General features: G+C 41.4%; 3 protein-coding genes and 1 long non-coding RNA gene across 12 annotated transcripts in view; 3 read left to right on the forward strand and 1 right to left on the reverse strand.

Annotated features, from left to right (window-relative positions):
* The first annotated feature begins 22,157 nt into the window (after positions 1-22,157).
* Positions 22,158-39,166, forward strand: Styk1 (serine/threonine/tyrosine kinase 1). Its single transcript, XM_027429851.2, has 10 exons — positions 22,158-22,693; positions 27,596-27,752; positions 28,048-28,182; positions 29,454-29,723; positions 30,622-30,803; positions 31,639-31,722; positions 33,943-34,157; positions 36,336-36,376; positions 36,992-37,088; positions 38,116-39,166. The coding sequence occupies exons 2-10, from the start codon at positions 27,689-27,691 to the stop codon at positions 38,321-38,323; spliced, it is 1,296 nt and encodes a 431-aa protein (XP_027285652.1). The 5' UTR covers positions 22,158-22,693; positions 27,596-27,688; the 3' UTR covers positions 38,324-39,166.
* LOC103162198 lies at positions 27,817-46,078 on the reverse strand. 7 transcript variants are annotated; one of them, XR_004771047.1, is made up of 6 exons: positions 44,836-46,078; positions 40,903-41,093; positions 40,533-40,651; positions 34,059-34,135; positions 30,594-30,680; positions 27,817-28,196 (listed from the first exon to the last, which is right to left on the reverse strand). It is a non-coding gene; the product is annotated as an uncharacterized LOC103162198 (long non-coding RNA). The 7 variants fall into 7 exon arrangements; XR_003487776.2 differs by lacking the exon at positions 34,059-34,135 and having other exon boundaries at positions 30,594-30,824; XR_003487780.2 differs by lacking the exons at positions 30,594-30,680; positions 34,059-34,135 and adding an exon at positions 30,681-30,824 and having other exon boundaries at positions 44,836-46,076.
* A 25-nt stretch (positions 46,079-46,103) lies between these two features.
* On the forward strand, positions 46,104-54,634 carry Magohb (mago homolog B, exon junction complex subunit). Of its 3 annotated transcripts, none has more exons than XM_027429854.1 (5): positions 46,104-46,271; positions 49,766-49,824; positions 50,764-50,874; positions 53,296-53,378; positions 54,284-54,634. In XM_027429854.1, exons 1-5 carry the CDS (start codon positions 46,178-46,180, stop codon positions 54,381-54,383), a joined length of 447 nt encoding a protein of 148 aa, XP_027285655.1. In that variant the 5' UTR covers positions 46,104-46,177; the 3' UTR covers positions 54,384-54,634. The 3 variants fall into 3 exon arrangements, with proteins under 3 accessions (XP_027285655.1, XP_027285657.1, XP_027285656.1); XM_027429856.2 differs by having other exon boundaries at positions 46,191-46,314; XM_027429855.2 differs by lacking the exon at positions 46,104-46,271 and adding an exon at positions 48,201-48,408.
* A 12,053-nt stretch (positions 54,635-66,687) lies between these two features.
* The window catches only part of LOC100774992 (killer cell lectin-like receptor 2), a 12,687-nt gene continuing 8,134 nt past the window's right edge, over positions 66,688-71,240 (forward strand). The window contains exons 1-3 of the mRNA XM_035448726.1: positions 66,688-66,845; positions 68,586-68,675; positions 69,547-69,768. Of these exons, the coding sequence (XP_035304617.1) occupies positions 66,731-66,845; positions 68,586-68,675; positions 69,547-69,768 (427 nt within the window). The 5' untranslated portion in view covers positions 66,688-66,730. The remainder of the gene's footprint in view (positions 66,846-68,585; positions 68,676-69,546; positions 69,769-71,240) is intronic.

The following is a 71,240-nucleotide window of genomic DNA, read 5'->3' on the forward strand; positions in this document are numbered from 1 at the left end:
CATTTTGTGAAGACTTTTTTGGGGGGGCCTAGAATGATATGCATAACAGTGACAGAAAAGTCAGACACACATATAACAGGTGTGGTTGTGCTCTCTGTAACTCCAACATTCAGGATGCTGAGGCAGAAGGATTACAAGGATAGGCCAGAATAGGTTCCCAGTGATTTGAAGACCACCTACAGTGAGACTCTGTCACCATAAATGGAAAACCACTCCAGTCTTTGGATGAGGCAGCCTAAGGTTAGGGACATCTCCAGCAAGCACTTGCCAGACAGGAACAAAAAGGACACCAGTAGAAAGGTTAAGAAAAGTTTTAACGAAAACCAGAATCCAGGGAACGGATAGTAGTACTCCTTGCCAGAAGGCAAGATAGGTGAAGGAAAGTACAAAGAACAGTTGTAGCAAGCCTTTGCTTTATTGAGGTGAGCATAAAATCTCTTCTGCCAAGGTTTATGTGGCACTCCACCTTCTTAATACAGGAAGAAATAAACACATTTTACTTCTGTTGGTTTAATCTTGCAGGCTGTTCCTTGTAACCCAAACCTCGGGATGGGTGGTGTATGAGACAGGAGTTGACAGCTAATCACACATATTACTGAGAACTTTACCTTTCTAGATCTTGTTGGTGCTGGGCCAGGAAGGCACAGATATTTATAATTACTGTTACCTTTTTAAACTTAAGGTTCAGGGACAGAGTAGAACCCGAAGCTGCTCCTCTGGTTCCTCGTCAACGAAACAATGTAAGCATTTTGAATACAGTTTACTGAAATGTCTGTCTTGAAAGCATCAAGTGGCTTCATTGAGAATCTGCTTCCCCTTTCAGTCCCCTAACTCCCTGCCTATCCAAAAACTCCCCCCTCCCCCGCAAAAAAGGTCTGGGAATGTACTTCTGTGGCAGAGCACTTCCCAGTATCTGTGAGGCCCTGGGTTGGATCCATAGCACTGAAAATGTGTTGAGTGCTAGCTTTGACGGTGGAAGCAAGCTGTCTGACGGTGAGTTCTCAGTCCTGAGAAAGCTCGCACAGAGCAGCAGTAATGCTCCACTGTGGACAATGACTAGGGGAAGAAGGAGTTTGTACCAAACCAATGAGTGTGGGAGAAGTCTGAGGTGTTGGAAAGGCAAGGAAACATGTTTCCCGAGGTCCCCAGAAAGGAATATATACAGTCAGTCATTTTAGTACAAGGAGACCTTTGTTGAGGTTTCAGCGTGCTGAACTGTAACAACCCTGCTAGCCAAGCAACTGCATTTGCGCAATTTGTTTAATCAGCAATAGAAAACTATCATACAACCTGAGCTAACATGGAACATAAAACTAACACAACACATAAATGGACGTTTACTCGTGACCAACATTGTCTGGGCTACACCAACCCAGTGTTATCGTGAGGTCACACAGCCGACATTTACTTCCCTACCTTTAGTTGATTGTATCACAAATATCTTTGTGGATATTGGTTTTTGTTTGTTTGTTTGTTTTTGGTTTTTTTGAGACAGTTTCTCTGTGGCATTGGAGGCTGTGCCGGAACTAGCTCTTGTAGACCAGGCTGGTCTCGAACTCACAGAGATCCACCTGCCTCTGCCTCCTGAGCGCTGGGATTAAAGGCATGCACCACCACCACTTGGCAATATCTTTGTTTTTTTTTCTTACAAAACTTTCCCTCAGTTGTCCCCAAGACTTCTCAGTATGGCAAGGGACGTCATGACCACCAGGCTAAATTCTACTCCTACCCAGGGTCCCACAGTTTCTCTTGCCTGGCTTAAATGTCATTGATGTCTACTGTTCCCTGGTACCTGGGGAGTCTCACTTATGGTGCCAGGCACAACTGCAGCGATTCCAGATCTGACCACAGCTTCCCTCAGAGCGTCTCTGGGGATCTCTTGTTGCCAGAGAGGTCTTTCAGATAAAACGTGGGGGCATGGCTAGGTGTTGCTGCTTCTCTGGGGGCGGGGTGGGGAGGGGTCTCAGTGTTTTCAGACAAAGTTGGAAGAATCATTTGCCTCACTTCTTGTTAAATGTCAATGAAACAGTTTCAAAGCAGTGTGCCCCAGAATGGACCATCTTTTAGGTTTTTAAAAGGCCCCTTTTGATGAAATACTTCTACCAGTTGAATTATAAGTCTCCCCTGAGACTCAGTTGTGAGTCAAGAGGTCTTCCAGTGGTCCCCAATCGTCCTAATGCTGCGATCCTTTAACATAGTCTCCTCATGTTGTGGTGACCCCAACCATAAAATTAGCTTGTTGCTACTTCATAAACATAATTGCTCTACTGTTATGGACCATATGTGAATATCTAATGTGCAAGATCTCTGATATGCGACCCCCCCCCAAAGGGGTCTGAGATATTGCTGGCTTAGACAAAAGGAGTGTAGGTAACTCTATTTTCCCATAGGCCTTTCTCGAGGGGAGGACTACTAAAACTTCATACTTCTATAACTTTCTTTTGCACCGGTTCCTTTTGGGTTTATTCGGGTCACGGTTGTGGTCCTTATTACTTTTAACAGCTGGCAAAGCCTCGGGGTGGGAACCTTCTCTGGGATCTCCTTGACAATTGCAAATTTCCGGGGAAACTGCTGATACGGCATCTGCCAGGAGGTGGCGCTGTTGGCCTTCATCGTGCCTCTGTGCCTACCTGAACTGACTTCTCCCCTGCACTGTTCACCTTGCAATCGAAAACGAGCACGTTGCTTGGCAACAAGTCCAACTTTTACAGTTTCGGCCGAGGTTTCCTGCTGGCTGCTGTGTGGTGAGTTCCGGAAACCTCAGGGCCCGCAGACTTCCCCTTGTGGGGTACCCGCCCAGACTTCATCCTCTGCGGGCAGCCACGCCCCACTGGGGGAAGTTGAGACTGGAAAGAAAGCCTTTCCTTGAGGCTGGCACACCTTGCTGTGCCTCACCTGTCCCTTCCAGTCCCCTGACTGGCCAGCTCCATCTGAAACCGCAGTTACCAGAGGAGGGACAAGGTAGCGGCTGGCTTCTGGGGGTTGCATGTGGGGTGGTTTTAAAGTTTGGAGAGAAGAGAGGGAAGGAGGGGAGCTGGTGGTGGGATGAATGGCCAGGCTGGCTGTCCGCGAACCAAGGTACCCTGATCTGTATTTCTTTGGAGCAAGTGTTTTGTGGCTTTTGACTTCTGGCTTTTTAATGACATGAAAGCTTCAGTTTTGGCAATGAAAAACACTAAGATGAAATTCTTGGAGAGGGGACAGCCAGGACCTAGACAGTATAGAGAAAAAAAGAAAAATGAGAGCACAGGGTTAATTACTTACAGGAGGGTCGTCCATAGACCCTCAGATGAGTACCTTGTTGGGTTCAGCACATTCAGCCTCGGAATTAGGCACGGCAGTTACAGTTATTGCACAAGGCTGTGAGATAATATTTGCTGAATGATATAATATTTGTATTATCTCGTGTTTCAAAACTGCGTGCTGTCCTTTGTGGGGCCAAACCTGTTTTCTCCTTCATCTGTTATCTTTTTATTTTCTCCTTCCTGTTTCCCCCATCAGCTCCTCAATCTCACTACCATCTTGTCTCCTTTGTCTCTCTCTCACCTGTGTTACTTTCTTCTCCCCGCGTGAGTTTCTTCTGCACCTGAGACCATGCCTTACCCCCTGCTCAGTGACAGCCGCTGGCTGCCCCTGGGTGCGGGGAAGCAGGGAGCTGCTGGCTGGACAGACACTGCTCTGGACAGACACTGGACTTTGCTGACTGCCTGGTATATCTTTCTGCCTCCCTCAGCACCTTCACTCACAGACACATAGAGACTGATCCTTTCACGGAGATGTCATGAAGTATTTGTGCCACTGGAAATTATAACCTTTTCCCCACGCCTTCATTACTGGCGGTAAGGATAGGGGTTTGAGTAATATTCTGGGCCTCCCTTTCCTCCCCCTGCGTTTGTCTGCCTTTGCATCTTCATTTTATAAGCATGTCAGTCATATCAGACCAGGGTCAATCCTCTTATCTCATCTTTTAAAAGTTCCTATTAGTAAATAGTTTCAAATTTGGGGGTAGGAGGTTCTACAATGCCAACTTATAAACAGAGTGGGTCACAGCTCAACCCATGGCAGTAGTTTAGTCTGTATATATGTTCAAATGCAGTCCATTACGTGTGCACACAGGTAATAGGAACCATTCACCTGCTGGTGCTTCTCCCCATCGTCTGTCCCCACCTCTTGCTGTGGTCTCAATGACAGTGTCTTCTGAAGTTGCATGATCTGTTTCGTTTTAGCATGAGACCTCACCTGTGCTGTGGCTGCTGTAACCAATAAACACACACACACACACACACACACACACACACACACACACACACACCAAACTGGTGGCATAAAACTCACAGTCTTGTCTTTGGGTTCTGTGGGTTTCAAGTCAAGCAAGGGTAGGGTGGTCTTCTCTTTGGAGGCTCTAAAGGAAATTCACTTCTGGTCTTACTTGTTTCTGGAGCTTGGAACACATCTCTGAGTTCATGTCTCTTTGTCCACCTTAAAGCCAATACTGCCGGGGTTTAGTTCCTTTACTCTTTCACACTGACTCTTTGCCCTCGTTTTGACCACTTGAGGATGTTTGTGACACACTGGACTCACTCCATTATTTGAGGTAATCTCTCTCTTTCAAAGTTGTTGATTAATTCCATCTACAATGTTAATTTCCATTTGCTATTTAACAGTAATAAAAACAACCTTAAAGGTTCCAAAGATTCAGGGTATGGGCACTGTGGGAAGAAGGAAGTAATTTTTTTTAGTCCTGTATTGAGTCTTTGAATTTATTAATTTATTATCATCCCCCTACACATCCTTTTTTAGTTTTTCTCATGACTGGGGATTGAACTCAGGGCATTGTTGTTATATTCTCTGATTTTTTTTTTTAGAGATTTTGTTTTATTAATTCTTACGTTATGTTGGAATCTGTGTGTTTGTATATGTAACTAGTGTACAGACACACAGGCACATGCATCATAGTGTGGGTTTACACACAGGAGTGCATTGGTTCCTCCAGAGATGGAGTTACAGGCAGCTGTGAGCCATGGGAGTCGGGGCTGGGAATTGAACTTGGGTTCTCTCTAAGAGCAGTACATGCTCCTAACCACTGAGCAATCTCTCTGGCCCCATCTTGGCTCTCTGTTTTCTACTTTTTGGTGGGGTTTTGCTTGTCCAACCTTGTCTTGAGCTGACTCCGTAGCCCAGGTAGGTCTTGAACCTTCTATCTTCCTGCCTCAATTTCCAGAGTAATTGCTAGTATTCACTTTTTACTTAGAGATTGGCATTTTGCTTGTTATGTGTAGAAAGAAAGTTTAAATCCCTTTCATGGGGAAAAAAACATCAGCTGTTCCAAAGACAGAATGAAAAAAACATGTGTTCACTGGGCAACAATCGAACACCATGATACTTTCTGTATAATAGTTTTAAAAACTCTTTGGAATGGTGAAATGGCTCAGTAGGCAAGATGCTTGTCACACAGCCAGACAACCTGAGATGAACCCCAAACCCATGTAAAGGTGGAAGGAGAAAATAAAAGTCCCAATGTCCTCTGATCTCTACACAATAAGTGGTGGCATGTGTTTATACACACACACACACACACACACACACACACACACACACACACACACACACTGAAACAAAATAAATAAAAATACCTCAGTCCTTTCAGGTTTGTCAATGCAGTGTGATCCCATATGCTCCATCAATTTCTGTAGATTATTTTCTTATAAAAATTACTTGCAGACCCAGTGATACTCTTTTTTTATCTATTTTATTATTTACTTTTTATTTTTTACATCAGAATATTCCCCCTCCCACTTCCCCCTCCCTCCTCTCCTTCTGCTCTCCCCACTTCCTCTCACTTCCCATTTGCTCCTCAGAGAGGGTAAGGCCTCCCGTATTAAGTCTACTAAGTCTGTCCCATCATTTAGTTGAGGCAGGACCAAGGCACCTCTCCATCCCCCATCCCCCCGTGTCTAGGCTAAGCTATATAGAATGGGCTTCACTAAGTCAGTTTGTTCAATAGTGTTAGATCTTGGACCCGCTGCCAGTGGCTTCATATATCACACCATTGTCACCTATATTAAGGGAGTCTAGTTCAGTCTTACACAGGTTCCCCATTTAGACAAATTTACTTGCTTATTCAGCAATCCTCTGTTCTAGGGGATTGCAAAGAAAAGGATTGCCCACAGCTTCTGCATCTTTGTGCCTGTGGAAGTTACATCTGTTCTTCTATCTTATCACTTCAGTTCTATCCTCAGCAACCCAGGGTTAGTTGGTTTGGATTCCCATAACCTCCTTGTGTCTATATTTGCCTGGGCGAACGCAGGAGGCTGACTTCGATGACCTGGGGGAAATAGCTGTCTGAGGGAAAAGAGCAGGAGATAAAAGGAAACTCAGCATTAAGTGGGGAATAAGCCATGTGGAGGCTGAGTGCCCTCTGTTTGCTAGATCATGTCTTAGACACAGTTTCCAAGTAGGGAGAATGAGAGAAGAAATGAATTCCCTAAAGGTAAAAGCTTCTAGTTGCTGATAGAGACGAGTCCTGTCTTGAGTCCAGGTCCTGAATTTATTTTATTTTGTTTATTATTATTAGTGTTATTATTACTATTGTTGTTGGTATTTACTCTTGTTATTGGCATTTGGTGGTTGTTTCCTTTCCTATCTCTGGCTGTTCTCAAACTCACTGGGTAGATAAAGTTGACCTTGAACTTTTGGTTCTTCTTCATCCATCTCCCCAGTGCTGGAATTCAAATGTGAGCCACCATGCCTGACTCTGAGATTTATTTTAATTGCTACCCTTGTATCTGTGACCAGAGAGCAAAGCACCTAGCTCTCTGTCTTTGATTGTGGTCCTTTTCTTTCTTAGAAATGGAAGATAGATATAGATGGGGGAATGCCTAGGGATACTTCCATGTTTAAAGACTGGAACCTTTTATTCTCGAACTTCTAAGAGATTCTTTGAGTTCTCTACCCAGAATAATGAGAAGATAGACTAGTGCATAGTAGTCGTCAGTTACTTAGAGATAGTGAAAGGGTGCGGGGAAATCAGGGGCTCCTGTCTGCCTCTTCACTTGTAGCCTCTTTCTTGGGTCTGTACGCTCCCAACTCAAGGCAGATGACCTCCTCAGGTAGTTCTTTCCCATTGCACCAACTGAGGTACACGCCATGACCACATGCTCAACAAGTAACAAATTAAGGGATGAAGGATTTGTTAGGTTCATGATTTGAGGATGAAATCTATCAAGGTGGGGCAAAGCATGGCAGTCAGAGCAGCTTGTGGCTCTGGTGGCAGATGGGGGAGGGTTTTCACTAAAACTCATGCATCAGGAATCAAAAAAGGGAATGTGCCCCATTCTGTCCCACGTGGCTCAGGCTGGTGTAGCTGAGCAGGCCTTTAATTCCTCAATGCTGGAAATACAGGCTGCGCCAGGACTCGGCTTGGCTTTCTCCTTTGCCGTATGGACAAGGACTTAGTCCATAAGACTGTGCTTCTCACATTTAGGGTCTTCTCTCCTCAGTTAAACTTCTCTGGAAACAGCTCAAGAAAACTGCCAGAGGTGTGTCTCAGAGTGAGAGGAATAGAGGAAGATGCTGGCTGAGCACTGCATATGTATGCATAGGACACATCCATATAAGTGCAAGCAACACATACACACACACACCACACACACATACACAGTTACCCCCCCACACACACACACACAAGAATGCACACAAGCACATATGTATACAAGCACACATGGGCTTAGGGTCAGCCTCCCTAAGTCAGGTTGCACTGTTGATCTTGACCTAAGTGCTCAATGAGTCTCTGTTGATTTTGGCCTCACGTTTAGTGCTGCTTCTGGTCAACTAGGCAGCACAGTGGCAGGATTTGTTACTAAGAGAAGCAGAAGTTGTGTACTTTGTGATTTGAACCAGGAAAACCTAAGAAAATGCTGAAAATCTGACTTGGACATTCTATCTTCCATGTGATCTATAGTCACATTCTACAAATCCAGTCAGTGGGGTTGGAATCTGGGTGGGCCTACCTGGCCTCTTGCCCTCTTGAATTTCCATCCAGGGCACAATATCTGATCCCTCCAAAGTTCAGGAGGGGCTCATGTCTTGGTGTGAGGCAGTATGAATTGTGCTAGAAGAAAAGAGCAGAGTGCTAGACTATTCCTATAACCTCAGCAATAAAAACCCTGCTAACTGGCAAACTCCATGTATGTGCAGGAGCTTGGTTCAGAAGCCTGCCCATCCCAAGGCATGGTGGCAGAAGATACTGTGACAGTGTATGGCTGTGGTGCATTCCAAGACCCAGGATCTCCTGCCTCATTCCCATCTTCAGAAACTCAGCTAAACTCAAAAAGACTAAATATTGTCAGGCTTCTGAGTGGTGGGAACTTGTAGTGGGAAGAGCGTTTGGTGGGGATTTGAAACACCTAATGCCAGCCTTAGCTCCAGTGCCAGTTAACTGCTGGGTAGACATTAGTGGTTTGGGTCGTTTTCAAAGACCTTTTTTTCCATTACCATAACCTGTGCTCCCTAGTTACACAGAAAAATGGATGGCATGTGATGTTTTCACGGCACACTCCCTCACTCTGTCTCCCACTATCCTCTTCCTCTTCTCAAGGGATTCCTTCAGGAGGCTCCGGTAGTTTCACAGTTAGAACTCTGGGGCATTTGTGGTGCCTGTGCTGCGTTTCATAGTGTATTCCTAAAGGGATTAATAAATGGAGGAGCCTGGCCCAAGTGGGGCTTGCCTTTAATCCTGCCACTCTGAAGGCCTAGTTCAAGATGAGCCTAGTCTTCAGACCAAGAGCCACTGATCCGAATTCAATCCCTAGACTGGAAGGAAATTAATGCACTGACCTCTACACATGCGTGCACAGTGGCACAAGCTCACACAATATGCAACACACACACACACACACACACACACACACACACACACACACCCGCACACATTTATTTTTTTAAAGAAAAGAAGTGAAGAGCAGGCTCTGTCTGTCTGTTTCAGATATTGTGTTTCTTTAGTTGGAATGTGACTAGCATGGCATAGAACGGAGCGGTACTCAGTACTTTTGCAGTCTGCTAGCAGAATGGCTTTCTGATGCTGATGGTTGACTCACAGTGTTTGCATGGCTCCTGGAGACCCAGGCTGCATCTTCTGTGGCCTCAGTTTCACTCTTTCTTCACCCACAATCCAAACATATTAATGGTCTAATAATTCAGCCAGGATCAGGAAGTCACATGGCGCCAGATTAGATCTCTACTTTTCTCTGACCTTAGGCAAGGCATTTTAAAACTTAACAATTAAAGTATGGTCCATGTTTAATATACACAAATGAAAAAAACCTTGAAGAGTACCACAACAATGTAAGACTGTGGGAGAAAAATGTAGATAACCCAAATACTATTTGCAAATCATCACAATGATTGTTCCCCTTTCTTGGACCAAAATAAAAACAAGTAATTTTCAGTCTCCTGGATTAGTAATGATCAGATAATGGAGGTGGCATAACCTGAAAGTGAAAACATGAGTGTAGATTATCTACAACTGATCGGGCAATGAACACTCATGGCGTCGCATAACTGGTGACAGGCTGTGGGCAATGGGTATTCAGATAATGTGACATAAACCCCTTACAAAAGGAAGATTCTTTGATCTTTGATCTCTGGGATAGAATTGCTGACGACACACCTTGTGTATCTTCACGAATGAGTGAATGCGTTAGCAGTAATATTGGGGCCTGAAGCTTTGTGGACTTGAGTGACTATGTAGTTCAGTGTGGGAGAACTTGCCTAACACAGATGAGGCTTGGTCCTGGGCACTGAGAAAAAGATGACCTGAAAACCTAAGGGAATGGAGTGACAGTGTCGAGTAAATCTTCTGAAACATAGTTTGAGTGCCAAGGGAGTGGTGGGTTCTGCAGGAGGAGGGATTAAAAGTCAAAGTATAGGTGGAAGTTAGGGATTGTCTGGATACCTCGTTGGCCATGCAAAGAACTGAGATCATCTCAGCTCTGTGAGCAAACATGAGCTTGGTTCAAATCCCAACAGAACGGCTGATGATGCTTTTGTTTGTTTCTATCCAGCAGTGGTCTAGTGACCTGTGACCCCATTTCTCACCATGGTGCTTGCCATAGACAGCGTCTGGCCTGTCTCCAGGAAGCCCTGATGGTCAATTTGTCCATGCACTGATTCTCCAAGAGATAGAACTTCTGTGGTTTCAGGAAGTCACATACAAATTAATTAATTAATTGTTAGGTTCAAATAACAAAGCAATATTTTTCATTATGGCATTTATACATATATATGTATATGCATATATTTCTCATTCATTCCCCTCTGTCTTAGTTATGAGTACTTTTTAAAAATTGCACTTTGGTTTGTTTATTTCATGGAAAGCATGTGTTTGTTTGGGCATGAGTGCTAAAGCATACAGATGTAGGATGGAAGTCAGAGGACAGCTTGTTTGTGTAACTCTTCTTTCTAAATGCAGGTCCTGAAGACTGAACTCATTTCTTCAGGCCTGTCAGCAAATAGCCATCTCACCAACCCTTAGCTAGGCTTGCTATTGCTGTGATAAACACCATGGCCAAAAGCAACTTGGGGAAGAAAGGGTTTCCTTCAGCTTACACTTAGACTTCATGGTCCATAATTGAAGCAAGTCAGGTGGGAACCTGGAGGCAGGAACTGAAACAGAAGCCATGGATGAGTGCTGCTTGCTGTCTTGCTCCTCATGGCTTACATGACCTGCCTTTTATAGAACCCAGGACTGATGTGGGATAATGCTCTTGTTCACTGTAAAGATTTGTCACTCATTTGGTTTAATAAAACACTGATTGGCCAGTAGCCAGGCAGGAATTATAGACGGGGCTACCAGACTAGGAGAACTCTGGGAGGAGGAAAGGCCGAGATGCAGTTGCCAGCCAGACACAGAGGAAGCAAGATGAGAAAAGGTGTCAAGCCATGTGGCTAAACACAGATAAGAACTATATGGGTTAATTTATGTTGTAAGAACTTCTTAGTAATAAGCCTGAGCAATAGACCAAACAGTTTGTAATTAACATAAGCCTCTGTATGTTTATTTGGGACTGAACGGCTGCAGGGCGGGGTGGGACAGAAACTTCCATCTACACAAGACCACTAGCCCAGGAATGGCACCATCCACAGAGAGCTGGGTTCAATCATCAAACAAGAAAATGCACCGCAGGCTTGTTCACAGGCAATCTGGTGAGGACACGTTCTTAGTTGAGCTTCTCCCTGCTAACACGACTCTAAATTATGTCAACTGATAAACTATATAGCACTCTCTTCATCACTGCTCTCCCTTGCTCCATGCTGCTTACCCTCCTAACTTTTGCCTTCCATCCCAAGACAATCACCTTTTTGCTTTCCTATCACAGGTGTTTCATTTTCCTACCCCCCATCTCTCTCTTCTCCTCCTTTCATCATCCTCTATCTAGCTCCACGAACCCTTTCTTTCAGTTCATAACTTAGGCACAGCACATAGGAGGAAATACGTGGTGCTTGTCTTCCGTGTGTGGCTTACTGATTTTACCATATGATGCTCAGTTCCATACATTTTCATCATAATCTCAATTTTCCCTGGGACCGTATAAAATTGTCTGTATATATGTATCACTTCTTTCCATTTGTGTATTTATGTGTATATAGACTGGCTCATTGCCTGGCTACAAATGTAAATGAGTAAGCATTTGTGGCATATGAGTCCTTAGGTTATACACCTGAGAATGGTATAGCTTGGATATATGGCATTATGGCATTTCTAGTTCATTTCTTTATTTATTTTTGAGAAACTGCCACCCTGATTTCCATAGAAGCTGCCTCACATCCTCATTAACATGTGTTGTCATTTGTTGCCTTGATTCTGACTGGGGTGAGAAGGAAACTCAAAATGTTTTACATGCATTTTCTTTTTTTGTTTGTTTCTTTGAGATACATGCATTTTTTTTTTTACAGCTGTTTATTGGCCATTTGTATTTCTTTGTAGTGATTGTAGTGATTGTAGTGATTCTTTGTGATTGTTTTCATGTTGTGCAGAAAGTTCTTCATTTCACTGTAATCCTACTGGTTAGTAATGTGTTTGTCATACAGCCATGAACAGAGTTTGGATTGCCAACACCCACAGAAATGCCAGATATGTATAGTGGCCCATCTAATTGAAGCTCTTGAGAGGCAGAGACTGGAGCAAGGTGGCTGGTTAAACTATTCAAATAGCTGAATTCTAGGTTCAAGTGAGAGACCAACCTATCTATCATTGATCTATCCATGTATTTCACCTTTCGTTTAAAAACATCCTGTTTTGTTAACAAACTTCCTTCTTTTTTTTTCTTGATGCAAACAGCAAGAGGTTTTATTGCAGTTGTTTAACGTGCTAACCCCATGTTAGCTCTGGCCAAACTTCCTTCTAAGATGGAGGAACTTGCCACGGAACACACAAGCGTAGACATGCAAAAAGAAAGAAAACAAAGAAAGGTAACAAAACCTTATAATATTAAAGCTATTAAAAGTTTATGTTGGGGTTGATTTGGAAATTTTAATGAATTTCATAACAAAACAAAATTCATTAAAAACACTGTGATTATGACCCTGTGTGTTGAACACTGCCACCAGATCTTTAGGATATGACATGTGTGTCTAACTTTGGAGGCATTTAGGAGAAAAGTTTAAGAGCACTGTGACATAGTCTGCTTTCCTTATTTCCACACTTAAGAAGCAGAGATAAAGAAAATGACTAGGTTTGATCAGAGTAACCCGACTTAATGGTAAAAGCTTTCAACTTCTGGCTGGCCCGGCAGTGTTTTCATTAGGTAAAACAGTAAATGAGCTGTAGGAACAATTCATGTCTGGCTCCACTTGAACTGAAGGGGAAAATGCCTCTTTGACTAGAGAATAACAAATACCAGGATTACAGATTTGGTGGGAGAGGAAGCTTGGCATTTATGCCACAGGGCATGCAGTCTGTTTGATAAACACATGCTGAACTAATGAGCTTTTAAAATTAGGTAGGTTTGTTTCTTCCATTTTCATAAGGAAAAAAAAAGAGTCCATTCTGTGTATGTCTCTATTTTAATTTGGAATATGTTTAGAAAAAGTGAGAGAAGAAATAAGGACAGCACACTAGACAGCTTTAATCATCTCTAAAACAAACGGCAACATAGTGCCTGTGTGCAAAGAGCATCAGCTTGTCTTCCCTTTCAGCCTATGTACAACAGAGCACCCGTAAACATAAAACAAACACTGTCAACTGTTGGTTTCTACAGAAGATGTCCTACACTTAGTAGTTTTTTTCCCATGTGAAGTCCATAATGTTTATATATCACAGCTGCCTAAATTTTTCAACAATGCTCTGTTGGATCCTTAAAATTCTTTAAAAACTATGCATTTCCTTAGTCCTTAAAGAAATGAGAAGCATGGAGCTTTCTTTTGGGTGATAAAAATATGCTGGAACTATATAGAATTACTAGTTAGTTACTCAAACAAAGTAAATGCACTAAATGTCATTGAATTGTGTGTGTTAAATGAGTAGGGGCTGCTGAGATGGTAAACTGTTTGCCACGCAAGCCTGATGACCTGACTTAGATCCTGGGAACTCACAGAGTGGAAGGAGAGAAAATGACTCCTTCAGATTGCCCATGAAACATTTACAGATGGACACACACACACACACACACACACACACACACACACACACACACACACACACAATCAATAAATAAAATGAAAAGAAAGCAAACAAATGAGCTGGAGGCAGGTGGAGCTCTGATTCAAGGCCAGTCTGGTCTACAAAGTTTTAGGCCAGCCAGGGTTATACAGTGAGACCCTGTATGAGAGAGAGAGAGAGAGAGAGAGAGAGAGAGAGAGAGAGAGAGAGAGAGAGAGAGGGAGAGACAGAGGGAGAGAGACAGAGAGACAGAGAGAGAGACAGAGAGAGAGAGAGAGACAGAAAGAGACAGAGAGACACAAAGAGAGAATAATTAAAGTTTATGTCAAGTACATAAAGTTTATGTCAAGTACATGCTTAGTCTTAATGCATGGGAGAGGGGCCTGGCCCTGCCCCAACCTATTGTTGACTCCTCATAGGAGCCCTTACCCATGAGGAGGAGTAGACTGGGCTTGGGCTGGTGGGGAGGTGAGGGGTGATGGGAGAAGGCGATTGGGGTGGAAGGAGGGTTTGGAGGGAGAACTGTGGTTAGAATGTAAAATGAAATCAAAAAATAAAAAATTGAAAAAACTTAGAATGTTTTATATGTCACTATTCATTGTAACATTTGTAGTGATGGAAACTAGAAGTTAATCATGGTAAATGGTCAATCCAAGTCAAATACACTCATACAGCCCAATGATTCAGACTCTTGCTTAGAAAGGAAGCAAGACAAGAAGGCCACACACTACATCATTCAATTAATATGGAATATCCAGGATGAACAATTCACAGACTGAAAATGGTTTGTGATTGGCCTGGGTTACGGGGTGGGAGCACTGGACAGCCACTGATATGATGAAGGAGTTTCATTTTGGCAGGTTATGGAAATATTTTATTTTTTTAAAAGATTTGTTTATTTTTATGTGGATGGTGTTTTGCCTGTATATATCTGTGCATCATGTGTGCCTAGGGCTGGGGGAGACTGGAAAGAGGATGTTAAATTCCCTGGAAGTGGAATTATGGATGGTTGTGAGCCACCATACGGGTACTAAGAACCAAACCCAGGTCCCCTGGAAGAGCAACAAGTACTCTTAACCACTGAGCCATCTCTTCAGCCTAACGGCATATTCTAAAGCAACATAGTGATGCCAGTTGTATAACACGATAACTATAGTAAAAGTGATCTTTTTAAAATTTGAAAATGTTGAATTTTATGATACACAGTTCAAAGAGCAATACTAAAGGTAATTCTAACTTTGCAAAATAAAGGACAGCAGAGAAGAAAGACAAAAGGAAGGGAAACAGGAAGAAGGGAAGAAAGAAAACCTTTTAAGAGGTAGTACAGTATAGGATAAATTGTAGGAATATTGACTCTGGGCCACGGTTTCTCATCTACGGAAATTATATGATTCACTACATGCAGTGTGCTTTAGAGCAGCACCTAACCTGTGAGGGTGCTGTCCATGTTTGGCACCGTTAACATGGTCAACAGCAGTAGGCAACAGTGGGGGGAACCAGAATCAAGTAAGTTCAGGCTGAATGTCAGTTAAGGAGCAGCAGGGTGGGGCAGAGATCAAAGCTGATTGTTTAGCTTGGTTAGGTGAACTCTGCTCTGCAGATAGGGGAAAGTCTGGGGTATAACTTGGAATGTAGATAGTTTCCTAGTCTAGTGTTTTGTTTTATTTTATTTTTCTTTTGTTTGGTTTTTGTTTTGAGTCAGAGTCTCATTCTGTAGTCTAGTCTGACTATGGAGCAAAGACCAGTCTTGAAACCTCTGCAATCCTCCTGCCTCAGTCTCTCAAATGCTGGGATCACAGGTGTGAGATACTCTTCTCAGCTGTACCTGGGTCTTGTGAAGCTCCACACATGAGTGAAGGCATGGTGACAAGCACCTCATGAGTATTGTTGCTTAATGCAAATAATCACTGGACAAATATTTCTGAGGAGCTCTCCTCCCAGAAGCCCAGCAGGAAACATGTCACCATTGTCCTCTTGTTCTGATATGAAGTTACCTTTTCAAGAAGATTGATTTTTAAGATTTAGGTGGGTTTTTTTTTTGTGTGTGTGTGTATACATGTGAGTGCATGTGCCTATGGAGTCCAGAAGGTGTTTGATCCCATGGAGCTCCCATGGAGCTAGAGTCACAGACTTTTGTGAACTGCCTGACATGCTTGTTAGGAACAGAACTAGGGTACTCTGCAAGAACAGTATGAGCTCTTAACTCCTGAGCCATCTCTCCAGCCCTTACTTTTTTTCTCCAAGGAAATTTTTGTTAGATTTTACTTTGCAAAGCAAGGTTAAGGTCAAAGGTCAGTCCTGTCTTTACAAAATTAATGTCACTACCACATTTTTATTTCCAGGACAGACCAGGACTCCTTGAGGGTTCCTAGTGTCTCTGATGATTTCTTTACTTGACAGTGCTCTCTGCATTTTGGACAGCTGCACCTACATGACTTGAATTTTCGGTAGGAGGCAGGCTGTGTGAACTCATAACAAGCAGTGACTATTGGAAAGATTGTCAGGTTCTTCACCCTCTGCTTAACAGCACAGAGACAAGTGCTGGTGTCTATGTCCCTTCTGGTTGTACTTCTCCTGATTCTTCTCTATGTACAGACATTTTACTCTGCCTAAGACATGAACAGATACTGACAGTGTGTTGGTTGTTACTGCCTTTGCTCTAGATCACAAATCTTCACTGGGCCGTTGAAGAGCCCTATCACACTGAGACCACACCGTTACACACGTAATGCATTACTGAAACTTCATTTGATTGCATATTACCTGTCAATATGAGTCTGGCATCACCCCTCTTGAAATGTATTAAGTCATAAGTATAAAAATTATAAATATAGACATAAGAGAAGAAAACATGTAGCCAGCAAATGGAGCAGTCACATGCAGAATCAGCTTGACCTCTAAAATAACCAGAGCCACAGTTGAGTAGATGTTTAAATCATTTACTACTGAGTTTCAACTCCTGAAGGCAGAGTGCCTTGGCAGAGGGGGCAATACATGTATGTAGTTGGTGAGACACAAAAGTATCTGATAATCCTACCTTGGAATAGGATTTTGTAGAAAATACTTTGGTCTTGAAATTTTAAAGCACTTTAATCTTTCATTTGTTGTTGCAAAATTGGGTCTTACTCTGTAGCCCATCTGGCTCTCCATTTTTAGCCTCCTGTGTGCCAGACTACAGGTTTGCATTCCCATGCAACTTACCACTTTTGTCCCCATCAGAATGTCTCTGATTATGTGATTCATAATTTTAATGATTAGGATTTGGTATTATGATTCATTATTTTATAGATTAGGTATTAAAATGCAGAGGAGGGATGACACTTGCTTTAACTTACATAAAATAATACAGGAAGGTAGTAATTAAGGAGACAGATGAGTGTGGTACTAGAAGGATGGCTGGCTGCCAATACAAAATCTGCTCTACTGAATTAGAAGCTAGTGAATTTTCTCTGGATTACTTAAGAGAGATAAGCAGAGTTTATCAGTGGAAGGCCGACCAACTTGACTTTCATACTACACTTATCCAGAGGGTTGGAAGTACCTCTTACCTCTTGGTTTTCATTTTCAGAGTCTTCTTTTTAAAATTAATTCCAGATGATTCCTAAGGAATGTCTTTCTTGTCTTCTTTCTCTTTCATGGATTTTGAAAAATTCAAACAGAACCATTATTTTCAACTTGGGAGTTATTGTGTAGAAAAGGAAGTCTGAAATCTGTTTTATCTATTTTTTACAAGCACATGATATTCCATATCAGAAAACTATGAAGCAATTCACAAGAAGGAACAGAAGAAGTAAAAAGTGTGAAGTAGCAGTTATGATGAGGCTGCTGTATTTCTAACACTACAGAGGTGGAGACAGGAGGACCAGGAGGCCAAGTCCATTTGCAGCTATATAGCAGTGGAGGTCAGCCTGGACAACAAGAAACCCTGTCACAAAACAGAAACAAACAAACAAAAATGCCCAAACAAAACCAACCCCAAAAACCTTGAGATTTAAGAACTAGACATTTTGTAGGAGGAGGGTGAGAAAGTTGTACTGGGTGTGCATGTGAGCTCTCCTGCAAGGAGCTCACATTAAATCTGGATGTTGGGAAGTAACTCTCCTACCTGGGGTATTATGTCTTGATATTAATGTTGCAGACAGTGAAAGGAGAGATCATTTCAAGATGTTATAATTTGATGAGTAGTAATAGCAATTATTATAAGATTATGTCTGTCCATATAATAATCAGTAGCAGCAACTAGTCAATATATGCTAAATATTTTGCATGTTATGTCTCTTAATTCTTTTTTTTTTTCCGAGGCAGGGTTTCTCTGTGTAGCTTTGGAACCTATCCTGGCACTCACTCTGGAGACCAGATTGGCCTCAAACTCACAGAGATCCGCCTGCCTCTGCCTCCCGAGTGCTGGGATTAAAGACGTGCGCCACCAACGCCCGGCTTGTCTCTTAATTCTTACAGTGACACTTAGACAGCATCACAAACCTAGTAAGAAAATGAGAAAACAGAGTACACAGCTCATGAACACTAGAGACCAGTATATTTGTGTTGATGGAAAGTTTTCTGGCTTGGCAAGGTCCCATTGCCGTGGAACCCCAAATAAATGCATGGGCGCTATATTACTTGTAAAACTGTTGGCTGGTGGCTAGGGCTTCTTATTGGTTAGCTCCAACTTAATTATTAACCCATAACGATCAACCTACATATTTCTACATGGCCTTATCTTACTGGAGAACTCCTGGTGCATCCTACCCACCAGGCTTCCACATGGCAACTGTTTCTGCCTACCTTTCCCAGAATTCCTGTCCTTTCCTACTCCCATCTACCTTCCTGCCTTATTGGCCAATAGTGTTTTATTCATTAACCAATAAGAGAAACATATACACAGATGGACAACCCCCATCACATTTGATTTCAGAAGTGGGATTTATTTACTGTACTTCTGAGACCTGACACAAAAATTGAAAGTGAGCTGAGGCTGAAGTATGCATGATGGGTAAGCAATATAAATTAGCTTTTAATGTGCAGCTGTGAACAACTGTAGGGAAAAGGGGGCCGAGAGAGCAATGTGCACAACTGCAACAGTGTGGGCAACAGATGGCAGGTTAGGGTTAGCCGCTGGGCTATTGCATGGTGCTTAAGGAAACAAAACAAAACAAAACAAAACAAAACAAAAACAGTTGTAACAGAGTACAAGCACACCCCTCACACATCCACACCTGTGCACACACTACTTCTCACTTCTGCTCATTAGAGTATTTCCCAGCTGTTCTTTCTTAACAATTAGGAAGTCTTTTACCATGTTAAGAGAAGAAGGGACTGGGTCCCTGTTTAGGTCTGTGTTTTGAAGGGAGCTTATTTTCCTGAGAGCATGGCAGTGAGCCTATTACAGCCACTAAAGCACTTCAGGTTCTGTGATATTCAGAAACACAATGCCTGAGTCCTTTGAGATGTAATTATAGAAACAAATTTCTTGGCTCGGTACGTTGTCTGTGAATGACTGACATTATCTTGTATGTGCACTGGAGTGTCTGCAGATGCTAACTGTCCCGGTTTACTTATTTATTTACTTTTAAATTGCTTACAGTTATTTACTTATGGGGGGCAGTGACCAGATGAAGCATGAACATGAAAGTCAGAGATCAGGTTGAAGGCATTTATTCTCTCCTTCCTCCTCATGTGGGTTCTGAAATTGAAGTCAGTTCAGCAAGGGAGGAAGCACACATATTTGCTCAGCTATCTTGCCAGCCCTTATTTATTTATTTATTTATTTATTTATTTAGAGACAGGGTCTTATGTAATCTAGTCTGGACTTGAGCTTTAGATTTCTACCTGAGGTTGACCCTGAACTTTTGATCCTTCTGTGCCTAGTTCCAAAGTCCTGGGATTACAAGTAGTGTCACCATGCCCTGATTATAAGGTGTTGGGATTGAATACTGTGCTCACGCTTGCACTCACTCTACCAGCTGATCTGCACCCTAGACTCCTTGGTAGTGGTTTATTAACCATTTTTATTTTAAGGCTCTGCCTGTGGCTTGGAGATAGAATGCTTTCCTAGTATGAACATGGCTCTGGTTTCTATTTCCAGCAACACACATACATACACACAAAAAATATAAGAATCCCCTTGTGGTTATCAGAAAGAATTCTGGCTGGAACAGCCACTTGCAATCACTTTCAATGATGACTCTCACACTCTCTGGAGGATACTCTGAGCTGAGCATGAAGGATGAGCTCAGCTTCATAGATTAGGAAGTGGAACCTTCAGTGGCTTGAGATAAGTTGACTGTAGGAATCTGATTCTTGACCTGAGTTCTTTCTGCTATTAGACAAGGATAATACATTAGCCCTGTTTTGTTCAACTTGGCTGTCTCCCAGACTGGGACAGATAATGCCCTTAACAAACACCAGAAGAACGCAGTAAACTCTAACACTCCACCCTGACTGTAGGTCAGGAGAGAAATTGTGATGCCTCATTGAAATAGATAGATAAAAAAGTATATCTGATCCTATTTTAAAATAATTTTTTGAGACAGGGTCTCACTATGTAGACTGGACCAGCCATGAACACATAGAGATCCTCTTGCTTCTGCCTCCCAAATTCTGGGGTTATAAGCATATGCCTAAATGTATATTCAAAAATTACTAATTAAGCTGGGCATGGTAGAGCACACTTGCAGTCCAGGCCCTCAGGAGGCAGAGGCAGGTGAATCTCTGTGAGTTTGTGGCCAGTATAGTCTACATAATGAGTTTCAGGCCAGCTACAGCTTCATAGTGAGGCCCTGTCTCAGACATAAAGATAAAATTACTAATTCCTATGTATTTAATTTTGACTTAACTTGTCTCCCTCCATTCTTAGCTATTTATTTATCTATCAGCATATCAGTTTTTATTATCAGAAAATCACTTTTAAAAATGTTTATTAATTGGATTTTTCATTGTGACTTTCTTCTCTGGGAAAATATTCCATCTTTGAAGTTTACAAAGTAATAAGTTACCAATCTCACATAATCTCAGAAAGATGTTTACTAAAACATATTTTGTTATCAGTGTAGTAATGATGTAAATTTTTTTGATTGTGCAAGTAATCCATTGTCTGAACTCTAGTACTTCTAACCCCTCTGTCAGCATCCCCTGGGGATCTTCCCCACTGTTGAACACTAGCATGAGGAGTCATAATCTAGGACCCTTTATCATCCTCATCCCTGGAAGCAGTGGGGAATGAGCAGCAGGGACACTATTTTCACAAAGCTCATATGAAGTGCATTGATGCAGGCAGGTGTGAGGACCACTGACCTGCTGGAGCCCTGAGTGTCTACAACTCAACCTTGGAAGCCTTCAATCATGCCAGTCCCTCATTCACAACTGCTTACATAGCTTGGAGAGATGCCTGACCTAGTTTTCTTACATCCTTACCCCTGTCTCTTCCTGGAGACACTCACTCTGGTCCTGCCTGGATTATTCTGTGCTCCCCTCCCTTTGATCTGTGTTCACTCAAAGTGCACTTTCAACCCTCCCATGCTGTCCAGTTTTCTTCTCTGCTGATGCTTGACTCCCCTCCTCCTTCAGCCTCCACAACAGCTCCTTGTTCTCCTGTTTCCCTCTTTGCTCCTTCTTAAGGTCTTTGTTCATTTCCTCCTTGGGTGTAATTCACTTCTTTATGTTTCCTAAATGTTTAGACACTTGCATCATGTACAAGTCTCTCTTTTCTTCCTGATTTCCTTTCATTTTTTTCTCTCTCTTTCCCCTCTACTTCCAAGACTTCAGTATTATTGAACAGATCCTAGGACTGGAGAGATGGATCAGAAGTTAAGAGAGTTGGCTGCTCTTCCAGAGAATCTGGGTTCAATTCTTTGCACACACATGGTGGCTCACAATCATTTGTAACTCCAGTTCCTGATGTGGGAGGTCCTTCTGTGTATATGTTTGTCTTATTGGTTGATAAATAAAGTACTGTTGGCCAATAGGGAAGCAAGTTAGGCAGGGCTAGGAGAGAAGGAGGTTTCTGGGAAATGTAGGAAAGGAGAAAGACGCCATGTGATCCCAGGAAGAGAGGATGCATAAGGCCGGCGTCCTCCGTAAGATAAGTCCTTATAAAATATATAGATTAGTAGTTATGGTTGATAATTAAGACTGAGATAGGAAATAAGAGATCCTAGTCATCGTTGGCCCAGCAGCGTTGTAACTAATATGACTCCATGTGTTATTTGGGGGCCCTAAAGTGGCGGCAGAACCCAGGCAGCTGGCGGAAGGAGTTATCATTACATGTTCCAAAGGATCTGATTCCCTCTTCTGCCTGCATGTATGCACAAACATAGATGCAGGCTATAGCCCCATACACATAGAATTAAAAAAAAATAAAACAAAAAACTAAGCTCCTGAAGATTCATTTTCAGCCCAGATGTCTACCGGACATTTCAAATCAAAATGTCAAATCTGATTAATAAACCTGTAGTATTATTTGTCTTTCGTTTGTCATTCTCCCTTGCTCTTCCCACAGCTCCTGTGGGCTGCTGTTTTTTTTTTTTTTAACATCTCCAGTTTTTATTTTTACTGTCAATATTGTAACCCTGGAGCCCATTGTGAAACAATTGGTTTCTCATGTTCCTTCTTACCTCTGACTTACTATTCAATGCTTAGCAAAGTAACATTATTTTTTCCTTTTAAGTTTGAAAGAATCACCTGGTCACATGGCAGAGGCAAGGAGGGATAACCCGTTTTCACCTGAGTCTGACCCTTTTGTCACCAATTCATTTCCTGCTGGTCTGTGTTTCTCCACTGCCCACAGAAGAGAAAGAGGTGTGGTTCCCTAATTCCTGGAGGAGGAAGAAAAGGACTGTCAAGGTCAGACGCTGCTGTGTCACTGGAGGCTACAGGAGTCACCCGCCAAACCAGAGTGCGAACTGCAAACCTCTGTTATCACAGAGCCAAGGCAGTGCTGACTCCACCTCTCCCAGGCTGTAGACAGCTCACAGATACTACTGAACCACACTCAGGAGGGGACACACTCTGCCTTGGCTCCCAACTCTGCAGACGGAGGTAGTAATGTCCTCCCAGGGAGACACTTTTAATCTGGCCTGGTATTTACTGTTGTTTACCTGGGAGTGTGCTCTGTGTACAGAATCTTTACTGGGCCACACCCCACATGATACTGTACTTAGGTAAAGGTAGCTGAGTGGACTTCCTGATTGTTGGCGTGGCCAGAGAGAGAGAGAGAGAGAGAGAGAGAGAGAGAGAGAGAGAGAGAGAGAGAGAGAGAGAACACAGCAGAGAGGAGGAGAGTGGTATGCACATGCATGGTCCTCCTGTCTCTCTTCTTAACCTTAGCTTGAATCTTTCTGTCTGCCAGAGAGATGGAGAACAGATGAGAAGAGTGACCAGAAGTTAAAAAAAAAAAGTTCTCTTTTATGGAGGAAACTGTGAGGAGATTGTGCACACGTGTGTGTGTGTGTGTGTGTGTGTGTGTGTGTGTGTGTGTGTGTGTGTGTTTTGAGACAAGGTCTCTGTGTGTAGTCCTGGTTGTTCTGGAACTCACTGTATAGACCAAGCTAGCCTGGCCTCAAACTCACACAGATACACCTGCCTCTGCCTCTGCCTCCTGAGTTCTGGGAACAGAAGTGTGCACTATCACAACCAGCTGTGAGGAGAGTTTTAAAGATTCCGAAGCACCTGATTAGTAGGTAAAGCCCAGTGGGGTGAATCCAGGAGGGGGAACCAAGCCTTGGAAGTGCAATGTGATGAAGAATAACGCGAACAAAGCTACTGCAGGAAGGCTCCAACAGCCGCTGCAGGCTTCAGGTGTGCCGTCTAATGAGGAAAAAGAAGCCACACCTGGAGCTGAGGTGGCTGTTTGGGGTGGGCAGCAGTTGTGTGCTCCCGTCTTTTCCTTCTTTGGGGAGCTCTTTTGTAAATGAGGGAAACCGAGGACTTCTGAAAACTGTTAGTGAGTAACCCCCAAAGGAGAATGACCAGTGAGAAAATATTTCAGATACTTTATTTCTGAGCTTTTAAGGTTTCACAGTAGTAGATGACGGTTCATGGAAGCTATATACAAACATATGTTGCAACTGTCAAATGAGGCTCAAAATCAAGAGCTGCACCACTGCAAGAGTCCCTTGATTCCAATGCATGCTTTTTGCTATTGTGGCACTAACTGTGGCCTAACAATTTACATTCTTAATATTTTTGCAGTCCGTATAAGAGAAGCTATATCATGCTACAATTTTTTTTAACAAGATGAGAAAGTTGTGTACATATTAATATAGTATTGTTATAAGTATGTTCTTAATATATTACATAGTTATCATTTCAATTATATTATTAATCCATTAATATTCTTCTCAGGCACCTGTAGGTAGATGCCACACGGGATTTAAGGAATTAGCCTATTATGGACTATAGGACTTAGGACTCCAACACTTAACTATTATGCCTATTTATTGGTATGATGAATTAATTTCATATATTTGTTATATAAGTATAAATGTTGGCTATAGGATTCTTCTAGAAGAGCCAGATTAAGCTCTGAGAAGAACCATCCCAGAGGATCAGGCATAACGGCATGCCTTTTCTCAGCTTGATGCAGACAGCCATTTGCTAATCAATAACTAATTTCAGGGGAAAAGTGGCATAGCAAGTAATCTTGCTGTGACAAACAAATGTGAATATCTTCTGATGTACGAGTTTAGAGGAACATCTGGGTGGCAAGGTTTCCTGTATATTTTATTGCTGTCAGGATATGCCTAGTAAGTTTGCCTGGGGTGCAAATTTTAAAAATCCCGGGGTCATCTGTTATATGCCACATGTGTTTTGGCAAACTGTAACCATTGGAAATTATTGTACAATTATCTTCCTTTTCTTTCTTTCTTTGCAAACATTTTTCCCTTTTGTGTGTGTGTGTGTGTGTGTGTGTGTGTGTGTGTGTGTGTGTGTGTGTGTGTGTGCATAAACACAGACACAAACATTTGCCATGGTGCCTGTGTGGAAGTCAGGGGGCAAATTTTGGGCATTCTCATTTCTGCCACGTGGGTCATGGGGATTGAACTCATGCCATCAATCCAGCCCATGTGGATATCTCGGAGGCAGCTCCACAGAGTGCATTTGCTTTGCACGCTAGTGTCCACTTTCATTTGGCGGCTGGTTATTAAAAATCCTAGTTTCCTTAAACTACCAGAGACAAGGAGAAGCCGTGGTGAGAGCCTGACTCAGGAAGTTTTAAGTGATGTCTGTGGTGTCTCAAGGCCTCGGGGAAGAAGGGTGGGTTTGGGTCACTGAGGGAAGGTGAGCTTGGCTATAGCCAGTTCAGGGTAGGGTCTGTGTACAACAGTCTTCAGGTTACTTCCTTATGTGCTAGTGGAGTGTAGTTTGGCTTTTGGGCAGAGCTCACAGTCTGAGCTGGCTGCTGACTGACTCTTTTTTTCCATTTGTACTGTGTAGAGAGATTGTGTTCCTAGCACCTACTCCCCGGAGAGCCAAACTCGTTCAACTGGCTGCTCCCTGAACAAAAATAATTACTTACATCTGATAAGATCCCGAAAAGGAAGCAAGAGGAAATGAAAACAAGAATACCTACAGCCTTGCTACATTTTCAAGCAGATTGTGAGCACCCAACTCAGCTGGGTTGGTTTCAGGACCTTTCCTTTGCTCCCGGCCCCATGGTCTCCGAAGGGCGGAAGCTTTCTGACCTTATTTGTCTTTGCTTGTTTGGTTCACCATCTACACGAGGTAGAGTTTGATGACTTCATAGATTCCTTGCTGCGTTGTATACAAACTCACAGACAAAAAATTCTGCCCCCCCCATTTCCCTCTCCCTCTTTCTGTTTCTCTCTTTGTTTTTTTGAGACAGAGTCTCTTTATGTACTCCTGACTGTCCTGAAACTCACTATATAAGCAGGGTGGCCTCCAACTCAAAAGATCCTCCTGCCTCTGCCTCCCCAGTGTTGTCCTGATGTGATGCTAAATCGTCTGTCAGCCTTCCTAGGCCTCCTATGGTTACACACTGAGTTTTAGTGTTGATGCTAACCATCAAAGTGCTACTTATTGAAGCACAGATGCTCTGTCCAAAAATCATAAGCAAAGAAATCTCCCCACTCCAGCCTCACACCCTTTCAATTTTCATTATTCCATGAATACATATTGTAGCTCACAATTAAACAAGTCAGAAGGCAGACGGGTGTGTGGCCAGCTAATCAGAGGGGAGCAGGTGGTGAAAAGTTGCATACAAGAGAGAAAAATGGACTGGGCAATTCCAACTGCACTTCTGGTTTTACTTTTATCAAATCACTACCAAAAGAGACCACCTGAGATTACTTAGGTGTTTTGTTTCAGGTTTTGTAGTCACAATTGAAGCAGTAGCTTCCCTGCCTCTGGAGCCACCTCATCTCTGAGCAAGGGCAAAGGGTAGGTTGCTAGACACACGGAAGAGTGGGAAGCATCAGAAAGAAACAGGTCTGTGGACGTCACTTAAAAGATGTGTGGGTTATGTGGAGTTGCTGAAGGTGGTTAGACAAAGAACCCGCTTAGCCATAGCAGCTGTGCCTGTGAGCAGTAGCACTAGGTCAGGTGCTCCCGGCAGTCCTCTGTGATGAGAGAAGGGCTCCCTGGCCCCCACCACATACTGCTGATCGATTGTCAATGAATAGATTTAGCAGAGTGGGAAGCAAAGCATCCAGTTGTGTATATACCCATTGGCAATTCAGGGTCACACAGATAGCCCTAGTTAAACCCGTGAGACACTAAAGCAACAACACTATCAAAACAAAGCAATAAACTAGTAAATAAAGGAAAGAGATTTCTAAGGAAGATAGGGTGCTGGCAGGGGAGGTAGGAAAATAAGACGGTTTGTGTGTGTGTGTGTGTGTGTGTGTGTGTGTGTGTGTGTTGTGGGAGAGAACCAGAATGTATTATATACTTGTATGGAACTTTCAAAGAACAAATATATTAATAATAAAACGAATTTCCAACGGTAAACAACAAATTAGTAATCTATTTGGAAAATTGCTAATTGGCGTGTGAAACATCTTTATACTATAACATTTTATTTTTGTGAGTACCTGCATGCCACCCATTAGTGTGGAAGATGTCCTCTGGTGTCAGGCTTTGCCTTCCAGACTCTGTTTGTTGTTTTTCCTGCAGTGTGTACCAGGTTCCATGGCATGCAAGCTTTAGGGACTCTCCTTTCTCTGCCTCTCATCTAGGAGTGCTGTGGTTTCAGATACACAAGTTCCAGGGATTCAAACTCAGGTCCTCAGGCTCTCAGGGCTAGCACGTTACATACTGAGTCAATTCCTCAGCTCTACATTTGAAATACATGTATGCATAGATGCATTTCCTTTTTATTTCTGTCACTATTATTTATAGACCATAATGACACCTTCTATAGTCTATGACCTGATGTGGGTTTGTTTGACAACCAGTGGGTGTAGAGGAGGTCTACACAAGCTTTGAGCATTGAGGGATTCAATATCTTTCATTGATAAATGCTGTCTGCTTATTTGTTCTTTCAGGTGTTTCAGAATAGGCAAGCCAAAGCATAAATCCTTTCTTTTGACATTTGCCAAATATTCATTCATTGTCCACGTAAAGGTGGAACACAATGTTATGTGTAAGAAGGTGTGACATGAAGCCGAAAGGAATTTAACATGCTTCCAGGCTGTACTGGGGGTCAGGATGGTGCTGTGGGTCCCTACTTCAGCATGGTCACAGACGTACAGGGTGCCTTAAAAGGAATTTCAGTAGCAATGAAATGAAGGGATCGAGGCTGCAAAGCTGTATCAGAGAGAAAGGAAAATGCTTCAGGAGAAAAAGGGTGTTCCTTCAGCCCAAATGCCAGACAGAAGAGCAGAGAGAAGTAGGAGGCTTAGAAAGGGCACCATGTGCTTAGTTGCTAGAGATTCTTTGGTGTATTTAAATTTTCTACATGTGCTCTTTTTGTTTTCCTAGAATAACACACACAGTCCTTGGAAACAACGCATCACTGTGGCTGTTCTCTGTGCACACCCTGTGGGCCTTGTAGAGGAGGCTGGCCCTGTGGTGATGGGAGAGAAGGGTCGCCTAAGCCGGGTGCTGTTGGAGTGCAGTCTCAGTGACAAGCTGTGTGGTAAGAGCAGACACCACAACTCCCTGTGATCTGACGCTATAGCAATAGACTGAGTTCTGGATGGTTCTGGAGGAGGAGAGCTGATTTTATTTCTAGCAAGCATCACTTTTTTTTTGCAGTGGGGGCTACAAGCCAGTCAGAGATCAGAATAGAAGAACTCATTGGTCTAAGATGCAGGGTTGCCCTCCATGGGCCTCCATTGAAGGGGACCAGGGGATACGAGGAGCACTGAGATATGATGGGTAGGGGAAATTTGCAGGCTTCTTATTTCTCTTTCTGTTTATGGCTTAAACAGTTGTTCAGGAGCAACAGTATGAAGTCATCATTGTTCCAGCTCTCCTGGTTGGTGGCTTCCTCATCCTTCTTGCAATCATCCTATGGCTATTTATCAGAGGACAGAGATCTCAAAGGCAGCGCCCTGGACCTCGGAGTAAGTCTCAAACCCTGTGGATAGGTACAGACTCAGACAAGATGGATTTTAAGGAAACTGTAGGCCAAGATTTCAGTAGGTCCAATCCATAATCAGATCTTACAAACTATAAATGCAAGCCATTTGCTTCTTGAACTCCCAATGATTTTCTCTATAATTGCCTTTAATACTACATTGATCTAGTTCCACCTTGCCAACGCAAAATGATTCATGAGTGCCTTGATTGGCCTCAGTTCATATTGTTTAAGACCCTCCAATAGCTTGTTGTGTTCTACAGAATGGAAAATAGCAAGGGTCTTCCCATGGCCTGTATGATCTGGACTCTCTGGCCTCCCACATCTCTCTACCCACCCAACTTGGCTTCCATCTGCAAGGCCTTCCTTGCTTCTCCTTGAACACCCCATGTGCACTCTTCTCTTGGTGCCTTCATTCATCTTGTTCCATCTACTACAGTGTCATCCTGGTTTGCTCTGTAAATGCTTCTAGATCTTTATTAAACACCGCCATATCTGAAAGGCCTTTCTTTGACTTCTATAGATAAAGTAGGATCTCCTTTGGCTATTTTCTTCCATAATACTGCCTCATCCATTCTTTTTTTTGCCTCATCCATTCATAATGTCCTATGATTAGAAACTAATCTTAGGCAGATATGAACTGTGCCTATCCTCAACTCACAGACAGTGTATGGTATACGGTGATACTGAACAGACAGACTGGTTAAGAAATGATTGGAAATTTAAGAAAGAAACTTTTTTTTTTTTTGGCCAACTGGAAAGGTAGCTACAGATGGGAGCTAGTCTCAGGAGACCTTTTGACTAAGAGTCATGGAAATATGGAAATATAGAATGATTTCACCTGAAGAAAGAAAAGCTACAGCTGACGGTTGAGTGTCTACCTATACCCCTCCTTCAATCTTGAAAGTCATGTGACTGACTTAAGACAGTGACACTACCTTTTGGTACCTATGGTATGAATTCCTTTTCAGAACTGTCCTGCCTCTGTGCTACATCCATGGGGGCACTGAAGGTAATCCCAAGGATGATAAAAAAGAAACACGACCAATTTCGAGGGCTTCATCTTTAGTTTTCCTACAAGTAATGGAATTCTTGTGACTGTTGTAGGAGCTCAGTGTTGACACTCATTCACTGAGAAGTACCAGAAGATGCCCTTGTGTTAGTCACTGAAAAATCTGACTGATTAGTTTGTTAAGTCTGCCTTTCCAGTGTCCCCAGGGCAGGGGACAGATGGTGGACATCATCTCTTTGTTCTAGGTACTGCCTCTGCAGCTGCATCTAGTGACCTAAGGCAGGAGGGAGCAGGTCAAGGAGAAAAAGTGCTCCTGCCACTTAAGGAGACCTCCTCTGTGGAGAGTTTTCTACAAGCAGCCACACCTCAGTTGGCTAAGCTTCAGGTGCCCAGGGAACAACTCTCAGATGTTCTGGGAAAGATCCACAGTGGCAGTTGTGGGACCCTCTATCACGCCATGATGACCACCAGAGGCGACCCCAAGCCAAAGAGTGTTGTCCTCAAGGTTTTAGAAGGTAAAGTACGAAGATCAACTCCTATCCTTTTTACTTCTCTGCTCTGAGCCTGTACCTGGAAATAATAGTAACAGGAACTGCAAACATTAAGATATGTATGTATCAGCAGATACGCTTATTGTGTACAGGGAAGCTTGATGCAGAGTTGTTCTCCTTGGGTCTTTAGATCTCTACCTAACCCTTGCCAACTGATGCCAGTAAAGTGGACCTTTCCATAGTGGATGCTACTTTGCTGTTTGTCATAGGATTATGAGATTTTTTTTTAATGTCTGATTTCTTTTTAAATTAATTTAGTGTGTGTGTATGTGTGTGTGTGTGTGTGTGTGTGTGTGTGTACATGGTATGTATGTGTGAGTGCAGGTGTGTGCTGCACAAGTGTGAGGTCAGAAGTTAACTTTCTGGTGTTGGTTCTTTCCTTCCATTTTGGGTTCCAGTGACTGAAAAGTCATCAGGCTTCTATGTCACCAGTCACTGGCTTTCACCATCTCTCAGGTCCTTACACCCTTCCTTGATATTGTGTCTCTTTCCTTTCTTCCTCTTTCTCTCTGGATGCATAGAAAATAAAACAAGGAAGGGCTAACATAAACAAAAGTGTCCATGCCAAGGTCCAGACAGTGATGTAATGCAAAGCACTGTCTATTCAGGCAGGTGAAAATCTGTCCAGGTCTAAGACCCTTGACTGTATTATTTCTGTGAAAGCATCGTTGACTGAGTATCACTCTCTTTTACATGGTCTCCCTTCTGCCCCCTTTCTAGCTGCATTTCTTCACTTTTGGTCCCTCTCTCACAAGGGGACTTGAACAACACCATCTGTACATGCCCTTTGCTCCTTGCCTCCCACTCATTGGCTGCACTTGACCATTCACTGACCTGGCTCTGGTTCTTCTGTTTTTCATAGAACCTACTGGACTCCAGGAGGTCCAGGATTTCATAGGGCGAATCCAATTCTATCAATACCTGGGGAAACAGAAGAACCTGGTACAGCTGGAAGGATGCTGCACAGAAAGGCTGCCCCTGTACATGGTGCTGGAGGATGTGGTCCCCGGAGATCTGCTCAGCTTTCTCTGGACCTGTCGCAGGGTGAGCAGTAGGGAGGCTGCACTAGCAGGGAAAAGCTTTGGTTAACTTTTCATACACCAATTAACACACAAATGACAAAATATGCAGACAATTTATGGGTGAAAACTTTTGAATAGCACAATGGCAATATAAGTGTGAAATAATTGTCACATAGCTAGCAGCTATGGATATGGCTCAGGTGGTACAAAGTTTGTCTAGCAAAAAGGTGCAAAAGGTGCAATGTTTGATCCCCACCATAGCATAAAACTGTGTGTGGTGGCACATACTTATAATTCCAGCACCAGGAGAGATCTTGAGTTCAAGGTCATTCTCAACTATGCATCCATTTTGAAGCCACCCTCAGGTACATGAGACGCTAACAAAATAAAAATTCCATGTCTGTTCTGTGCACAATTAGCCACACATGACATGTTCCAGGAGCTCAGATGACATTTTCTGGTCTCCAAGGACACCCAAAATGCATGTGCTGCATATACACACATGCAGACAAACATACACACACATAAAAGAAACATAAATACATCTTAGTGTTTTTTTTTCCTTTCTCTCTCCTCTGTGCATGTGGTGGGGGAGCACATAGAAGTCAGAGGACAACTTATGGGAGCCAATTCTGTGGATCTTGGGGTGGAACTCAGGTCATCAGGCTTGGTGACAAGTACCTGCACCCTTTGGCCATCTATCTCTCCAGCCCCATCTCTTTGAGCCTTAATTCCTGAGTTTTTGTGGTGTCCTTAGCTTTGATATATGCACTTCAGAGTTTCTCTGCCACAATTTTAGAAAGAAACTATGTGTAAGTCACTTTTACATAATATATTTCATTTCTCCATCTCTTTAGGATGTGATGACCATGGATGGCCTGCTTTACGACCTCACAGAAAAACAAATATATCACATCGGAAAGCAGGTCCTTCTGGCCCTGGTAAGATCAGCATCAGTGGAAACGTAGGATTTTCTTATCAGCCTAGCATTGATGCTGTATTTCCCACACTGATAATTCTGAATGGGGTATATATTTTAAAGATAGTTAGATAAAGCTAGGGCAGACTGTTCACCAACAGTTTGTTTCACAGTCCCCTATTTATGAAGTTATTTAGGTAACACAATACAGTATAAAGCATTCCAGGCAGAAGACAGTCAATTTAGGATTGATACAGTAAACTAGATATATGTGAAAGTGTACTTAGCTTAAGTTTCCAAAGCCAGGGTCAAGATTAATTTGGTATTTGGATCTGTGTACATGTGAAAGAGAAAACAAGGGAAGCAAGATGGAAGAGATTTGAGGGAAGAAAGAAAATCAGTGGAAAGATGAAGGCTACAGATTTATATTTGAAAAACAAGACAGACTAGCTCAGACTGTGTTTGGTGGGAGACTTGCTTTGGTAATGGAATATGAATATGAATATATATATATATATATATATATATATATATATATGAAAAATAAGGAACAGGGGAAAGAGAAAAAAAGAACAGGAAAGGCCAACTGCTCTTTTATTTTTAAATCAACTTAAAGAGGTTTAAACAATTTAGGGTTTCAGAAAAAAATTACCTTTATCAAAATTACTCAGGAAGTTTATATAACTATGTATGTGAAATTATTTGGATAGATTTCAAATGGATATTTTCTATGAAAAAAATCAAGGCTCTGTGAAACTTGGTTGAATTTTGCTACCACAATATGTGAAATGGATCAGGGTCTAAAGGGGCTCTTTTGTGTGTGTGTAGTGGTGATAGTGTAGGGAATTGAACTTGTGTCTTTTGCACAGCAAGAGCTGCATGCTTGGCCCACCAGGTATCTAAATGAAATTAGGAAAAATATAGTAAAAAGGATGCAAGAAAAGAGAAACAGTCTGGTTGGCACCCTCATCGGATGGGGAGAGAAGCCATCGCACAGCAGTTAGTGTGGCTAAGCTGTGAGCTTCAGCCTACCTTGCCTCCTGAATCATAAGCACAGACCTGTCTATCCTACAGGGGTGCCCTGATCAACCTGGTGTATCTATCAGGCACTTGTATCACCTGTCACCAGGCAAGGCTATGGTTTTTGTTGTTACCTTTAATGACTTTAAATTTAGTGCATTCTTCAATTCTTCTCATTATAGGATAATTTTTTTATACATTCCTTAATACTATTCATTGTAATTAATTCCTTCATTCTAAAAACTCCCAAGAGACAGAAAACTGCCAGGCACAGTCTCCTTCTTCATCAGTGACTGGAAACTTTCACTTTAACCCTCTAAATTTCCTTTTGCTGTCAGTGTATGGTAATCAGAGCCCCAGATCTCTGGCTTTTCAGTCACACACAGCTTGAGTGGTTTCGTGCCAGAAGAGGTGATCCAGCACACATTACCAGCCACCGTGATTGTCATCTGCTTTTCTAACCACACCGGAATCCTTTGATTCTCTGTACTACAAGTCACTGCCTCTCTCTTTCTAGGTGGTGGCTTAGTAAATCTGTGCTAAAAGTCTTAAAGCTTATTTTTACAAGTTCTCAGAGAATTTGATTTGGAGCCTGGCTTAAGAACTATTAGTGGATTGGTAGAGTTTGTAGCACTTCCTGGGTTAAGAGCCTGGCTTATGGTCACAATCACCTAATGAGTGTGTGGCCTTCTGTCTTCCTTTGGATTTTTGCCTTAATGATACTTCCTTAACTTCATCTAGTTCAAAGGACAGAATGAGATGACTTGAACCTTGGTATACATTTATGACACGGCAGTCAGCTTTTCTGTATGCTTTGCTTTCTGTTCCAGAAGCAACCTGAGTACCATCTGAAGGGAAAGCACGATCAGGAGGGTTAGGGTTGACACACCTCATGCGATTATACTCTCAGAGTGCAGGGTTAGGACGGGTGTGTAGCACAGTTGCAGAGTGCTCACCTAGAACACATGAAGCAGCAGGACCCATCCTTAGCACTGGAGTGAAATCCCTATGTTAGTGCCATTTGGGCCATTCACTGAGTTTGGTAATCCTAAGCATATGGTGTAAAGGTCTAATCTCCTATCCTGCTTTGGAAAGGATTTCATTGACTGATGAGAGAGTTTGGAGCGGAGAAGGCCCTTGTCTTTTGAAGGCCACCCAAGACTGTCTTATTTGTGAACTTTGACCTTCAGAATGCTGATTATCTTTGATCATATGCTGATAGGAATTCCTGCAGAATAAGAATCTGTTTCATGGGGATGTGGCCGCCAGGAACATCCTGATCCAGAATGACCTGACTGTTAAACTCTGCCGACTGGGCCTGGCTTATGAAGTCCATACCCAAGGGGCCATCTCCTCGGCTCGCATCAGGACTATCCCTCTCAAGTGGCTTGCTCCAGAACGGCTTCTCCTGAGACCTGCAAGCATCAGAGGAGATGTGTATGTTCCTCATCTTTCATTTCTTCTCTTTGAGGTCTGGTGTTTCCCCCTGAATCTGTGCTTGCAGTCAACTCTGTCTGCAAATGAGATCTCTACTTGAAATCAGACATGTTCTCAAGTGAAAATGTTTGTCATCTGCTTTCATTCATTTTTTTTAATGCTTTTTCCTGTAGTTCTTGTTAAATTAGCAGATTTATTAGGAAAGAAACACATGAAAATATTATTCAAATCAATGTTGGAGGACTTACTTTAGCAGCCTTGCCTTAACCTTTAGGTCATGGTCCCCCTTAAGAGTCAGGAAATGAAGGATTTGAAATAAAATATGTATACAGGTTTCAAGTCACCTTTTAAAAAATATTCACTTACTTATGTGCATGTGCCTGCCTGCATGAGTTTATGTGCACCATGTATGTATAAGAGTTCTTGGTAGCCCAAAGAGAGTGTCAGGTTCCCACAACTGGAGTTATAGGAGGCTGTGAGCCAACACACGTGCTAGGAGCTGGACTCAGGTCCTCTGCAGGAGGAGCAGTTAGTGCTCTTAACCACTGAGCTATCTCTCCACCCCAAGTCACTTCTTATGTGAAAATTTTTGCATGCATATTTATTTATCCGCCTTTTGAAGGAGAAAAAAATCTACATGTGTGATGGGTCTTGGACATGCAAATACAGCATGATCCTTTTGACTTAACCTCCCAAGTGGGGGGGGGGTCACACATATATGCCGCTGTATTTCTTGTACAAATAGAAGCTGTAATGATGGATAATGACTGGATGTCGCTTTGAGAAGGTTCTTAGTATAGTAAGAGACCTGAAAGTTTGTGAATATTTGTGAAACAACATGAGACTTTTATTGTTTCCTCCCTCTTTTGTGTGTGTGTGTGTGTGTGTGTGTGTGTGTGTGTGTTTGTGGCAGGGTTTCTTTGTGTAGGCTTAGTTGTCTTAAAGCTAGCTCTGTAGGCTGGGCTGGCCTTGAACTCACAGAGATCAGACTACCTTTGCTACCCAAGTGGTAGGATTAAAGGTGTGCACTGCCTGCCTGCAGCCCCCCTCCCCGATACCCTTTGTCTCAGTCTCTCTCCCCCTCCCCCCCATTGACTCATCTATACAATTTTGTAACAGGTTATTCACTTAACTTTTTAAAATTTCCTTGGAGTGGGGGTGGAGATGAGACAGGGTCTTTCTATATTGTCTCTGGCTATCATGGAACTCGTTATGTAGAAAAGGCACCACCACACCTGCCTCATTTTTGTTTTGTTTGAAGGACAATCTCCCTATATAGTCAGACTGTCCTTAAACTAGTGATCCTCCTTCATCAGCCTCTCAAGTGTTGGAACTACAGGTATTTAATATTATTCCAGCACATTTTCTTTTAAGCAGCATACACTTACAGACTAGTTTTAAAACATTCAACTTATGTTTAAAGATATATCTTATGTAAACATTTAAGTAGCATCTATAGCATTTAGATGATCCCTTAACTATATATACATATAAAATCAGTATAATCAAGATTGCAAAGAATTGAAATTGATCTTTGGAAATCCTATGTATCAGCTGTTCGAAGAGGCACACAAATCCGAGGCAGAATGGCTTCCTTGATGGCCACATCACAGGAGGCAGTGGGAATTTCAGCATCAGGGCAATGAGCCAGTTAGGATATTTCCACTGATGTGTCATTGATACCCGCTTTTCAACAGACCATGGGAAATTCCACTTATAAAATGTCACTCAGTTAATGATGCATGTACCTCTCAAGTCATATTGATTAGCCAAATTCCCTGTCTAAATGTCTAAAGTTTACTAATCCTCTTTCTAGGTTTGAGTAAATAGATGCACCGAGAAAACAATACTTAAATGAAGAATCCCCCTTTGCTTTGTGTTGGGTGAAGGCTAGAGTTTGAGCAGAGAGGGAAAGAAGAGATGAAAAGGAAAAAGAGGGACACTCTGTTTCAGTGAATGGGTTTGTGATTGCACACACACCCATGCTAATAACAACTGCAAACGTATATCATGAAGAAGGGACACAGACTCACTCCTCTGTTCCTTGGCCTTTTTTTTTTTTTATATAAAACACTTCAGCTCTCCTTGACTCCTTCATTTCCTTGCTGATGTTAAAGTAAGATTTCTTTAGTAAAGACAAAGGTAGAAATTAAATGGATGGCTTTGTTTCTTTTACAGCTGGTCCTTTGGGATCCTGCTTTATGAGATGGTGACTCTAGGTAAGGATGGCTTCCAGACAAGCTTGCTTATTTGGCTACAAGTTGTAGCCTTTGAGGACATGTTTTCAGGCCAGGCCAAATTGCACTGGGTTGACATGGATTCTAACCCTTTCACCCAAAGTCTACTAAAAATGATGATTTCTTTTCTTCTCTCTCCCTCTCCTAGACCGTTCTTAACTTTTTTCAGTTCTCCCTTTTTCTCCCCCCCCAAACCATACCAACTCCATAGAATGTTTTCAAACCCAAAGGATAATTCCCATAGCCATCTTATATAAATATAAGAATGTTTTCTTCAAGTTCATTAATCCATTCAATTTAGAAACTGTAGCTCCTCTGTGTTATGAAGAGTGGAAGGCAGGTCTTATTTCATGTTTTGTCATGCTTTATTACTGTCCTTAAAACCCAGGAACTCCTAATATTACCTTTCTTCTCCAAAACACCATTTCTGAAATCTATTGCATTCTTACACAATTGGCAGGGAGCAACTATACTGTACACCATAGCTCCCTGTGATTACGGTTTAAAGGCCACGGTCTCAGGTCAATGGATATTGGAGCTATTTTCACCTCATATTTAGAAGGTCTCTTGTTTCTCTCATGTTTTTCACATTGACAGGGGCACCACCATACCCTGAAGTCCCCCCCACTAGCATTCTACAGTATCTCCAGAGAGGGAAAATCATGAAGAGACCCAGCAGCTGCACACATGCAATGTAAGTGACTCTTAAAGGCTTGAGTTTCTGTAACTGCAAATCATGTTTTGGTCCCTATTAGCCACACCCTTTTCAGAGTGCCTCAGATGATGGCTAGTTGTCCTTATTTGCTAATGCACAGCCTTAAATGAAGCATGAGGCAAAACAAAAGCAGTTCTGCTCAGCAACTGTATCCGTCACTTTTCTAATTGTTGTGACAAAATACCCAACAGAAACTACTTTAGGGAAGAAAGGTTGACCTTATCTCACAGTTCCATTACGGTGGGGAAGGCAGAGCAGAGGTGCTCAGCCTGAGGCTGTGGGAGCATGCAGACAGCTTGTTCACATGCTTGTGGACAGGCAGGCAGTGGAAAAAGGCTGGAATTAAGGTGGCTAGAACCTTCAAAGGCTTCCCCTAGTACCACAAGCTGTGGAATCAAGCACTTAAAACATGGGGCCCTGGGGGACAGTTTAGACTCAAGTCATAAATATGCCATATATGTATACATCATATATGCATATCTGATATACACACATATTATATATATATCACACACACATATATATTACACACATGCATGTGTGTGTGTGATATAAACATCCTTCAATACAATTTTGAGGCAACCACTGAGGATTCTAATTTTTGCTGTCACAAGAAGCTTCAGACAAAGTGCCTGGCCTTAAAGAACCTAACACTCTGATGGGTGGGTTTTTAATCATCTCATGTTTGAACTATCTTTTCCACCATGCAGTGCAATAAGGTAACAGACAACTTCCTCCCAGCTCTGTTACCACATTGCACTGCATGGTGGAAAAGGCAGAGCTCTTCTGTCACTTTGTAGTCTGAAAAGTCCCCAGCATTCTATTATAAAAAGCAATCATGCTGAAAGGATATTGATAGACTTGATATAAAGAGAATGCTAGAGTACCAGTCTCTAGAAATACAATGGGAGACAGATTAGGAAGATCAAAGGGCTGAGGCTTTTTATTTTGTTGTTGAAGAGGAATTATGTTCCTTTCACATTTGTCTTCATTATTCCCATCTCAGGTACAACATTATGAAAAGCTGCTGGCACTGGAGTGAGAACAGTCGCCCCTTGCCTGGAGAGCTGCTCTTGCGCCTAGAAGCTGCCTCTAGATCTGCAAATGACAAGGCTGTGTTGCAAGTGCCAGAGTTAGTGGTGCCTGAGCTGTATGCAGATGTGGCTGGCATCAGAGCAGAGAGCTTTTACTACAGCTACACCACTATCCTTTAAAGATGTCCTCAGACAAGTGACTTGGAATCAGTTTCTTCAAGAACAGAGGGAAGGAACTTTCTATGGGCCACAAAGGGAGAAAAAGGACATGGATCCCACATTTTCCCCTATACATTTTCCTGGAAATATAAAATGCTGCTGGACAAGGCTCTACCTCTACACACCATGTAGTCTTGAACTAAGACTCACCATCAATCTGTCTGCCTCCCAGTCCAGAGGACCTGGGTACAAGTGGTGGACAGTGCCATTCCCAAGGAGATTTTAAAAATCTACAATGACTGTTGGGGGATAGGGCAAAAGGGCTGGCCCCACCCATCCCAGCCTGCTTTACTACTAAAAAGTTTTTTTTTTAAATCTAAACTATTACAGAGTATAAATAATCAGATGGTATGAATGAATAGAACTCAACATAGGAACTCGTGAGAAAGAAAATTCAAGGTTCTTTTTCCTGAGAAGTGTAAGGTAAATCAAAAGCTCCCTCAAGAAGAGATCTTGTCTCTTCTACATTGAGGAGATGTAAAAATTGTTTAGTCCTAGTCCAGTCATGAAGAATTGGAGAAGAACTATAAGAAACAATACTGAGTTTTTCCTTGATTACAGATTGAACTTTTTATTGAACTCTGAGACAGGTGGACCCTGTTTGAAACTATGTTTTATAAGAAGCAGGAGTCTTTTTATGGTTATTAAGAACTTTGTTCATCACATTTGCTTGCTAGTCCTGCTAGACTAAGAAGAGTAAGTCTAAAGAACCAAAGGTAGAACTAGTGTGTGGTGTGTGTGTGGTGTGTGTGTGTGTGTGTGTGTGTGTGTGTGTGTGTGTGTGTGTGTGTGTGTAGTAGGAAGCATGGAAACCAAGCAAGAAGACTTAGTTAGTAATCTAGGTTGTCATTAGGAGGTGCCAAAGAAGAAGTAATCTGATAGAGATGGGTGGTAGCTTCTAATTTTAAACCATCCATTGAAACACTGTGAAACAACTCATTAAGTTAGTATTTATTTACTGGAAATAGATTTTCCTGATGTATAGTTACTGCAATATCTACACTAGGGAGTAGAAAATAAAACAAATGGAAATTAATTTTAATAGGAAGATTAAAGAATCTACATTGTCTAAAAAGAGATTCTTTATGTATAAAATGAGAAGACTTTCTACCTTACAGGGTGGTGTGAAGGTCATTGAGAATGTACATTTGTATAATATATGGCATATAATATGTCCTCAATAAAAACTAGTTTCTTTTCCTCCCATAACTCAGAAGATTCCATTTCATTCTTTTTTTTTCTCAACCATAACATCCACTGTGTGCAGGGAAAAGCCTGGGCTGTGATAGTAGAGGGCAGAACATGCCTAAAAGATGGTGGCATGGCACAAGCACCACATCATTAAACTGTTACCATGTTTTGTTTTCCAACATGGAGAACTGAACCCCGGGCCTTACACAGGGAAGTGACCTACACTGTTATTGAGCCATTGTGTTTGCATGAGGTTTTGGTGGATGACGGCAGTCTCCTATGATTTCAAAGTACTGTAAGAGAGGACAACTCTTGTTCACACGCTGATGTGTGACTTTGCAAGAACACCCTGATACCTTTACAATGATGAGGAGAGCTATCATAGAAAAGATGATTGGCAGCTGAAAACGGACACAACTGAATCAAGTGAAATTTTGATGTAGTCATAATGACTCAGCTAAATAATACCACAGTGAGTAGTCCGGATTTAAGTGGGCTGGAGAGAGAAAAGGGATGAGATCCAATTGTTGCCTCCCAGCTGTTAATTTGAGCCATCATACAAAGTATTTCCTTATTTGAATATTTAAAAATGTTCAGTGTGAAAGCTTGCTGTGCCAGACAGTGGAAAATATGTTGGGTAAGAAAAGTGGGAGTTTTGAATATAGTCAGGCCAGGTGTATTCATGTGTGGTCATCTGCTAATTAAAAACTCACCTTAAATGTTGTGAATGCATCCCATGGGGATAGTAGAAGGGAGTGCTGAGTGAAGACTTCTCTGAATACATGACATTTAAACTGAGACTGTGGGGGGAGGGGGGCTCAGGTAGTCATAGGAACAGTAAAACAAATTCTCCAGGAGTGGGATTTGTATGGCAATTTTATGGTAAGAAGTACCAGTGTGGGGCTGAGAAGATGGTTCAGTGGAGAAAGTGCTTGTCATGAAAGTTTGAGGAATGGAATTTGGATCCCCAGAGCCTTACCATGTAAAAGCTCAGACACCAGGATGCCATTGACAAGATGGAAGTGAAGACAGGACTCCCCAGGATGTTGCAGGTCAGCTACACCTCATACTCAGTGGTTAACCATAGAAGACCCAGATCTAAGCAAGATGGAAGGCAAGGATGAACAATCAAAGATGTCCTATGAAATTCATAAATTCCGTGGCACACACTTGACAAATTTGCCACACACTGATCACATACATACATAAACAAGAAACTATAAAAAACAAAACCATAATCATAACCAGAAAAAGAAACATGCAGGTAAATGACTGAAAAGATGTCTACAGGGCTGTAGCACATGTGTTAAAGGGGAAGAAGACACACAATGAAAGGGAGGGTGGCTCACTCTTTCTCTCCTTCTTGGGTGTGTGCCTATGGATTTTGCAGGTGGCCAGGAAGGTCAGAAGGCTGTGTTGGATTCCCTGGAGCTCGAGTTGCTGGTGGTTTTGAGTTGTCTGTCATATGTGCTAGGAACCAAACTCAGGTCCTCTGTATGTAACCTTAACTACTGAGCCATCTCTCTCCAGCTACATTTCACTGTATTAAAAGAAGAAAAGCAGGTTAATAAAACTATTAATATTTGTTGATTTTCTCAATCTCACTATAACTTACAAAATGCTTTATCATACTCAATGAAATAAGACAAACGTGTAGAAAAAAAAACACACACAGACAGTCAGAGGATAGCCTATTATTCTTAGTAGAATGTGCTTGTTTTAAGTTAAAAGTTATGTTGTGTGTTTAAGTCATATGATACTTTTGTATGTTTGCTGTACCATGTCTTTCTCTGTCCCACCAGCCAGTTCCCAAATAATGACTTGGAGTCTTATTACTAATTATGAAAGCTTGGCCTTAGCTTAGGCTTGTTTTTAACTAGCTCTTATAACTTAAATTAACCTATTTTTATTTATCTATGTTGTATCACTTACCTCCCATCCTGTACCTTCTGTGTCTCCTGGCATCTCCTTTGCATGCCTAAATTCATCCCCAGTTCCTCTCTTTGCCTGGAAGTCTTGCCTAGTATTTCTGACTAGCCATTGTCTGTTTAACTTTTTATTAAACCAATCACAGGGACATATCTTTATACTGTATAATCAAATATCCAGCAACAGCTTGCCTCCCAGCTGTTCCAGGCCTAATAATGCAATTTAAGTCTATCATATCATGGTAATCAATTATCCTGCCTGATAACCAGCAGTATAAGGGTGTCTGATGTTTCAGCCTGACTGGGATTTATTTGAGAAGTATCAATATCTAGTGGAAAAAGACTTGGCTAAAATCCACAGGGAAACCTAAAATGGAATAAAAGACAAAGGATGGATATGGGCAGAAATACATCAGCACACTTTGGCTTTTCCTTCTTAAAATGTCCCAACTTTAGTATGGTATATTAGACTGCACACTACTTTTGCTAGGCAGGTTCATTTTACTAAAGGAGAATACTCTGACATTTGAGTCTATAAATATATAAAACCAATCAAAATTACTGACACAAAATGAAAATACAAGCTTATTGCCTGTAGTGTTAATCATGATACAGTTAGACAGCATTTCTGAAAATTGAAAATGGGAATGATTTGGTCACTTTCAATAGACAAAAAGATGTAGATGGGCAGAGGAGACATTATAAAAAGAGTTCAAAAGAGGAGAATTCTATAAGCAGGGAAAGAAAGCCCAGCAGAGTATTTAAGACATTAACAGCTCTAAAGAAGAATCACTCCTAAAACAGGCAGGTGTGTGGTACACACTTGTTATACTAATACTTGGTAAGGAGTTTAAGGCTAGAATAGGTTACATAGGTGAGTTTAAGGCCAACTGGGGTACATGAAACACTGACTCAATTAAAAAAACAAAACAAAACACAACCGGAAACGAAAGAAACACAGGATTGACAAAACACTTGATTGGAAAGTAATCATCAATTCATATTGTACATTAAACCATCAGACTTTGCCTTCCATTGCAGTTGGGAATGTTCGTTTCCTACTTCAAAATGATTTCACAAGGTGCTGTGAAGCTGATCACAGCGTTGGCAAAGGCAGAAGCAGTCCTTTAGTTTCATGTAAGTGACAAAAACATTTATATTCACAAGTAAATGGTGACAATGTAATTACACCCTAATTTGGAACCTACAATAACTGAGAAAGGAAAAAACATTCACAGTATATTTTCACTGCTTCCAGTCTGATTAAGGATATCTGAAACTCTTTTTGTTTGTTTTGTTTTGAAGCAGGGTTTCTCTGTGTAACCCTAGTTATGCTGGAACTCGCTCTGGAGACCAGGCTGGCCTAGAACTCACGGAGATCCGCCTGCTTCTGCCTCCTGAGTGCTGGGATTAAAGGCATGCACCAGCACTGTCCAGCCTGAAATTCTCACATAAATATGCTAACCAACATGAGAAACACTAGCCATGTATGATAGTTAAATATTAATTTCAGTTAATCAAAATTAAGAATTCGGTTTTCCCAGTCTCACTAGCTGCACTTAAGAGCTCAGTAAACATAACACTTTCCCACACCCTTAGTGTCTACCATCTGAGAGGAGAAAACAGAGTGCTCTGTTATTTCTTAATACTGATCACAGTGCAAATGTCCTATTTTGGTACTATCTTGACTTACAATGTGAAGAGTTAGGCAAATACAGTTTTCTAGTTTATCTCAAAAACATGCAGGACCTAAGGCCACTGAAGGAGGCTTCTTGTAGAATTCAGTGGAAAGGATTATAACTGATATTTTCCCAGATGTTATAAAACACCGTGCTTACGTTTCTGTGAATTATTCTTGTAAGAATTCGGGCCCATCTAGGATTTAAAACTTAAAGTCTCTCATTCTAGAAAACTTCTCAAATCTCTGTGAGGTTTGGCGAGTCATCCTGGTTGTACGACTGAAAGGTGTGGTGATTTATGCTTCTAATGTATTTCCATAAATAGCAGCCTACCACCCTACTATGAGTAAATTTTGTAACAATTATATAACTATTAAAATGACCAAAGAGGCTGGGCAGTGTGGTGCATACCTTTAGTCCCAGCATTTGAAAAACAGAGGCCAGTGGACCTCTTTGAATTTGAGGCCAGCCTGATCTGTCTATAAAGTGAGTTCCAGGACAACCAGAGCTACACAAAGAAACTCTGTCTTGGAAAAACAAAACAAAACAAAATAAAACAATGACCAAAGAAAATCTGCCCCAACTTGCCTTGAAAAGTACTCTACTTTCTTGAGCCCTACATTCTAGTTATTTATTGATTTCAAATGTAGAAACTGCATCTTTTGGCTTTCTCTAAATACACACGTTCACACCACTCTACCTAATTTGGTCATCCTTGCCTGAAACACTGTAATGCAGCACAGTCACAGAATTTGCTCATCAAAAAGCCAATTTAAATAACACACCCTTTATAAGTCTTCTTCAATACTCCCTTCTTTAATAAACTTCTAGTTCCACCTACAATAAAAACACTTGCTTTTTTTTTTTTGGTACAGGATGCTTTATTGCATATATGCTATATGTAATACTAATTGCTTCCCTGTGCTGATGTTTGCTTTACATGTTTGCATTCTTTTTAGCCTGAAGGTGCAAATAGCTCTATTGCTGTATTACTAAAGCCCATCTGTTTTGGCACATGGGAAATACTTGTTAAAACTCAGCTTGCATAGATTTCAGAGCACATCGTATCCATGTTATTTAATTTTCTCAGTTCTGTGTTTGGCAAAGTTGATTACTGTGTATCTAGTTAGTTAATGATCAAACAGGTAGAGATACAATTAGGCGGTGACAGTGTTGAGATTGTACTTTCCCAGGATTACTGCAGAAGGCTATCAGTCACCAGATAGGATTACTCAGTGCTGGTAACAGAGAGGTGATCAGGATTCGAAACTCGGACTGTGTGCAAGCTCACTGTCATTTTGTGCTCTTCAATACCATCTCACACCATAATGCTCCTTACCTCTCCAGTTTAAGCCATTGGGAATTGTGGCCTACCCCCCCCCCCAACTGTTAATCCTTACAAATGAAGCGACTCATAAGTTCTACTTATGAAAAACTTTACCCCGATGGCTGTCTGGGCTTTTCAACTTCATGTGCTGTTTGAACACCAAACTTCCCACTAGAGCGATTCATTTTACTTTTGTCTTTAAAATTTTATTTCTTTTTCCTTTTCTTTGTTTGCTCTCTTAGTCTTAGTTTAGGCTGTTGGCTACTGGGTAACTGTGAAGCACTGTGCAAAGGCTTGTTAGGACTCAGGAAGATATTCTGGTTGCCACTGGAATGCATCTTTACTCACCTCACCAGTTACAGGAAGTAGAGCCACACCCCGCTTTACAATGTGCTTCGAGATCAGAGATACCCACAAGAAGTGCAGCTTGTAAACCTTGGCTAAAAACCCAGAAAAGCCACACCCACACCAGAGGGCAACCAGAAAGTACAAGTGGTTTACGAATGTTCCTCCCAAGCCCATTAAAGAAAAAAAAGAAAAGCTATTTGTTCATTACTAAGATAAAATGAAATTGGAAGGAAAAAGGATGAATCTGGAAATTATTATAGTAAGTGGGGGGTAACCGTGAAGTATTAAGACAGATAACCCATTCACTCTTGAACGTGGATCTTAGCTTGTGTACGTAGTTAGATGCTTTTGAGTGTTGGTTATCAAACCAGAAAGGGGACTGGGGGCTAGTTAAAGAAATGGACTGACGAGGTAACAAGGTGCATTTGACAAGACAGTGCGTGTTATGATAATGTGTGGGGAACCTTGGCAGGCGAGGGACAAACATGCCAGGCAGGCAGAGTTTAAGTGAGATTAGAAAGGGAAAGGAGGGGGGGCGGAGGAAAGAGAAAAGAGACACAGAGGCAGAGAGAGAACAGAAGAGAAGAGGGAGACAGGAAAAGTCCTGTCTGCCCCAAGGGAGCAGCGGGAAAGAGAGCCTGAAAGAGAGCATAAGAGGGCGGGGTGGGGTGGGGGTGTGTCTCTCTCTTTTAAAGGGGGTCCTTTGCACCTGCGTGCAGACTTCGCAACCACGGACCCCTGGGCTGACCCGGGTACTGCCCGAGTGCATTCTGCCAGGTGACGGGGACAGGCAAGCATAATGCCTGAGTCCTTAAAGTGCGAGCAGGAATACGCGGGCAGAAGGGCTGGAGGCAGTAGATGGAGGAGGTCACACCCAAACAATACAGAATCCAGGTCATGAAATCCGGGGACTTCAGCCTCCATCGTGCTCGTGCAAGCAACCCTTACTAAACTCGGTGAGGGCCCCCGACCCACCCGCAACCCAGACACAAGGAAGACAGAAAAGGAGACAGAAAAGGAGAGAGGGTAACGAGGAGGAAGTGACTAAAATTCATCATACACGTGTATGAAAATCGTCCAAGAACTAAAAGGGAAAGAGCAAACCATATAAAAATCCTTTCCCAAACGAAAACAACGTGCTTGGGATCTCGGTGCAGCCGCTGCTGCGCGAACCTCTAGCTGTCCTCAGCGTGTCCGGCGGGACCCGCGGCTCCCCTGGCTTTCTTTTCCCTAGGGAGAAGGCGCGCCCGCCGTGACGTTCTTTGCCCGCGCCCCTGACGTCACTGCCCCGCGCCGGCGGCACGTTGGCCTGGCCGTGCAGCGGGCTGGGCCGACGGCAAAAATGTCTATGGCTAGTGATTTCTACCTGCGCTACTACGTAGGGCACAAGGGCAAGTTCGGGCACGAGTTTCTGGAGTTCGAGTTTCGGCCGGACGGTGAGCGGCGGAGGGGCCGCGAGGGAGGGCGAGCCCCCAGCGGGTGGGTTTCTATTTCTGTTCTTCCTTTCTGTGTTATTTCAGTTTTCCTGTTTGGTTTTGAGTCCGGGGTGTGTGTTGGGAGGGGGGGGGGTCTCGTTGTTTAGTCCAGGATGACTTCGAACTCCCGGTCCTCCAGCCGGGCTGGAAGGGCTTCTTTCCGACATAGATTAGAAAGCGCCCGAGCGTGCAGCGTAGCGGGCTTGGGTGTTTGTTTTTGTGAGAGCAAAATTGCTGTAAAGGTATCCAGAAAAGCGCACCCAGCTACCGCCAGCGAAGTTGAACACGGAAAAATCGGAAACCCAGAATGCAGAGCCTGTGCCTCGGCAGTGTTGACGGAATTACCGAGTGATACTTCAGCAGATACTTGAAGTCTTTGGGGGGCCTTTTGGCCTGCTCGCTCATTTACTCTGTGTTGAGGATGCTTTCTAGGGGAGGAAGCTCCCCTGTCTGAACAGGAGTGTGATGTGTGTTAGGCATTGAAATACCGTCTTTATCATGATACGTGGATGGATGGAGGTCAGAGGGAAGGCCCTAAATGAAAGCTTCCCAGAAGCGCCTTTCTCATTGCCTACTAGGTGTTCAGCCCTGTTAAAAAGAAGCTGACTATCTCCTCCCCAGCCACTGGCTGTCAGAGCAAGTAGACGGTGAACACAAGCTCTGTGCTTTCTGAGAGAGGCAAAGGCGGAGGAAGTAGCTGCTGTTGCTCTGGGTGGAGAGTGGAGGACTTGTGTGGTCCCACTCATTGGTGGGAACGACAGATAAGGTTTCCCACGAAATAAGGCTTCATGACCCCCTGCAGAGTGTGTCTGCTGTCCAGTAAGGAGCATACTTGCTGTAGATCAAGGAGAAACATTGTGGATGCCAATCTGATTGTCTTCAGATTGGTTATCATTAAAAAAAAAGGATAGTCCTGGACTGACAGCTAGCAGAGTCCTAAAGCTTTTCAATTTCTCTAAAGATGGTATCTACCAGTATTTTGTCAGAAAGCTCTTAAACAAAGAAGGTAAGAAGTCCGGGGCCAAAGCACCCAAGATTCTCAACTCCAACTTACTGCTCTGAAGAAACAACACACTAAGAAAAACGACAAAGCTGCAGGATATGCTACACTCTTGGCCTACAGAATGAAGGAAGCCAAAAACAACAACAACAACAACAACAACAACAACAAAAAACCAAACCAAACACCAAAAAAAACCCCAAAACCCAAAACAACCCCCAAACAAAAAAACACCAGGCATAGATTTCCAAGAGACATAGGCTGTCCTTGCTGAGAACTTCTACTTTTAAGTCTGAGTCCAGTAAAGAGTAACAAATAAATGATCAAACCTTGAGTTGAAAAAAGAAAACAAAAACAAACAAAAAAACCCCAAACCCAAAAGCTTCCCCTAAACCAGGTGTGGTGGCTCATGCTTCTAATCCCAGCACTTTTGGGAGGCAGAGGCAAGTGGAGCTCTGTGAGTTCCAGGCCAGCCTGGTCTATAGAATGAGTTCTGGGATGGCCAGGGCTATACAGAGAAAGTCCTTCTGTAAAAACAAAACAAAATACCAAAAATAAAATACAATAAGCCAAGCTAAAAAAAAAAAAAAAAAAAAAAAGTCCCAACCCCATAAAAGCTTCTCCTAGAAGATGAGACACTTGAGATCAAAAGGAAACACTTTCTTGTCTTCTGGGTGAAAGAAAAACCAGAGATGAGCAGAGTGAGCAGTGGTTTGTGGAAGCCCCTCCAGTGTAGTGTAAGGCAGTTCTGTCTGGACAGATCTGCTTTCCTGGGTTTTATTTTTGAATACATATTTAAGTGCCAAAGCTGAAGGTCGAACGTGAGACACAGACTTTTGTTTTTGATTTTGTTTTTTTTGAGACAGGGTTTCTCTGTGTATCTTTGTAGACCAGTCTGGTCTTGAAGTCACAGAGATCGCCTCCCCCTGCCTCCTGAGTGCTGGGATTAAAGACATGTGCCACCACCGCCCGGCTGAGACACAGGCGTTTAATCGTATGACTGTATAGATTTTAATTAAGTGCTGTGGACACGCTTCTTTGAAAAGGAAAGTAGGAGAGGATCATGTATATGAATCAAGCTTTGCAGAAGAAGTCAAGGTAACTGTGATCCTGTAGTTGTTTAGAAACTTAATAACTTTACCCTTTGTTCTCCAAAATTTGTTTGGAGCAAACTTACTTTGTTTTTTTGTGGTTGTGGTGGTGGTTTTGTATTTTTTAATTTGATTTGCTTTTTTTATTTCTTTTGTAGTTCTGTTCTTAGCCCCCTTGGCTGTGAGTGCCATGCAGCTTGTCCTTGTCACCCCGAGTCACACAAATAAGAGTAATACTTACCAGGGAAATGCTCTGTATGGATTGGTTCTCATGCACCTTTGCCACCCAATCATTCCACTTACATGAGAAATAGTGACTCACAGAATTTACAGTTCTTGCTGGGTACACCCCAGTATGGTGATCTGTCATTTTAGCAGATAAGAAAGCCATCACAGCTGTATCAGCCCATGGCTGACTAGCCATGCAGGGATGCACACTTTGGGAGCTTCGGAGGTCATGACAGATGGTTTGAAATAAATCAGCCAACAAACTGGCAGTTTACATGGTCTGCATGCTTCCAGTTATAATTTAAAGATTTTTTTCATTATCTTAATTATACACTAATTTGAAGGAAAACAATTAAGAGAATATTTTGGAATAGTAGAGAAAGGGTTGATACAAAGGAGACTTCTTGAGACTTGTGTGACTCTGAGCAAGTTGCTTAACTTGATTTTATGCCCTGTGAATAGGTGAGAAAGTGGAAGCTGCTGCTCGAATTCCTTTAGAGATCAGAAGAAATGCTGTGAGAGCTGCCTTAAGCATCAGCATGTCACACTTGAAGAGAATACTCAGTGCTTTGTCACAGTCACGTTTAGTTTAGGGGCTAGATTGAGAAAATAATCTTGTTTGTTGTGAACAACTTTAATCCCAGCAGTTAGGACACAGACTGAGGCAGGTGGATAGATCTCTGTGAGTTCAAGACCACCAACCTGACTACACAGTGAGATCTTGTCTCAGAAAGGGGAGGGGGGTGAGAACAGGCCTTAAGAAACCTGACCCATTCTAAATGGAAGCTGTGGAACATTTTTTTAATTATTAGTTTTTATTCTTTTATTAGTTCAAATTAGGAACAAGCTTGCTTCACGTGTCAATCCCTTCTCCCTCTCCCTCCCCTCCACCCAACATCCCAACTGCCCCTAGCCATCCCCCCTCCACTCCCCAGGCAGGGTAAGGCCCTCAAAAGGGGCTCCCCAAATTCTACCACATCATGCTGTGGAACATATTTAAGTTTGCTAGCTCACTTTTATATTATTGAGTGTTTATCACTCATCTTACACGAGGAAAGTAGATTTGCTACTAAAAGTGGGATATGAAATTGGCCTTCCCTTTAAAATTGCTCATGGTGTTCTTTATCTCTGCACAGGAAAGCTTAGATACGCCAACAACAGCAATTATAAGAATGATGTGATGATAAGAAAAGAGGTAAGTTGTTCTCTCTCTCTCTCTCTCTCTCTCTCCTTTTTTTGTTTTTTTTCTCATTTGAGATGGGTTCTACCTTTGTAGCCCTGGCTCTCCTGAAACTCACTGTGTAGAACAGGCTGACCTTGAACTCAGGGAGATCCACCTGCCTCTGGCTAAATTCTTTTCAAATGTCTAATATTTTACATTTTGTTCATTTATCTTGTCTGTATTGACAAAAGTTATTCATAGGTTCTGTTTCAATGAAGAAACCAATTTATAGTTGCAAAGGTTTCTCTTTTAATTACATATTACAGCATTTTTTAAAAGTTTCTTTTTCTAACGTGTGTGTGTGTGTGTGTGTGTGTGTGTGTGTGTGTGTGTGTGTGTTGTGTCGTGTTGTATTGTATACACATGTAGCAGCATGTATGTAGAAATCAAAGAACAGTTGGTAGGAATTGGTTTTTTCCTACTATGCAGGTTCTAGGGATTGAGCTCAGGTCTTTAGTCTTGGCTGCTTTTATCCCCTTGATGGTTCTGATTTTAGCATTTTGTAATATTTATAGCCTCGTATCATTTAATTCATTTTGTGAAGTGTGATTTTTAAATGAAAGACATGAAAGTGTGGCCTGGACTTAGCCTGCCAGCCCCTGGGTGATTATGTTGTGTCCTTACAATATAGCTCTTACGATGTTCCATTAATTGCAATAAGCAGATTGTTCCTGTTACAACTGGCAGACTGTGGAGCCTTAAAGCAGCTAGTTGTGAGAAGAGGGAAGGGTGTGTGATTAAAGGCAAGAGAGCAGAAAAAAAATTGTGAGATGGATGAATTTGGAATCAAATTCAATTTTTTGCTCCTATTCTGTTGGAATATTTAGGATTTATAGCTTGCTTTTATTATATCTTGCTGAACAGTGGGAAGACAGATGAACCTTATAAGATTTTACTGTCATTGGTTTTCAGGCCTATGTTCACAAGAGTGTAATGGAAGAACTGAAGAGAATTATTGATGACAGTGAAATAACAAAAGAGGACGATGCTTTGTGGCCACCCCCTGACAGGGTTGGCAGACAGGTCTGTGCTTCGTGATTTTTTAAGTGGACAGAGTCAGTTGATACAACGACTGTGTGTTATCTTATACATTCATCATGGTTTCTTATTGAAAGTTTGATTATATAACTTTGTTCTCTTTAAGATTCATACATGCTGGGCAAGCAAGTACTCCATCCAAGTTACACCTCCCAGCTCTTAGCTTGAATTTCTTTGCTATCTTCAACTGTAGAGGAGTCAGCACATAGGTCTAAATTTAGACAGTATTCTACATCTTTTGTCTAGTCTGTCCAGCCAAAGTTAGGATAGTTTGACGCTGCTATGTAAATTATCCATTATTGTTAATTATTTCTATTGTAAATCAGTACAATATTGCTAGCTAAATTTGAGAGCTAGTTCTTATCACTGAGTGCAGCAATTCACTTTTTCCAAATTTTTATCTTTCAGAATTTGTTTATTTGAATGCCCCAGAAAAAGTCTTTTTTTTTTTTTTTCTCCTTTTTTTTTTTTTCTTTTTGTTCAAGTGGACCACTGTATTTGCCTCTTATATTCCCTTCAGAACACTTGATGTTTCTCAGAGTGCTCCCAGAGGACTCTGCAGGCCCAGCTTCACTCTGTATAAAGACAGTTTGGTTTCTGAATTGGGAATTTTCAATTCTCAGAGAAATGAAATACAAGGCCTGGGAGAAAGAAACATTTATTTTCATTTTTCTGTGTTCCTGAGGATTGTACTTTATATCCACTGCTTTCTTTGACTAGAAGACAATGTAGAGAGATCTAATACATGCTCAAAGTAGCAGAGACACAGCTGTTCTGTGGCAAGAGCCCAATGTAGAGTATGGTATAAGGAAAGAGAGGTAGTGATCTGTGTTTCTAAGCTGATATACTTCTTTTAGACGGTAGTTTGGTAGTATATATCAGAAAATGTCAATATTTTCCATCTGTTTTTGCCTTAGTGATCTAATTTCTGAATTATCAGTTCTAGAAAAATACCTGCAGATATGGAGAGGGCGTCATTAGAAATGAAAATGTTTCTCTCCTAGGGAGAGCCAGTGCTTGTATTTTGCCCTGGTGATGTGTTCTCATGATGGGTAGCAGGCCTGTTCCAGAAATTGCCACTGGATAGTTAAACCAAGAATTTTGTGATTATTAGAGAATCTTAGCTAATTCGTAATTTGCTGTATCTCATAAAGTGCAGAGTTAGGCCTTTTGATTAAATAACTAGGGCTATCTTTTCTAGCATCTGCTTGGTAATTCAATGTAAAAACTTCAAACATGCAGCCTTTTCATTAGCCTTAGATTTCTGAATAAGCAGTACAGATAAAATTTATATGATGGTAATGGTGGTGGAGCAACCACATCACATTGTATTGTCTTATAAGTTCTACTTTTCACTGAATTTCAGAGAGTATTAGTCTCTCAAGTGGGAACAATACTGTTTTTTTCTCTTCTGTTCAATTTTATATAGTGCCAAGTACTTTTATTCACCAGAGATAGTTATTTATTTTTCTCCAAGAATATATAAACACACAGTCTTTATAGTAACATATGAATACGTACTTCTACATTATAAATGTTAACTTATATTTTAAAAACCCAATATAAAAAGTAAATATGATACTTAAATATACTTAAGTATATTTTTATCTCCTTTATATTGGCAGTTTTGAGTGCCCTAAAATAGTATTACATAATATTTTATAATGTTAATATGATTAAGGGAACATTACTGTTATGGTTACATTACTCCTGGTTATTGATATCATTGTGTGTTCTGTGCTTTATGAGTTTAGGATTGTACATTTGTGAAATAGGGTTAATGAAGTCTGTACCCCTTGTAAAGGTGTTTTAGGGACTGCAGAGAGTGTGTGTAAAATCCCAGCATTCAGGCCTGATGTGTGGCAGGTGCCAAAACAGTAGCCATTGTTAATATATTTGTAGAAACTCACCTAAAGGGAAATGCATTTTGTGATATTTTATGTGGGCTTGTATTTGTATAATAATTTCTATAACACATGCAACAGCTCTCATATTTACCAACATCATAAGCATTTCTGGGTCGTTTTGTCTGAGCCCCTTTTTTATGATGGCTCTGGGAAGGAGTTCTGGCTTGGTCCTGAAACTGAGGTTATATTAAGAGAATTCAATCTAGCACATTAAATTTCTTTTGGAGAGAGTCTCCCTGTGTAGCCTGGCTGGTATGGAACTTCTCTGTAGCCCAGACTGGCTTTAGACTTGAGACAATCCTCCTGCCTTGCCTCCTGAGTGCTGGGATTATAAGCATGTGCCACCATGATTGGCTGAGAGTAAATTTCTGGCCCCCTCCCATTAAGTTCTAGAAAGTTTCCACCTCTTTGTAGCATGAATATGGATATCTTCTGTCTTCTGGAGTAGACTTTGTTGTTGTTGTTGATGATGCTATTTCTCTGCTGTTTTTGTTTTCAGGAACTTGAAATTGTGATTGGGGATGAACACATTTCTTTTACCACATCAAAAATAGGTTCTCTTATTGATGTCAATCAATCCAAGTAAGTGTACTGAAATGTTTGTATGAGCTGATGGAACGCATTAGTGAGGCTCCTGCCAACTGTGGTCTGTTAGCAAGGCCGTTTAGTATTTAGATGCCATTGGGACTTTCTAAAAGTAGCTACACACTTGTTATCCTGTCTGCCAGAGAAATTAACAGTGTAGCATTGCATAATAATACCTGATTTTTGTGGGTCATTTTGTATTAAAAAGCCTGGTTATAATGTCATAAAATGTAAAGGAAGAAAATTTTTGCATTGATCAGCTTCATTGGGCTCATATTATAACATACTTTCCTTTGGGTTTAGCACTGGAAAGAAACAGTAGGCATGTGTGTGAGCCACCTTTGTGTCCTCAGGTTCTGTGCAGCACATACTTAAGCTTTGTTGGCCTGAGTCATTGAGTCATTTCTTCATGCTCCTTTCCCTCAAAGTGTCCCCATATTGTTGCTGTTGCTTCATGTTGCCCTAAATCATAACTTACTTGAGTATGAGCTGCATAAGAACCTTGCTTTGTCTTCAGAGTTAGAATAGTGGCTGGCACACAGTAGGTGCTTCAGGTAAGGGGAGAGGAATGCATGCATAATAGTAGCAGGACACCCGTGTTCATGAAGAACAGGTGTGTTTTTAAACCTGTAAAGACATCGCTACAGTTGGTGAGGACATGGGCTGTGTACTCCGGTGCTCTTAAGCCATCAGTGAGCGCTGCTGAACTGCAGTCCTCCTTACAGGGAGAGGGAGGCGCTAATGGTTCCCTTTGTTCCCTTCAGTTGCTCCAAATGTTCCTTTTCCCTAAATTTTATAAGCTTAATTGGTTCAAATAGTTTGGTTTGCTTCAGGAATTTATAAGATTGTGTTTCATGGGAAACAAAAGGTAACGTTTATTTATTTATTGTTTTTAATTTTAGGGATCCTGAAGGCCTCCGTGTATTTTACTATTTGGTGCAGGACTTGAAATGCTTAGTGTTCAGTCTCATTGGACTTCATTTCAAGATTAAGCCAATTTGAATGGGATACTTTTGAGGTTATTTATATATTTAATTAAAGGAATTTTTTTATTGACAATTTTGAGATTTTTATGAATGTGAAACTTTTGTATATAAACTCAATATTTGAAAAAAAAAAACCAGGTTTAATGGTTTTCCTCTCTTGGTCCATGTGGACTAGACAGTCCCTATATGCAATTGATTCTGTAAATAAAAGCCTTTTTTTTTTTTCTGTTGAAATTTTGCTCTAATAAAATGTACCAAAGCCTGGGAGTCTGTTGTTGTTGTGCTGTGCTGTGTGTGTGTGTGTGTGTGTGTGTGTGTGTGTGTGTGTGTGTGTCCTGGCTGGATCAGTGACTCGCTTTAAGGATCCTAAGTTGTTCTGGTTGGTAGAGCTTAGAGCAGAGGCTGCTCATCTGGAAATCCAAAGCCACACCCCACCTGCTGAAGGTAGCATAGAGTCACTATTCTGTTTCCATACTTCATAGGACTTACCTTTGTGACATTTACTGAGGTTGTTTACAAAGGTTGGAGATTTTTTTTTTTTTTCATTATCAGAAGCCTTCTTGGCATACTTCACATTTAAATATTTTCTCAAGTTGTTGAAAGAGCATAGTCGGTACCCCACATTTGCCTGTCTTATTGTGCCCTTATTCCTGTGTGTGTGCATACCTGGAGGAGCTGAGTTGTGGAAAGAGCATAGTCAGTACCCCACATTTGCCTGTCTTATTGTGCCCTTATTCCTGTGTGTGTGCATACCTGGAGGAGCTGAGTTGAAGCTTTACAAAGTTACGTGAAGTTTTCTTTTAACCACATATGGTGTGCATGCCTGTTGTCAGACTCTCACTGGAAACGGTGTTCATGTTTCCCAGGTCCTTCCGACTTTCTACTTTCTACCTCGTTATCCCTGCTAGTACTGCTGCTGGTGTCCTCTTCTTCCTCCTCCTTCTGGATGTTCTCAAACTCACAGAGATCTGTTTGCCTCTGCCTCCTGAGTTGGAGGACTAAAGGTGTGTACCACCATGTTACCAGAGCAGAAACCCTAGCACTAGGAAAAAGATGCTGAAGGGTCAGGAGTTCTATGCCTATTTCGGCATTATAGTCAGTTCTAGACTAGTGTAGGCTACATGAAACCCTATCTGTAAAGAAGCATGGGTTAGGAGAGGTGAGCTGAACTTACAGATTCCCCTGATGGTGAGCAGGGGAGTATATTAGTGCACCCACAAATATGCCTGGTGCCTGCAAGAGCCCAGAAGAGGGTGCTGGATTCCTTGGGACTGGAATTACCCACATGTGGGTGCTCGGATCCAAATTCAAGTCCTCTGGAAGAGCAGCCCGGGCTCTTGGACATGGAGCCACCTCTTCAGCCCCCATTTTTCTTATGACCTATAAGTGATTTTATCCCTGACTGACACAGAGCCCAAATATCCACTTGAAACCCTTCTTCGCACCCCTTTTGCCATTCTTACTGAGTTCCAGAGCATCTCTTTCATTTCTCCTGTCTCAGTGCTTGTGGCTCAGCAAGGACTGTGAGTGGGTACCATAATGCAGAGTTTTAGAACAGATGTGATTGCAAATGCTAGGACACATGGGGCGGTTTAGGGCACAGGAAATCTTAAAATAGAGCTCTTCTCTGTTTTCCTAAGAGCTGTGAAGTTTACCATAGTTCAGAGTTGTGAAAAGTCCACCTTAAGACAAGTACCAAGAGGTGTGAAGCTGGCCAGGACCAGCCAATCAGTTCTCCCGTTGAAGCCCGTGAGTCAGCCCATCCTTCCCTGTGGGCTGGTGGCTACTGCAGGTGTTTGTCACCTCAGCCTGGGACAGGAAAAACAGCCTTCAGCTGTGAAATGATGATGCCCCTGAGGTCTGAGGGTCCCACTAGAAGATTTGAAAGTGACTAGAATTGTATCTGTCTAAACATAGTAGGACAGGCTGTTGCGGTTTCACAAATAAAGGCTTTTGACAGCAAAGAAGTCAGGGAAATGTGTGTATATGTGTGGTTTTTGTGTTTTTTTTTTCTCTCACAAAAGTAAATTTAGAAGACAAAATTCAAGAAAACAAAACATTTAAGTTTCTCACCCTTTTTATTAGACCGTCATGCAAAGTTCGATACTTCCTGTTTTGTGCTGCACTTTGTTCAAAGAGCCACAATGGGAGTGTCAGTCCATTGCCTCTGAGGTGATTCTATCATCCAGTGCTATTTGTGCTCGTTTTCAGCTTAGAGTCTTCTAGAAAATCAGCGCTTAGTTGTACCCAGCTGTACCCAGGAAGCTGCTGCTCTTTGGCTTTACAGTTATTGGTATCCTCCTGTCTGTGTATTCAACCAAAACCCCAAATTCCCATTCTGTGTTCAGTTTTTGTTAGCTTTCCTCCCTTATCAAGCAAACTGGTAGGCAGCTCACATCCTGTTCATGCTTTGGTAGCAGTAATCAGCAAAACAGACGGAGTTCTCACTCACAGACTTTGTGTGGTGTTAGAGGAGGCAAACTCTGTAGAAAGCACAAAGAAGCAAGTCTGGCACTTACTTGCTTAGCCTCCGGGGTGAAGATGACTCCCTCTCAGCAGACATAAGAGTATAAAAAGCACCATTAATTTATCCGTGGGTGATGTGACATAAACCCCCTGATCTGGAGCAACAACCTGAGTTTTCTAGAGAGCAGTGGCTCCTGCTGTAGATCGTGCTTGTTCTCACTTTGGCTCATGTACCTTCCCCAGCCTGTTCTTCCAAACACCTGCACCCTTTGACCGAGTCAGGTAGAAAACCTAGCTCATCCTGTGTCTTAGAGAAATGTCTGTGGCTAGAAAGCTTTTTTTTTTTTTTTAAGTCATTTTGAAATCTAAGAGCTTTAAAAAATTATTTTTTTATTTTTTTGTGCATTGTTTTGCCTGCATGAATGCTTGTGTGAGGGTATCAGATCTTGGAGTTATAGACAGTTGTTAGCTGCCATGTGGGTACTGGGAATTAAACCTGGGTCCTCTGGGAAAGCAGTTAGTGCTCTTAACTGCCAAGCCACCTCTCCAGCCCCCAAATCTAAAAGTTTTTTTTTCTCTACATTCCTGATTACAGTTTTGCAGTTGTTCCAACCCTGCATTCTCTCCATGTTAAAAAAAATGACTTTTAATATGCAGTGTTTTGCTCAAATTTATATGGCAAGGAAAGATTAAAGTCTTGGACTTTAAATATAATGTTGAATGGAAGTTTACCATCCATTTGCCAGATTACAACTAAAAATTTTATTTATGAAGCTGGGCCTGGTGGCTCACACCCCTAATCCCAGCACTTGGGAGGCAGGCAGGAGAGTCCCAGGCAAACCTGGTGTATATGGTGAATTCCAGGCCAACCAGGACTACATAATGAGACCCTGCCTCAAACAAAACAAAACAAAAAGCTATTTGTGTATCTTATTACATCTTCACAGCAAGCCTGAAGAGAAATGGCACTTCTTTATTTTTTTCTTTCTGTGATCAAAGGCCGTGAATGATGGGATTTATCTGAAGTCACAGGAGCTTGTTGGTGTTTCTACTCATGTCTCTCCAGGTACCAAACTCATGTGTTGTGGCAAGCTAAAATGCAGGGCCTTCTGAGGCCACATGGTATTCTTAGTTTGTGTATTCAGTAGGGCTTTGTTTATAGGTCCCGAGACACAAGGCATCCTTCAGTAAATTAGCTTTCCTTTGGAAAGCTGAGACAACGCAAGTATCCGCCTGCACGGGACAGAGTGTCTGCCACCTTCTCCACCCCCACTGCCATCTCCTCCAAGCACAACTTTCTTAAATCTCTTTTCATTCATTCCTTGGTTTTGGTGGTGTGTGTATGTTGTGGATTTTTTTTTTTTGTTGTTGTTGTTTTGTTTTTTACTCTTTACTCTTTGCTCTTTTGGGGGCCCACCACTCAACTCCCAAATAAATCACATGGAGTCTTATTCTTTCTTTTGAATGCCTGGCCTTAGTTTGGCTTATTTCTTGCCATTTTTTTCTTAAAAGTATCCCATCTATCTTTTGCCTCTGGGCTTTTTTTCTTTCTGTATTCTGTATATATTTCTTTACTTCTTACTCCATGTCTTGCTGTGTAGTTGGGTGGCTGATCCCTGGAGTCCTTCTCTCCCCCTTTTCTTGTTCCTCCTACTTATTCTTTGCCTGCCAGCCCCACCTATCCTTTCCCCTGCCTCACTATTGGCTGTTCATCTCCTTATCAGACCAATCAGGTGTTTTAGACAGGCAAAGTAATGCAGCTTCACAGAGCTAAACAAATGCAACATAAAAGAATGCAACACATCTTTGCATCATTAAACAACTATTCCACAGCAGAAACAAATGTAATACATCTCTGATTAATATTCTATAGTGTGTGTGTGTGTGTGTGTGTGTGTGTGTGTGTGTGTGTGTGTGTGTGTGATGCTAAGACTAAAGATATAGTCCTCCAGAATTTGGGGATAGAGACAAAAGTAACTAATGGGAGGTATTCTGGAAACATCCTTTCTGCATCCAAGGAACTTTGCTTACACTATTGAGATGCGTTCATATCTAGACCTCTGGTGCACAACAATGGCAGACTTCAGTAGTGACTCAGAGATATCGGGGTTTAGGAACCAAAAAGGAGACCTGTGAGATGACTCAGTGAGTAAAAGTAATGGGCACCCGTGGTTGAAGAAAAGAACTAACTAAGTATTCCTTTGACACTCACATAGACCCCATGGCATCCATGTACTCAGACTCACACAAACACCTATCAAACACAATAATAAAACAATTTAAATGTTTTTTTAAGTCTACTGAAGAACAATCTAAGATAGAAACTGGCCATGTAAGACATAGGCAGCATAACCTAGTGGTGAGAACAGGAGTGGACAGTTAGGAGGGAGCTTTGGAGGTGGGAGCAAGTGAAGGCAAAGAGAATGATGAATGAAGACTGGGCTAGAGGTTAGTAAAGGAAGAGATGTAGGGAGACACCCTAGGCCCGCCCAATAGTCCTGGGACAGGTACCAGGTGGACCCGGGACTCGCCCATAAGGGCGTGGTGAAGGAAAGCCGGGGTGACGTAAGGGAGCTTCTTAAGGGGCTGCAGGTGGGCACCCGGGCCCCTTTTTTTCTGGCCGCGCTTGCTGGGTTCTATAACCTAGCTCTGGCCTGTGTTTTGCTCTGGTGTCTTCTTGAACAAAGAGACTTTAATCGTAATAAAGAGAGAAGCAGGAAGTTCACCTCCGGCCTAGTCATCAGCTCCTCTTCTGTTCTCCAGCCGCTCCCCATCACCCATGCTCCAATAACCACGGTCATTTGATTTGAAAAATAATTTAAATTGGTTTCATCAAAAACAAGCTAGCAATTTGGAAATGCTAAAATCAATGAAAGTATAGTGAGATATTTGAACATGTTCTAGCAAGGGTTAGCTCATGGCCACAGACTACAGAAATCAAATAGTCTTCCTCCCCTTCCTCTAATATTGTTATTAATTATTATTATTTTTTATTGTGGTGCATGTGGTCATCTCTGAACCATACCTCCAATCACAATGAAGTTTCTAAAGTCTTCAGCTGGTGTTAGAATTTGAGGCCCCACTGGCAATGTGCACAGCAAGAGTTAATGAAGACCTGTTGATGTAAAAAAACAGCTTTCACCTTAAAGCAGTGGTTTTCAAACTGTGGGTTTTGACCCCTTTGAGGGTCAAAAGACCATTTCACAGGGGCCAAATATAGATATCCTGCTACCGGGGGCCTCTGAGTTCAGACACGATGCTTACAGCAAGTATGGGAGATAGCTAAAGGAATCTAAGGGTGAAAGGAATGAATCTGCTCACACACGTCTTCTTCTTACTGTGTTTTGTTATTCTTCAAAAGTTCCCCCTTAGTCCCACAAAGTTTCCAGTTTATATACTCATACAGACACAATTAGCAATTCTCTGACAATAGCAAGGGTACCAGGCGTGCATTGGTTAGTTCCAAGAAGACAGATAAAGACTGATAAAGTGGGCACCTGTTTTCTTACTTTTATGTCTTAGAGGGGTGTGACTTTGAGACTTTCTGACAGATACTGGGAGGATCAATTAAGGAAGGAGCTTTAAATCAGTATAGAATTCTAAGAAGAAAAAAGATGGGTTTTCATATACTAGCTACTTTTTTTTTGAGACAGGGTTTCTCTGTATTGGAGGCTGTCTGTCTAGCTAATTTCTTAAGTGTGACTAGTAAAGTTAGAAATTTGTAATGAGTAAATATGGAAAAAGGGGAAAAGACAGCATAGCTCAAATTTGCTTTCTCGGTGATGGCAAGTGGCATAAGCTTCAGAAGGAAAACGGGTGGCATTTGATCCGAGTAAACATTTTTGTCAAATGTTAGCTGATTAAAGGGAACCTCTCAGCACTAGACCAAAGGGAAGAACATATGGCTATGTAGTATACACTCTGGAGTTTGGAATTTCCAGCCTCTAGGCCAAGCAGTAGCTTTATTCCCACTGACCCCTGAGTGAGAAGAATTTCCTTTCTCTGGAGCCTTTTTGAGACTACAAGGTACCCAGTAAATATTCTAAATATCAAGATTATACAGCCAAATGAAAAGTCATCCTCCTGACTTCCCACAGATATATGTGCCCAGTAGATTGGGGATATATTTATGAGATACAGGCTAGGGAAAGAATTCAATTAGAACATTTAAAATTACAGGCAGAAGCAACAGATATTCTGGGGTCTGTATTTCTTGCAGACCTTGCAAGACAAGTTTTCTCCATCAGAAGTTAATTCTGGTGAGTTGACACCTAGAGCATTAATTGCTACTTCTGTAATAAATGATAAAGACTCCTAGCATCCTGCATGTCAGGTATTCATATTATGATTCATAACAGTAACAAAATTACAATTAGGAAGTCACCACGAGGTAATTTTATGGTTGGCAGCCACCACAACGTGAGGAATTGTATTAAAGAGCTTCACCATTATGAAGCTTGAGAACTTCTACCTTAAAGGGAGGAACAGACAGTTTATTCTGGAGCCATTTTGTGTGATCATGGCTCTAAGTTCCAACTTGTAAACAGTTTCATGAAGTTTTGTAATTTTACAGGTCTGAGAATGTTACATAAATCAAGGAAAATTTAATGTATATATCATTGGGGAAGATGGGGAAAGTTTCTCCATAAGTCATCAGATGACGTTTTTAGCTTTCATCTTGGTGGAGCTTAGTGGTCTGCTAAGTTAACAGAATTCAGGAATGGCTGTTTTGAGGGCTGAAGCTATTCTGTGGTAATGTAATTATTCCCCAAACTTACAATATTCCACTTTCTCCATATCTCTGTAAATTTTTGTTTGCTTGCTTTCGTTTTGATTTTAAAAGACAGTTTCTTTGTGTAATAGCTCTGGCTGTCTTAGAAATTGATTTGTAGACCAGGCTGGCCTTGAACTCACAGAGATCATCTGCTTTTGCCTCCTGAGTGATGGAACTAGAGGCATGCGCCACGACTGCCCAGCTCACACCACTGTAGTTTTAACAAGTTAATCATTCTTTCAGACACAGCTTCTTTCCAGGAATTCTCATTCACAAACCCATGGGTAAAACTTACACACAAGAAAAATTCACCTTATTTCATCTCTTAAAAAAATCAGTTGTGAATATTTTCACATCCAACTGGTAGACTATAAATTAACTAGAGGATGTGTGGTAATTTGTATCAGGGTTCCTTAAATGTGTATCCCCTTTAATCACATGACTTCATGCATAAAATGTCTTTGTAACTATGTTCTAGAGTACATCCTATATAGATTTTATTCTAAGAGCAAAATAGTATAAACTTAAATGTCAACATAGAAGGGTTACCTAATTAGCATAATTAATTTATGCTATATAGAAGTGATTAATAATTATATATGGCTTTAAAAGCCATGTAGATCACTATTTATAAAATGAAAAAATGCTTATTATTTATTAGAAAGGAATTTGACTCATGGTGTAAATTAGTGTGATGGTATACAGCTATAATCCCAGCACTGAAGAGACTGAGGCAAGAGAACTGTGAGTTTGAGGCTAGTCTGGGCTGCTTAGTAAGTATGATACAACAACTGTCTCAAAACAAAATGAAATAAAAAACAAAGCCTGACTGTGTAGCTCAGTGATAGGGTATTTACTGAGCATGTTCAGTGTTAGATTTGATAACCCAGCAACATGAAAATGTTAGCAGTAAGATCACTATGTATGAAACGACACCAGCATCACCAGTAAACATTGTCTATGAATAAAAAGGGAATGGAGTTAATGCCAGAAGTTCCACAGAGGAAATGTGAGTGCTTCAAAGGTATCGTAAGACACACTTAGCTATAATAGGCATAATTCAAAAGCAAGAATTTATTTTTCAGCAATAGCTTAAAAGAAAATTTCTAGCAGTCTATTCCAAAACTAGAATACAAACAGAGGAACATCAATCACCTCTTTTAAGCAGTGGTTTTGCTAAGAACACTGGTTTTACAATCTCTGCAGATGTTTTATCTTCTCAGTCTTCAAATATCGAATATTGACATGTTTTGCAGCATCTTTCATGCTATGTTGGTTCTTTTCTTTGCCGTGAGAATCCGTTTTCACCAAGCAGTTTCCTCTTTTCACTTTGGTCAAGAGGAGGGGCAGAAATTCATGAGCTGGAGTATCGCTCAAGAGGTGACTCAGTTCTGCCTTTTCCCTTGGAGCATCAGAGAAGATACAGGCCAGGGAAGGTCAACTTGTCCCTCACTTGGGGGATCAATTCTCTGCACCAGAATCAATTCCTGGTAGAGACACAGGTAATAACTGCTTTTATTATTTTTCTATCACATGATCAGAGGTTCTCTGGAGAATTTCAGATGGTGTGATAAGAGAGCGGGAATGCTTGGGAAGCCCGTTGTCTGTTAGATTTGGTTGACTCTGGCAGCATGTGAAAACTGGAGTTTGACAATGTTTATTTTCTTTCTGGGTGTGCTGTGTCTTCTACTGTGTGCTAAGGGAGTAAGGTAGAGGTTCTATGGTGTTCGTTACTCTTTAACGGGTCAAATGTTAATATACAATTCATCCCTAAGAACTCACAATGGGAGCCAAGTAAGATGGCTCAGTGTGTAAAGATACTTGCTAAACAAGCCTGATTGACCACCTGCGTTTTATTCCTGAAACCTACATATGGAATGTAGGGTGGAATGAGAGGGCTTACTAGGAACAGTTGTCCTCTGGACACATGTGCACCCTGGTACCGACACTACCCAAAGATCAGTAATAATGAATAACAATTTAAAAGATGAATTCTCTAATGAAAAGTTTCCATTTTTTTGAGAGAAATTAGGGAAAATGTGAATAACTCCAGAAATCTTCAAAAAAAATTAAAAACTAGACAAGAATCGATTCATGTTTGTTATCCACATTGTCTGTTTGCTAACATCTCAGTTATTATCAAACACTTTAGAAGTCCAGCTTCTAAAATTTTCACTCAGGATTCAAAAAAGTACTTACAGATCAGTGAAGGAACTAAAATCTGAGGGAAAAAGGAATTGACTCACACACAATTGCTCCTCTGATGCTCTTTTCTTCTTCTTTTTTTCTGTCCTTGCTGTTCTCTGTTTTTCTTTTTCTCGGGTTCTCTTTCTGTTTCTTTGTTGGAGGTACAGACACGTATGTTTGCAACAGTAATTATTTTTTGCAATACAATGTGAGGCTTGAGTTTCTCAGGGTCAGCAAGGCAGATAAGATTTACCCACAGAGCAGCAAACTAAAACTGCTAGGAGAAACTTCTTTTTCCTTTTTTTTCCTCCCTTTTTAAAAAATTTAAATTAGAAACAAGCTTGTTTGACATGTCAATCCCAGTTCCCTCTCCCTCCCCTCCTCCCCTGCCCCCACACCAACCCCCTATCCCATCCCCTTTCTACTCCCTAGGGAGAGTGAGGCCTTCCATGGGGGAAACTTAGAGTCTCTCATATCATTTGGAGCAGGGCCTAGGCCCTCCCCAGTGTGTCTAGGCTGAGAGAGTATTCCTTTATGTGGAATGGGCTCCTAAAGTCCATTTGTGTACTAGGGATAAATAGTGATCCACTGCCGGAGGCCCCACAGATTGCCCAGGCCTCCTCATTGACACCCATGATCAAGGGAGTCTGGGTTGGTCCTATGCTGGTCTCCCAGCTATCAGTCTGGGAGCCATGAGCTCCCCCTTGTTCAGGTCAGCCGTTTCTGTGGGTTTCTCCATCCTGTTCTTGACCCCTTTGCTCATCACTCCTCCCTTTCTGCAACTGGATTCCAGAGTTCAGCTCAGTGTTTAGCTGTAGGTGTCTGCTTCCATCAGCTATTGGATAAAGGCTCTAGGATGGCAGAACTTTTAGTATCAGTTACTTAGGACTGTAGGTCAAAGAGGGGGGGGGTCTAAGTTTAATTTGCACAAGAAACAAGATCTGGTGCCTTCCAGTGCTCTGACCTTAGTGGTGGCACAGGCCTCCAGAAAACTTACTTTTCCCTGAGGATGAGCTAATGGCTGATTACCTTTGTCTTTATCTTCTCAGGGGAAACAGGAGGGAGCAGTAAATCTCTGAACTAAAAATCTTGGGTTACTAAAACAAGAAGTTTGAGAATCTTTTAGTACAGGGTTAGTTTAGGTTATCGCTTCTCTGTCTGCCGGTGAGGTAAAGCCAAGAGCATGCTTATTTTTCTATCCATCTAGGCAACTATTAATAAACAACTTTGGGTGTGTAGTAATTCTGTGTCATTGGATGTCTGGGAATATCTTAGATGGGATGCTTTTGCCTGGTCCCTAAACACTGACCAAATGTCTGTCAATAAAAGTCATTGCAGAAAGGCAGATCTCTGCCGTTGCAATGGAAAGGGGAACAAGGACCTTATAGTTGGGAAACAGGCCTCACATATAGCTAAGGAATGTAATCAGTAAACTAGGACCTGTTAATGGAGAACAGGTATTTACACATAGCTAGGGAGTATAATCAGTAAAACTTCAAATGCATGGGAGAAATTTGTTCCCAGTAAGTGATCAGATGGTGCTGAACTGTGGGAAGTAAATCCCAAGTTTGTTACAGAAGGGAATAAGCTACAGGAAGAATCCACACCAAGAAATAGCCAATTCTTTCAAGAGATAATACCGCCAGGTACAACTTTTGTACTGGTTTCATCCATGAGGACAATCCTTAATTCTTCTGATTTATCTCATGATAGATGGCTGTATAATTACTGTGTAATCTTGAGGCTTGTAGCAAGTTATCAATGTAAGGGGCAAGGTTAGTTACAAATATTTACTATTGAATAATACACACACACACACACACACACACACACACACACACACACACACACACACACACATACAATCAGATTGGATCCTTTATGGGAACTAACCAATGACTGATTAGTGACAAAATTAATTTTTGTATAGGCTCCTCTGGTAATATCATACACTAGAAAATAATATGTGAAATGATCATGTACATAGAATAATTTGGGATTAAATTTCAGGTTGTATCCTGTAATACTCCTCTCTATTGTCCCCATACCTCACCCCTGCAATACCCCTTTCTACTCTCCTGGTTGCTGCAGTTACTCCAGGTTCTGTAGCATGTCTGAAGACTTGGAGACAGGAGCCTCTAATGAGAGAAAACATGTTTTTTTTTTTTTTTTTTTGTCTTTCTGGGTTTGGGTTACCCTACACTGTAGGATCTTTTCAAGTTGCATACATTTACCAGTCATGGCTATGGAGACGAATGTGTAGGCTGTGACTGGTTGGAGAGGTTGGAAATCTCAAGTGTTTGGGCTCAACCCTAGAAATATTTACATATTTTGGAGCCCAAAATTTTAATTATCTCATATTAATATTCAAATACTCCTTTTGAAATAGTGTATGGGAAACCTGGATAGACATATATGATGCAAAAGACTGCAAGAACATTTAATATTCATGTGTTTATCAAAATGTGTAAATAATTTTAAAGCAAAGACTTTTATTTATTCAGAAATCTTTGAACTTTTGTTATTTGAATTGACAGTTTAAAAGTGTTTCAATGATTTGTGGTGGTAACAATTTTGCCTCATAATTTTATATATTGGTAATATTTTGAATAAACAGGATGTTTCAATATTGCAATGCCTTACTAGTATATTTTGATTCTATCTGTATTTCCTCATAGTAATTGCTATGGCTGATAGAGGTATACATGACTTTAACAGAAATCTTCAAAGACTTCTCACTTCTAGTGGAAATCAGGGTCAGTCCATGCGATTTAGGATGTTTGGATCATTAAGGGAGTTAATTTATCAGACTTCACCCTTCCCACCCCACTGCAGCATCTGATCCAGGTACCTTCCTAAAGGTGGACATTTTAACTTTTTCTTTAGAAATCACTCAACCTCGGGCTTTTACAGACCGTACTTCACTTACTCCCAAGATGAGTGATGAAGAGACTACTTACACAACTGTGAGATTTCACAAGTCTTCTTCAGGGTTACAGAACAGAGGAAGGCCTGATGAGACTCAAGTGCCCAGAGAAGCTAGCCACAGAGGTAAGTGTTTCAAGTGTATAAATTTACCAGTTTTTATGAATTGTAGCTCTTGACGTTTGAAAACAATATCCTACTTGCTTCTATTAAAAATAGTAATCCTATTGCTAGTTGTTAGCTGGTCACAAAAGAAAGACTGATGGGCAGAGTAGAATGATGGGATCCTGTAAGAAAAAATGTTTTTGAGAACGGAGAAGCAAGATGTGAATACGTTCTGTCAAATTTGAGAAACCATTAGGTTTTCTTTTTAGTCTAGTAAAGAATTCCGAAACCCTTAAAAGTAACATACTAGAGCCTGAAGAATCACCAAACATTCTAGAGAAATAAAATCTTACGGAAATGCAAAGTATGCTTTAGAAACAATACTTTTGCTCTAGCAGAGGCTGGTTTCACTGTCTTACATATTTCCCAACATCTAAGGCAGTGAAGCAGCAAAGAATCATCCATCAGAAGAGGGATCTGTCCTTTAAAGAAGGATGAGGAGGGATGACAGAGGGCAGTGCAGGTGGGGATGAAGAAACCACACTGTGCATTTGCCAAAAATATCAAAGAATAGTAATTAAAAACCTCTATTCTCACACTAATTGTATCATATGTAATACAATGAGTTTCTATGATAGGCATTATTAATCATTAGACTATTAAATACAATACACTGCATAGATAATGTAGCAAAAATACACTGTAAAATTTGTGGACACACAAAATACTTATTCCATTGTGCCAGAGACAATCATTATATTTACCTTATTGCTTATTTGTTAATATGTGTATGTATATAGATATAGATAGATAATACAAATATAGGTATTGGTGTTATGATTTATATTTTTATAGACTTTGATGTTTCTTTTTAATTTTGTGCAGTTGGACAAGGGAACACATACAACAGTGTGATGTGGATGTCAGAGAACAGCTTTTAGCAGCTGGCTCTTGTTCCTACCACATGGGTTCCAGGGATCAAACCCTGATGGTTGTGATTGACAGGAAGTGCCCTTTCCTGCTGAGCCATCTCACTAGGCCTGCCTCCCATATCATTATGAAAAAAAAATCTCTATTCTCTTATCACCCTCACTCTGCACACGCTCCAAGCTGAGAACTTTAACTTCTTTGACTAGGTTGTAATTGGAGGCCAGACTTTCAGATTTCCAACACCTTGGGTACACACAGATGCTTAGTATAGAACTTATGGAAAAAAAGAGAGAGATGACTTCTAGGTCCCTTTAAGGATTGACCGCATACGCGTCAGCTCCAGAACTGCCATGGCTCCTTACCTACCAGTTCTCAAGAGCATCCACCCCTCTTTCCTTCCTCTTCATCTTCAGTTATTCTCTCTTGGTGGACTGCATGCTCCAGTTTGGAGTCTCCTACTTGGGCCGTGTCTGTGTCGCTAGCGATTTCTGAACAAGGCACTTTTGATCCTGTAGAACTGGGTGAGGGCCTCATACCTGTCATCCAGCTACTTCTACGCTGAGTTTGGAGGACTGAGAATACAAGGCCAAAGGGGGGAAAAAAGGTTGAAATCCTGTGAAATTTCACACATGTAGGATTTCTACAGTGGGTTCATTTTAGGTAAAAACCTATAATTTTGAAACCACATTTTCATTCAGTTTGTATGATAGACTTCTGTAAAAATTTAAAGTCCAATATATCTTGTTTCCATGCTATGCAGAATTTTAATTAGTAGTAGAATGTGATCTTTTCATGGTGATGATTTTCTTGCTTTGTTTTGTCTAATTAAAGAGTGTTCAGTCCCCTGGAATCCCATTGCTTTATGTCTTGGAATCCTTTGTTCCATTCTGCTGGTGGCCATTGCAGTGTTGGTGACACTCAGTGAGTAACTGATATACATCTTCTTTGCCTTTCTAAGTAATGACTTCAGATGCTATTGCAAGAAATATACTGTGTCTATTGGTCTGCTTATAATCAGGGGATTTGACAGCTAGCTCTGAATTCTTTTTGCTTTCTTCCTGACACTACAGAGTCCTGTTCTCTTATCTACCTAATCTATTAAACCTGGGACTTGGGTCCTGTTTATTCTGCCTCACTCATGGCCATGTTCCTTCTTGGACCCTGGTGTTAGTCTTCTTTCTGAGCACAGGTGGTTGTGAATCTTAGGTAAACATTCTGTGAGAAAGAGCTGTACAAAAGAAATGACTTCTTTTCAGTTTTTTCTTCAGTGTATATTGAGGGCATGGTTGTGTAAAAAGACTATATGTGTACAGAGATATTAAAGCTTCAGCCTTACTGGATTCCTTCACATCTTTAGAGGATCCCAAGCTGTGCTAAAACATAACTACATGTCTGGATATCATGCTTTCCATCAGGTACAATGCGAATTGTACCATATTTTTCATGCTTCTTAGTGTAGATTTCCAGGGTATGTTAAGTGTTTGCTGAATATTTTATTTAGGTATTTATTTGTAAGTATTTGTCTTTGAAAAAATGAAGTAATTGGAAGATATGTTACTTCCACCATAATTTTATTCAGCTGTATCATATACTTCACACTGAATTTGTTGACAGAAATTCCTGTTTCCATTTTTATAGTGAGTTAATTGAAGTGTTTCTTTCTAAATGTCAAAATAGCAATTAAAGTAATGATATGTGTTGAATGTCAACATGGGCTTTCTCTTTTATCTTAAATTTCAATATTTTTAACTTATGAGCATTTTTGGTGTTATATATCTGCTTTTACTTTTAGTTTTTCAGTACAGACAAGAAAAACATGATCAGGAGAAAATGCTAAAAATCATCCAACAAAAGTACCACATCATGAAAAATGAAAGTTACTTAAAAGAACAAATTTTTAAAAATAAGTCTACAGAGTGTGATGACCTCAAAGATCGTCTGAATTCTGTCAACAGTGAATGGAAGAGATGCTATGGGGAAACTAAGATTGTTTTAGATTGCATACATCACACAGGTATGGAGGAGATCTTGAATAAAGAATTGCATTAATCTGTATTGTTTCTTCTCACTAAACTTTGAAGTCCAATTAGCAGGTTATGATGGAGTTCCCTTAATGTAGGCACCTGAAACCCCAGAAATTCCTGTCTGATTCAGGAAAATCTTACAGTTTCTAGAATTTCAGTGGCCATTCTGGCTCCTAATGCCCCTAGGGGATGGAAAATCAAGTCAGCACCCATGAGAATACAGGTTGTTTTGGTACATGAGAAAATCCAAGTGTCCAAATTTGTTGCTAACAGAAAATAGAAATATCCAGTAAGAAGGTATTTATCAAATATTTAAGATAAATGCTCAGGATTTACATACAATCATAAAAGTGTGTGTGTGTTTTCCTTCTCCCTTGGTTTCACACAGAAGGCCTGTTTGTAATGCAGGTATCCTTCCTGTGGTGCACTTGGGGAGAGCTTCCCCATGGTGCCTACACTCATTAATCTCAATTAGTGACACTGTTAATGATGCAGCAAAGATGAAATATCAAGTGTTACAAGGAACCTTTCTTACTTTGTACCATGACTAATTAGCACAGCTTGTCAATATTTATTAACTATTTGCTCACAATTTATGGGTTACAAAGAGATTATATATGATCTCACTGTGTTGTGATAGTAGGAGTTGACAGTCTTCATTCAGCAAGGACTAATATTATCTTTAAAACTGGTAGATTACAAAGTATATAACAGGAAAAGAAGAAGAAAAATCTCCAAAAATAATTTTTGAAGCATTCCAGACTCATTAATTATGTTTTCTGTTACTATTTTAGAATAAAATAATTGCCATTATTCAATGTTAGCATAATGTTGTAATGCTTGGGCTTAGGAGTCTGAGGCAGGAGGATTGTAAATCAGAGGAGAGTCTAGGCAGCCCAGCAAATTACAGGTCTGCCTGAGCTACACTGTGATGTCTTCATAGAAAAACAAAGGTTGGAGATAAAGTTCATTGATAGATCATAGCCATCCCCAACACCTCACCAAACGAAGTAATTATTACTGAGATGTTGCTACAGAAAGTGCATGCATTTTAATGTTCTCAGCCTGACACATGTGGGCATGTGGGCATACCCTTGGAGGCGTTACCACAATCAAAAGAACAAATCATTCCATTCAAGAATGTCTTCATGTGTTTCCTAACTGTGGGCCACTGTGGGTTCTGTGTATTATTCCAGACCTAGAATTCTGTCATCTGTTTAACTGCCTCTGAGCAGGAAGTGCTCATTTTCCTTCCCTCCAGCTCCTGGTATTTTACAAGCCCCTGATTCATAGAACTGGGCTGTGGTAGAAACATCTTTTGAGTGGAATCATAAAGTATGGTCCTGGGCCTGGCTTGTTTCACTTTGAACACTATCCTCCAATTCACCCATGCTTCTCTGAGGGACTCCCTTGCATACTTCTAACAAAGGCAGGAGATTGAAAAGACCCTGCTGTCTCTTTA

This window comes from Cricetulus griseus, chromosome 8 (genome assembly GCF_003668045.3).
Source record: "Cricetulus griseus strain 17A/GY chromosome 8, alternate assembly CriGri-PICRH-1.0, whole genome shotgun sequence".
In the NCBI taxonomy this organism is placed as follows: Eukaryota; Metazoa; Chordata; class Mammalia; order Rodentia; family Cricetidae; genus Cricetulus; species Cricetulus griseus.

Excerpts from the sequence above, each read along its gene's own strand:
- Styk1 (XM_027429851.2), top strand. The coding sequence starts at position 27,689 with ATGGGAGAGAAGGGTCGCCTAAGCCGGGTGCTGTTGGAGTGCAGTCTC. Across the intron at positions 28,183-29,453 it reads GCAGCGCCCTGGACCTCGGA|GTACTGCCTCTGCAGCTGCA; the intron begins GTAAGTCTCAAA and ends TCTTTGTTCTAG. Across the intron at positions 37,089-38,115 it reads AGCAGCTGCACACATGCAAT|GTACAACATTATGAAAAGCT; the intron begins GTAAGTGACTCT and ends TTCCCATCTCAG.
- Magohb (XM_027429854.1), top strand. The coding sequence starts at position 46,178 with ATGTCTATGGCTAGTGATTTCTACCTGCGCTACTACGTAGGGCACAAG. Across the intron at positions 49,825-50,763 it reads ATGTGATGATAAGAAAAGAG|GCCTATGTTCACAAGAGTGT; the intron begins GTAAGTTGTTCT and ends ATTGGTTTTCAG. Across the intron at positions 53,379-54,283 it reads ATTGATGTCAATCAATCCAA|GGATCCTGAAGGCCTCCGTG; the intron begins GTAAGTGTACTG and ends TTTTAATTTTAG.